The 72,089-nt window shown below is 42.2% G+C and overlaps 1 protein-coding gene and 1 pseudogene across 4 annotated transcripts; one reads left to right on the top strand and one right to left on the bottom strand.

Moving 5' to 3' along the window:
* Positions 1-14,475: 14,475 nt before the first annotated feature.
* Positions 14,476-49,526, bottom strand: LOC113524450 (zinc finger protein 883). 4 transcript variants are annotated; one of them, XM_053228448.1, is made up of 7 exons: positions 49,338-49,525; positions 43,884-43,971; positions 43,468-43,633; positions 33,087-33,358; positions 25,592-25,659; positions 25,244-25,434; positions 14,476-17,135 (listed from the first exon to the last, which is right to left on the bottom strand). In XM_053228448.1, the coding sequence occupies exons 2-7, from the start codon at positions 43,950-43,952 to the stop codon at positions 15,718-15,720; spliced, it is 2,184 nt and encodes a 727-aa protein (XP_053084423.1). In that variant the 5' UTR covers positions 43,953-43,971; positions 49,338-49,525; the 3' UTR covers positions 14,476-15,717. The 4 variants fall into 4 exon arrangements, with proteins under 4 accessions (XP_053084423.1, XP_053084424.1, XP_053084425.1 ...); XM_053228449.1 differs by lacking the exon at positions 49,338-49,525 and adding an exon at positions 49,129-49,331; XM_053228450.1 differs by lacking the exon at positions 43,468-43,633 and having other exon boundaries at positions 49,338-49,526.
* A 20,273-nt stretch (positions 49,527-69,799) lies between these two features.
* The window catches only part of LOC128317298 (uncharacterized), a 7,229-nt pseudogene continuing 4,939 nt past the window's right edge, over positions 69,800-72,089 (top strand).

Below are 72,089 nucleotides of genomic sequence, written 5' to 3'. Positions count from 1 at the left end.
GTACCAGGTGGTGGAGGGGGAGGAGAGCTCCATGCTGTACATCAGCCGCAAGCTCTCGGTGTGAGAGAATAAGTACTGCACGATTGAGAAAGAGTATCTGGCCATCAAATGGGTGGTCCTCACCCTCTGATATGATGCTTCACCCTTTGTTCAGACCATGCCCCGCTACAGTGGCTCCACCAGGATACCAACATGGATGCCATATTGAAGGATCACTCATTGATATCTGGCACTTCAGCCATTTAAGTTTGAGGTGGTCCACAGGCCAGTGGTGCAGAGGGGCAAGGGGAGGAATCAGCAGTGGGCCGGATGGCTCCATGGCCTGAGTCGGGCAGTGGGGATATGTGGAAGCGGGGGCGTGGTGGAGCACCAGTTTGTCAATGGAGGGCGGAGCCAGAGAAAGGGAGTGGTCACATGCCTGTCCAGAATTTGGCTAATGATTGTTCTGTGTTTCAGTGACTGGCAGCAAGTATATAGTGGGGAGAGACAAAAGCCATGACAGAGAGAGTTGGGCAGCACAGAGCCTTGTGTGTGTTTGTGTTCACAATACAATAAAAGCGCCACAGGTGCATTTGAGGATTTTAGAAAGAAAAGAGAGTGATACCGGTCAGTAGTTGCTGATGTCCGAGGGATCCAGAGCGGGTTTCTTCAGGATGGGACTAAACCTTGCTCTCTTGAATGCAATTGCTACATAACCAGATGTTATGGAGCCATTAATGATAGTAGTGATGATGGGGAGGAGGTCTTGTGAGATGTTCTGGAGCACTGTGGAAGGGATTGGATCCAATGCACAGGTGGTAGAATTGCTGGACAAGATGATATACAGGATCTCTTCTGTTGCTAGATTAGAGAAATGAGCCAGTGAAAGAGAAGGGGAATCCTGAATGTGTAGTGTAAGAATTGGGGTAGGAGTCAAGGTCTGGCAGATTTTTTTCAATCTTTGATCATAAAAGGTGGCAAAGTCATCAGCGGTCAAGGAGGATGGAGGATGAGCTGGCAGGTTAAGTAAGGAAGAAAATATGTTGTGGAGCTTGCGATGATCTTGTGCAGAAGGTTCCAGCTCTTCCTTGTAGAATGCAGTCTTAACAGAAGTCAGATGATAATTTGGACAGGAGAGTGTGGTAAGAGACAAGACTCATGATGAGTTATGATTTTTCCACTTTCTCTCTGCTGTTAATTAATTCTCTCTGATTGCTGTGCAACAAATCCGATAGCCAAGGAACAAGATAGAAATTCTTCCTGGGTTTAGAAGATAAAGAGCAGAGGAGATCCATGGATGAGGATAGTAAGGAGAGGAAAATGTTGGTGGCTAATTCCAATGGTAGCAAGAAAAAGGAGTCAGGGTCTGGAAGGGATGGTAGGGTGAAGGAAGATACAGAGGAAGGGGTGATAGAGTGGAGGTTCTGGCGAGTGGGAGAGACATATTGAAAGCAGATAACCTTATATATCTTAGTTACACCATATAAAGCAATTTGGGGGCATTTATTTATGTAAATGAGGATGGTCATGCATGAATCAATCAACTTGGAATGCATGGGATTTATCACTGGACATGTGTACAGCTGTGTCAAGAGTCATTTATTTGTCATTTGCAGTTTTATTCGTCATTTGCACTGGGTACTCTGGTCTTTGAAATAATAAATAAATGCTGTAATAAAGGGTCACAGTGCTAAATGAAGGACTACTGGCTTTTAAGTAGACTGATGGCTTGAAGAGGAAAACTGTTCTTCAGTCTGGTTGTAAGCAATGGAAGCATCGGCCAGAAGGCAGCGTCACAAACAAGTAATGAGCAGGGTGAGCGCAGTCCATAATGATACTATGGCCTTGCGCAAATGTGTTTGGTAAATGTCCTGCAAGGCCATTGATTTGCTTATTATCAGGAATTTTTAACAAGCTATCCCTCTTATTTGTTTGTTTTTCTTTTGAAAGCAGCATCCACAATAGCTCAGAGCTCAATGCAAATTGAAACTGGAGGGATAGTGAATGGTCTTACACAGGTCAGCTGCCATTTCTCAGGTCTAGTAACACGTTAAATTCACAAACACAAGCACTGCAGAGCTCGGTATGCTGAACTTTACTTAACTAGCTTAACTAGGTAAAGTTAATTTAAGCACCAGCATTTATGAAGGTGTTTATTTGTTCTTGATTTTCAACTTCAAGACACCACCAGAGCACTAATTTAATTAGCACTCTGAGGGGAAGACAGGCAACTTTAAAAAAAATAATAAAATAAACCACTAGTTTTAAATTTTTTATTTTATCATTTGTTTTAATATCTAGAACTTATAACAATGTATAAACTTCATATTAAGAGCATTAGAGCATAAAAACACTGGTTGTCATGTTATCAAGAAACGGCTAACTCCTCTGTACTGAAGATGTCGGAAAACTTAAAGTTGCAGCTTTACCTCTGATGGTTACAAAGTGCTGACACTGGAGACTCCTTCGATAAATGTAACAAATGTAAATAAAAACCTTCTTACACATGTGAAACTTCATTCATGTGTCATTTACAGAATCCTGAACTCAACAGTGCAACAGTGGTATAAATTAGCTTAGCTGATTATATGTATATTATACATAGTAAAAAAAAAATTAAAAAAATAGAGCTGACACAATAAAAGAAATCTTAGCACCAATTTCATCATTAAATCATTAGAATTAGTTAAGGCTTACACAAACACGCTAGCTAACTAGTTAACATAAGTTGCACGCCAGAGCAGCCAATTACTTAGCCTGACTCCTAACCAACTAGCCTGACATTATAACAAAATGAGTTTCACACAAATGATGAGGTAAAAACAGTTACTGTACAGTGGCATTGTGTTACATGCCTAGTTTATAGTTTAAGAATATGATGCAGAGTACCTCATTTGAGTCACAGCTAACGGCTTCATCCTATGAAGTTTTTCACCCATGCCTGCATCATCAGCTGCTTAATTACCTGAAATCATAACCATACTGCTTTTTTTAGAGGCAAGAAAGCATGAACTATGCAATAAGCTGAAGTCAGGCTCAAAGAAACAATGTGCAATAATCTACGAAGGGACATCAAGAAGGGAGCAGAAAAGAGTTATCCGACATCTACACTGAGCTCTACATAGTAGAAGGTCACACTGGAGGAGTGAGTCATGAGCCATGAGGTTTGGCAGATTGAAGCAATGGCAAGAACCATCACTGCAGATACTCCAGTCATGCTCAACAACATTTTCAAAGAGTATTTAAACTCACAAGCACAGAGAACAGTGCTCACCCTCAGGATTTTCAGAGTGGGAAAGACATTGTCTTTGCAAAAGTTTGCTCTTGATTGGCCTGAGGGAGCAAACAACGAGGAGCTGGAATTTTGTGTTCTTGATGCCATTTAGAGATTTGAACCCGATTATGGAATAACCCTACAGCCTGTTCAAGTTACTCTGTTATTTTTATCATATAGACTTGAAGATCGAAGATGGCCCTTGATGGTTGTAATGTCTTGTGACCTTAACAGCTTAGTGAGTGATAACAGGAATATGAGGTGAACTTTACTCATAATCTTCATTACTGCTGCTGTATCTCTCTGTGTGTTGGAGTGAACCACAGCATTATTCTGATACAGTAATACAGAAGCCACAGGATAAAGTATAAAAACAAGTGTATGTGTGTCTTAGAAAAAGAGAAAGAAAGACAAAGAGATGTCAGGGTTCTGACTCAAGACTTCATTATTTCTCTCCTAGTTCTGACAGAGGAAAGTTGTAGAGTTCTGTCTGCAGTTCTCAGCTCAAATTTCTCCAGTCTGAGAGAACTGAACTTGAGTCACAATAACCTGCAGGATTCAGGATTGAAGCTGCTCTCTGCTGGACTGGAGAATCCACACTGTAAACTGGAGATACTGAAGAAAGATCATCACACACACACACACACACACAAGGCATAAATTAGGTGTCACTGAGGTGCTTTCGGCATGTCAAGAGGTGTAAAAACTGTGTCCAATAAGTGACATATACACATGATTTGGGATCAAATAGTCATGTGTTATTACAGTGTCAAAATTAAAATCTCTTCAGGTTTGAAGGGATAGACTGATATACACTGATCATCTATAACATTAAAACCACCTTCCTAATATTGTATCCCCCTTGTCCCCCTTGTCACCAAAACAGCTTGGACTAGACAAGACCTCTGAAGGTGTGCTGTGGTATCTGGCACCGAGATGTTAGCAGCAGATACTTTAAGTTGAGAGGTGGGGCCTCTATGTATCAGACCTGTTTGTCCAGCACATCCCACAGTTGTCAGAGTGACAAGGAGGAGGGAGTGGCCAGGCTGTGAGGATGCACGCCTGGTGCTGAGTGGTCTAATCAGTGGGAGAAAGAGAGATAAGGAGCAGGTGGAGACACCAGAGGGGGAGAGAGACACATGCATGTTTATGTTTATGTTTGCCCTGCGTTTGTGTTTTATGTTCTGTTTGAGTTCTGTTTCTGATTAAACTTTATGTTTGTGTTCCTGCCTCCTCTTTGCCTACATTGAAGTTTGTTACATTGGTGCCGAAACTGGGAGGGAGGAGGGATGCGCTGTGAGAGAGCCCTCACTGCTGCAAGAGGATCGTGGTGCTGAGGAAGAGTGAGGTGGTGCTGGAGCGGCTGCCAGATGACGGAGGAAGGTGCAGCTGCCTTCTGCCTAAAAAGGGGATGGAGGACCCGCTACCATCTGCCGGGGAGGCAGAGGTGCAGCTGCTAGTAATAATAATAATAATAATAATAATAATACATAACACTTGTATAGCGCTTTTCAGGATACTCAAAGACGCTTTACATGAAGAGACAAACGAGGGAAACAAAAGAATTAAGACAGTTAATGAAAGGTGGTTTTAAAGAGATTCGTTTTCAGGGCTTTTTTAAACATGGGGAGTGTGGATGAGCCTCTGATGTGTTTGGGCAGGGAGTTCCAAAGGGTGGGGGCAGCAGCGGAGAAGGCCCTGTCCCCCCAGGTCTTGTGTTTAGTCCTGGTGGGGGGAGACAGAAGGTTGGCGTCGGCCGACCTGAGGGCACGGGTGGGGGTGTGGTGGTGGAGGAGCTCAGAGAGGTAGGTGGGGGCCAAGTTATGGAGGGACTTGTACACAATGGTGAGGAGCTTGAATTGGATACGCTGAGGAATGGGGAGCCAGTGGAGATCTTTGAGGACAGGGGTGATGTGTTCACAGAAGGAGGTGCGGGTGAGGAGGCGGGCAGCAGAGTTCTGAATATACTGGAGTCTATTGAGGAGTCTGGAGGGTAAACCATAGAGCAGACTATTGCAGTAGTCGAGACGGGAGGTAACAAATGCGTAGATGAGGGTTTCAGCAGACTGAGGAGAAAGGGAAGGGTGGAGGCGAGCAATGTTCCGAAGATGATAGAAGGCGGTTTTGGTGACGTGTTTGATGTGGTATTCATAGGAGAGAGGCTGGTCAAAAAAAATGCCGAGGTTACGGCGGTGGGAGGAAGAAGGGACTGAAAAGCCGTCAAAGGTGAGGGTGAGGTTATTGTAGGTATTGGTGAGTGTTTTGGGGCCGATGATGATTATTTCATTGTCGCAGTTTAGTTGAAGGAAGTTTGACTGAAGCCAGGACTTTATTTCGGAGATGCAGTTTGTGAGGGTGGAATGTGTGGCTGGGGTTATGGATTTAGTGGACAGGTAAAGTTGGATGTCATCTGCAAAACAGTGGAATTGAAGGCCGTGGTGGCGGATTATGTGACCGAGGGGGAGGATGTACAGTATGAAGAGAAGGGGGCCGAGAACTGAACCTTGGGGAACTCCTTGAGTAAGTGGGGCAGAGGGGGACTTGCAGTGGTTAATATGGATAAACTGGTTTCTGTCAGTGAGGTAGGAGGTGAACCAGGAGAGGGTGGTGTCAGTGATGTTGAAAGTGGTCTGGAGATGGGAGAGGAGGATGGAATGATTGATAGTGTCAAAAGCGGCAGTGAGGTCCAGAAGGATGAGGATGTTGAGGTTGCCAGAGTCTGAGGAGAGCAGGAGGTCATTGGTAACTCGGAGGAGGGCTGTCTCAGTGCTGTGGTGGGAGCGGAAACCGGATTGGAAACATTCAAATAGGTTATTGGTGGTGAGGTGGGATTTCAGTTGGGAGGCGACGGTACGTTTCGATGAGTTTGGAGAGAAATGGGAGGTTAGAAATGGGTCTGTAGTTGTTGGGAATGTTAGGGTCAAGTCCAGATTTTTTAAGGATAGGAGTAATGGCAGCAAGTTTGAGTGCAGATGGGACGGAGCCAGTGGATAGAGAAGAGTTTATGAGAGAGGTGATGAGTGGGGACAGAGCGGACAGACAAGCTTTGATGAGGGTGGATGGAATGGGATCAAGGGAACAGGTGGAGGTTTTCATGCCTTCCAAGAGATCAGGCAGGTCAGAGGTGGAGATCAAGGAGAAATGGGACAGGGCGGAGCAAGTGGAGGGAGGGTAAGGAGAGGTAGGAGCAAGGGGCGGAGATACTGAGAGGTGGTTGTAGATGTTGATGATTTTGTTTTGAAAAAATAACAGGAAGGAGGTGCACTTTTCTGGTGTGAATGATTGTGAGCCATTGTCCAGGGTATTGAGGAGTTTGTAAATGGTGGTGAAAAGTGTTTTGGGATTTCCAGAGCCAGACTGAATGAGGTGAGAAAAGTAGGTGCTCCGGGCTTGAGACAAGGCTTCCTTATATTGTTGCAGATGGTCTTTGTAGAGTTGAGTGTGGACAATGAGACCGGTCTTTTTACTAAGTCTTTCTAGTTGACGTCCTTTAGTTTTCATGAGACTTAGTTGGGGAGTGAACCAGGGAGCGGACTGATTGAATGAGACAGTTTTGGTTTTCAGGGGGGCGAGTTGATCCAGGCAGGAGGAGAGGGTGTTATTGTAGAGAATGGTAAGTTCTGCTGTAGACTGGGCATCAGTGAGAGTGGCTGTAGATAAATGTTCAACCAGGAGGGAAGTAAGTGTGGAGGGTAAGTTGGGACTGAGCTTGCGGAAATGTAGCAGACGTGGCTGTTTTTGACGAGGGATGGGGATGTCAGTAGTGAAGGTGATAGCCAGGTGGTCTGATATGGTGAGATCAGTGCTGGAGAGGTTTGATATGGAGAGGACAGAAGTGCAAACAAGATCCAAAATATGTCCACGGTTATGGGTGGTGAAGTTAACATGTTGACTGATATTGAAGCAGTTTAATAATTCCATAAAGTCAGTAGTAGCAGTGGAGGTGGTAGAATCCAAGAGGAAGTTGAAATCTCCTAGTAACAGAATGGAGGGGGAGGTGGAGAGAAGTTGGGTGAGGAATGTGGAGAAATCAGATATGAATGAAGAATTAAATTTTGGGGGGCGGTAGATGACAGCAATGGTGAAGGGGGTAGAAGCAGTAACTTTGATGGCCAGGTGTTCAAAAGATGGAGCAGAGGGAATTGAAATGGGGCCGATGGTAAAGTCCTGCTTAAATACCACTGCAATGCCGCCACCACGGCCTTCAGTGCGGGGTTTGGTAGAGTAACTGTCTCCATCAGGTGTAGCCAAATTGAGTACAAGGTGGTCATGTTGTTGCTGCCAAGTTTCAGTAAGACAAAGAAAGTCCAAGTTATTGTCTATGATATGTTCTTTCAAAATGTCACTTTTATTGTTGAGGGAACGGGTGTTTAACAGAGAGAATTGAATACGTTTAATAATAGGAACTAACAAAGGAGCTTTGGGAAGGGGGCGGAGACAGGACACGTGTGGTTTGTTTTGATGACGTACCGGTAGTGCTTTGTGCTCAGCTGACCAAATAGACTGAATAAGTCACCTTAAAAGGGGAGGAGTCGTAGCCATCCACCAGGACGTCCCGTGCCATCACCCGGCGTCATGGGGGAATCGCTTCCCAGCTGGCTGAGGACAAAATGACAGCGTGTCTGGAGACAGGGAAACCAGTTTTTCTTTCTTTCTCTCTTCTCTTCCCCTCTGGCTTTCTTTCCCACTTGCTCCTTCTCTCTCCCCTCTTCCTTCCCTTGTCTCTCCTTTCACTCTCAGGATGCATGGCCCCCGGCCTGCGGTTGTGTTTTAAGTTCTGTCTGAGTTCTGTTTCTGATTAAACTTTGTGTTCAGTCAGTTCCCGCCTCCACCTTGCCTATCTTTGAAGTTTGTTATAGTCATGTTCCTCAAACCATTCCTGAACAATTTTTGCAGTGTGGCAGGATGCATTACCCTGCTGAGGGAATACCATTGCCTTTAAGTGGTGTACATGGTCTGCAACAATGTTTAGGTAGGTGGTACATGTCCAAGTAACATCCACAGGAGTGCCAAGACCCAAGGTTTCCCAGCCCAGAGCATCAAACTGCCTCTGCCGGCTTGCCTTCTTCCCATAGTCCATTCTGGTGCCCTCTTTTCCGCGGGTAAGCGATGCACACGCACATGGCCATCCACATGATGCAAAAGAAAATATGATTCATTAGACAAGGCCACTTTGTTCCATTGCTCCATGCTTGTCCCGTGCTAATGCTCACGTGTGTAGGGAAAATTTAGCTCATTTAGGTTAAGCTGATGTATTCTCCACCAAAATATGTAGGACATGAGCAGATCAGCTCAAAAGGGGAAATTTGTAAACTTAATATTTTAATAGCTGATCAACTATTCGTCCAGCGATAAGTTGAAACAAGTGTATTTATTAATTTTGCATGGGATATTACCTCCGTGGCCACCGGCAATAATATCTTAAATATAGTGAAACACTATATTGAGAGCACAGTAACAAGGTCGGCAGTTTAAGGCAATAAATTTGAGACACAAGACACTGGCCTTTAAACATCAGACGAGACTTTATTATACTAAGCTACTATACACATATACTAAACTACTACACATATATACTACACTACTACACACATATCCTAAACTACTACACACAACCAACACACACACAGACATACACATTCATACATGTAGGGATATGGAATGAGAAGAACCAGTGAGAATAATCAGAGAGTTGAGTTCTTAGACATAAACGTGACAAATCATGAGATCCTGACCTGAGTGAACCATCAACATAAATCAGCATTAATCGGTGAAAAGAGTTTTAGGTTTACTGCACCAGCTTAATGAAGTTGGGAGGTATCAATACTTGCTTTGCCTAGGTGGTGAATGGAAGGAGTTGGTGTGGGTCAGCAGGTTCTAGTCGGACCGGAGTTGGAGGGTGTTAGAGAAGTTGTTGATCGTCGCCGGAGAGGGAGGCTGGAGTCTGGAAGGCTGGGCGAAGGGTCGAGTCAAGCGAGGTTCGGTGATGCAAGTCTTGGAATCTTCTGGGGCAGGTTCTCTTCCTGTTCCAGCTCTGTTCTGCTCCCAGCTCCGTTCCAGTTTCAGCTCCAGCTCCAGCTCCCACTCCGGCTCTGTTCTTTGTTCTTTGTTGTTGCGTTCCCCTGTTTCTGTGTTTCTCTGTCCGTTGTACTTGCTTGGGCATGCGGTTTTTATGTTAGTTTAGATGAGCCGGCCTCTTGAGGTCTTCAACCAACCGCAGGCCGGTTTGGAGATGATTGGAGAGTGGCTTGGCTGGCCCTCCAGCTAATTTGCAAGCGACCCCTCCCGGGTTGCCTCCTTTTTAATGCCCATGTAATGTGGTCTTATTTACCTTTAATGTTTATAATAAATGTATGATATGAGGTACTGAGAATTGCAAATCATCAACAGCTTCAGCACATGAAGACAAGCATGCAGATACCACACATGACATACATTAGCCATGGCCATTAGCTACTGGGTATAATGGCATGTTTACAGAAAGAAACAGACTTAATATTATACAATTCCATTAATAGTGGGGTTGTAATATAATGCTGGTTAGAGTACGTGATTTGGAGGTAACACTGGACTTCCCACCATGTGAGAAGTCGCCGTGGCTGAAGTGTAAGTTAACTCTTGCCCTCTGGTTTAATACAGGTTGTGGGAATGCATGTTCCCCATACAGATTTAACACAAACTCAACGATTATATGGAAATAAAATAAGGCAGATACAGAGAAAGAAAAGAACATTCTTAAAAGTGGAGGAGTCTTTTTACTGGTTCAGTTGGGAACAAAGGTCACTTGAAGCTGAGTAGGGTGTAGTGTGATAAATCTCAACCAGTTCCCTAATCCAAACAAAAGGCATCTGTTAAGGGTGGTCAATTCGAGGTTGGTTCCACGGAGGAGTAATTTACACCCTTTTTTCGGGGTTTCCTGCATTCCGATGACCGTTATCATCCCTTAATGTTTTACGACCTGCCGTTGAGCCTAGATAGGCTGGAGCCATCTTAGGTCCGTTGGGTGTGAAGGGATGTCTTTGTCCTGTGTGTGGTTGGAGAGACAGTCAGTTTCTTCAGTTTGATAGTCTCGATTCCTACACGTGCCTTTTGTGCTTTTAGTGGTGGACAGGGGTCAGCATGGGCACTCTGACCAGTCTGAGGCTAAGCAGCCACATACGCAGCAAGCTCTCCAGTCACTCTGCACTCCATTGAACTCCACACACTTCACTTTGCATTGTTACTTCACATAATTGCATATTTTAGACACCCATTTTTTGCACACAAATATTTCTTATTATTTTTTTATTTTATTCATTTCTGATTTTTTTAAATTTAGCTATTTGAATGCACAGTAGGCCAGGAAAAGCAAAAGCAAAAGAGGAGTAGGCCAGATTTTCTTTATAAACACAGAGTGTATACTTTGCAATAAATGGTTGGTGTGAGAGTCCTTATATACTGTGTGGCTGTGATTGGGTGATTCAGTTCAGATGTGTGACCAATAGTCTTGTGGCAGTTGAATGTGACAGTCTCTGTAGTTGCTGTGTGTTGTAGTCCGTGGACGCCATGTTTGTAGGCTGGGTTGTGCTCTGGGTATTGTAGTTGGATGCCGTTTCCAGCATAGACATGTAGTTACTCATCCAGAATGGCCTTACCACCTCCACGGTTGCCGCTGCGATTTTCATTTCTACTGCAAACCGCTAATTGGTGCTATAATCACAGAATTTCCACAGGCGGGAGCTAAAAAATGTCAGAAAGTGCCCACTGTAAGCTCCCAGCAAGCACTGAATGCTCCACTGAAGTTAATATACTGTACATTATGGTTCTCATTTTGTTATTTTTGAGGGAAAGAAATTCCTAACGTTACAGGGATTTATTTTGTATGTTTTATTTTTATTAACATGAACTATAGGTTTATTGGCAGGCTTATAAGAACTCACACAAAACATTCACTTATGGTTATTTGTAGGTTTTATTTTTATAACTACAAAAGTTCCTACAGCAGCTAAAGTTCAGGGGCAGAATGCAGTATGTGAGTGGAGTGGAGCGATAGCAATTTGCCTAAAGCTCAAACCCAAGACGTTCGAGAGGGAGTGTAGTGGGCTACAAGTCTCCAACATATTGCAGTGTTGCTTGTAGGCAGGGGACCCGAGTTTTATACTGGTATAATCTTCACTAGCCTCTATTTTAAAAATCTAAATATATGTAATGTACACTGATCAGCCATGACATTAAAACCACTGATGGGTGAAGTGGGTTTAAGGATCTGAGCAACTTTGACAAGAGCCAAATTGCGATGGCTTGGCTGGTCAGATCCCACAGCAGAGCTGCTATAGCTACAAATTAGAGAAAAAGTTAATGCTGGCTTTGACAGAAAGGTGTCAGAACACACAGTGCATCACAGCTTGCTGTGTATGGTGCTGCATAGCCACAGAGCCAGTCAGAGTGCCAGTGCTGACCCATGTCCATTGCCAAAAGCACCTACAATGGGCACATGAGCATCAGAACCGGACCATGGAGCAATGGAAGAAAGTGGGCTGATCTGATGAATCATGTTTTCTTTTACATCATGTTGATGGCCAGGTGTGTGTGTCGCTTACCTGGGGATGAGATGGCACCAGGATGCACTATGGGAAGAAGGCAAGCCAGTGGAGGCAGTTTGATGCTCTGGGCAATGTTCTGCTGGGAAACCTCGGGTCCTTTCATTCATGTGGATGTTACTTTGACACGTACCACCTACCTAAACATTGTTGCAGACCAAGTACACCCCTTCATGGCAATGGTATTCCCTAATAGCAGTGGCCTCTTTCAGCAGGATAGTGCACCCTGCGACACTGCAAAAATTGTTCATGAATGTTATGAGGAACAGAACAAAGAGTTCAAGGTGTTGACTTGGCCTCCAGCTTCCCCAGATCTCAAACTGATCGAGCATCTGTGGGATGTGCTGGACAAACATGTCTGATCCATGGAGGCCCCACCCTGCAACATACAGGACTTAAAGGATCTGCTGCTAATGTCTTGGTGCCAGATACCACAGCACACTTTCAGAGGTCCTGTGGAGTCCATGCCTCAACAGGTCAGAGCTGTTTTGGTGGCACAAGGGGGACTTACGCAATATTAGGTAGGTGGTTTTAATATTATGGTTGATCTGTGTACATTTCTATTAATGAAATGAAACAAAATTGTTGTATTTGATTGAGAACTGTATCTCCAAGTTCACCAGTGATGTGTAAAAGCAAAAGGTTCAACAAGAATTCACACTCTGACGGATTGTTTATTGTTGCCAGAGATTTCAACCATGCAAATCTCAAGTCAGTGCTCCCTAAATTCCATCAGCATGTGGAATTTGCAAAGAGAGGGAAGAACACACTAGATCTTGTTTACACAAACATCCCCGGCGCGTACCGGGCAGAGGCAAAGAGCATACATGCACAGAGAATCCATGACCACTTCAAGGCCAGCAGAGACATGCGGCGCATGTGGCGGGGCATCCAGACCATCACCAACTACAGGACAACCTCACCTGCCTGTGACAGTGATGCCTCCCTCCCAGCTTCTACGCTCAGTTTGAGGTACAGAATGGCGTGACGGCGAGGAAGACCACCCCTCCTCCCAATGACCAGGTGCTGTGCCTAACCACAGCCGATGTGAGGAAGACTCTACACAGTCAACCCATGGAAGGCTGCTGGACCAGACAACATTCCCGGCGGGTGCTCAGAGAATGTGCAGACCAGCTGGCAGATGTTTTCATGGACATCTTCAACACCTCCCTGAGCAGCACCGTCGTTCTGATGTGCTTCAAGGCCACCACCATCGTCCCCGTGCCAAAGAAGTCTTCAGTGTCCTGCCTCAATGATTACCGTCCTGTTGCACTTACACCCATCATCATGAAATGCTTCGAGAGGCTCATCATGAGGCACATCAAGACCCTGCTGCCCCTCAATGGACCCCCTGCAATTCGCTTACCGCCCCAACCTCTCAACAGATGACGCCATCACCACCACTCTCTATCTGGCCCTCACCCACCTGGACAATAAAGACACTTATGTTCGAATGCTGTTCATAGACTTCAGTTCAGCATTCGACACAATCATTCCTCAGCACCTGATTGGAAAGCTGAACCTGCTGGGCCTGAACACCTCCCTCTGCAACTGGATCCTGGACTTCCTGACCGGGAGACCTCAGTCAGTCCGGATCAGGACCAGCATCTCCAACACCACCAACACCACCTGCAGCAGATAGTGAGGACAGCTGAGAAGATCATCGGGGTCTCTCTTCTCTCTATCACAGACATTTACACCTCAAGCTGCCTCCGCAAAGCCACCAGCATTGTGGATCACACCACACACCCCTCTCACACACCCCTCTCACACACCCCTCACACACACATCCCTCTCACACACTCTTCACCCTGCCGTCTGGTAAACGGTACCGAAGCATTCGGGCCCTCACGACCAGACTGTGCAACAGTTTCTTCTCCCATGCCATCAGACTCCTCAACACTCAGAAACTGGACTGAAGGAACACACACACACACACACACACACACACACACAACTGAGCATCCTCCATCTTTTCTGCAATTTTTTTTTGCAAGTTTTCGCACATTACATTATGCTGCTACAAATATTTATTACTGTACATAGGCTGCTGCTCTTATGTTTACACTATTTCAGCTACTTATATTGTACTCTTGTACTCTTTGCACTATTCTCACTAGATTCACTTTAAATAGAACTGTGTACTGGTCGAAGCTGCACTGGGACTCACTGTGCCTATTGTCTATCCCAGTAGTCATTGCACTGTCTTGTGCTGTCTGCACGTTTGCACTTGTGCACTTTATGTATAAATTTATGTAGTGCCTTGTAGTTCTGTGTTGTTCTGTGTTTGTCTCATGTAGCACTTTGGTCCTGGAGAAACGTTGCTTCGTTTCACGCTGTACCCACTGGCTGCATATGGTTCAAATGACAATAAACTCCACTTGACTTGAAAGAGAGCATTCATATCTTGTATTGCTAAACCTATTCCTGTTCCAAGCTCTTACTCATGGCAATCAGGGTTTTTTTTGTGAAATACTGACACAATCAATTTATTAATAATAATAATTATTGTTATTGTACAAAATGCAATCCGCTATTAGCTAGTGTATACAATAACTTTCAGTTCTCAAATTAGTATGTAATTTTATAGTCATGCCACCATGAGAAGACTGAAGGAGACAAAAAAGATTTTGACCCTAGAGAAAGCACATGCACATTTTTTATTGGCCAAGTACACTTGCGCATACTTGTATACATATAAGGATTTAAACTTAGTTATCAATCTCTCAATGTGCCTGTACAACCATTAGAACAAGATAAGGACAGACACAAAACATTTTACTAATCCAAATTACATGAAATAATACATAACATTAAAAGACCATAACTGTTACAAATGTCTATTCTGTCTTCACAGTTTTTAGAAATCGTCACTGCATATAACAAAAGAAAATGTTTGCAATAAAAATTTACAGTGGCTTAAATAAATGCAGGTAAATTATGGAATGTGACAAAGTTCTGTCTTAGGTTTCTTGTTTTCTTCATACATCACCCACTGTGAGATATAATTCATCAGCACACCATTAAATTCCACTGTTCAGGCTCCAAAGTGACACAACAGGAAAGTGTTTGCTCTATAATCCAGAGATTACAGCCATGCATGGTGGGAGAGCAAGAGAGGAAAAACCATGCTCTCTCCCCTTTTGACCACATTTTCACTAGTCAATTGTGGGCATCTTTGAGCTCATGTATACAGAATGGGGCAGATAGCGCTTTCCTCCAAGTGTGTTATGCTGCTCTGTCACAGTAGGAGCAGCAGTTCAAAAAGTTTTACATGTTTAGGAAAAAGCATGTGATAACCTTTGCCCTCCCTAGTTGGTAGCCATTGTATGATAAGGGAAAAGCTAGATGGTGCGTGGGAATTTTTCTAAGAGAAATATCGGAGAAAAAAAATCCCACTGTTCTGGTCATCCAGATATATAAAATATATCTGCGAGATTTGATGAATTAAACCAGGTTAGCAAACTGAATTAAGAATATCAATTATCATTATCATCATAAATAATTATCATCACCTTTAACATTATTTGGAAAGATATGACATTTAATGCTATTTAATCTTTTTTTCTGTTTCTATCTAAAATTGAAAGTACTTTTTTTTTTTTCTGGTGCCATTTGGTGGCAAACTCTGATGCTCCATGAGCCCAGAAGATAGTGGTGTCAGTTAATATTGGAGCACAAATCATTTCAGATTCATTTTGTCGATTTATTGGGGAGAAATTGACTGCTGTTTTGGCATATTTTTGGACAATAACTCATACTAGCATACTCCGATGCTAACTTGCAGAGCTCCTAAATATAAAGGTTGGCAGGTCTGCTAATATAATTAGGGTAAATTTCATGGCAGTGTAATATTGTACCAAGACTGCATTTTAAATCATTATATCAGCAGTGAGCAGTGATGCTGTAAGCAGGCTTCTTTCCTGTATGAATGCTCTTATGTCTTCGGAGACTACTCTGGTCAGTAAAACGCTTTCCACACTGTGAGCAGTGATATGGTTTCTCTCCCGTGTGGATGCGCTGGTGTTTTTGAAGATCACCCTTTCGAATAAAACTCTTTTCACACTGTGAGCAGCGATACGGCTTCTCTCCTGTGTGAATGTTCTGGTGTCGTTGAAGATTACTCTGCTGAGTAAAACTCTTTCCACACTGTGAGCAGTGATACGGCTTCTCTCCTGTGTGAATGCTCTGGTGTCGTTGAAGATTACTCTGGTCAGTAAAACTCTTTCCACACTGTGAGCAGTGATACGGCTTCTCACCTGTGTGAATGCGCTGGTGTTGTTGAAGGTTTCTCTGGTCAGTAAAATTCTTTCCACACTGTGAGCAGTGATACGGCTTCTCTCCTGTGTGAATGCGCTGGTGTCGTAGGAGATGACCCTTTTGATTAAAACTCTTTCCACACTGTGAGCAGTGATACGGCTTCTCTCCTGTGTGGATGCGCTGGTGTAGTTGAAGATTACCCTGATGAGTAAAACTCTTTCCACACTGTGAGCAGTGGTACGGCTTCTCTCCTGTGTGAGTGCGCTGGTGTAGTTGAAGATTACCCTGATGAGTAAAACTCTTTCCACACTGTGAGCAGTGATACGGCTTCTCTCCTGTGTGAATGCGCTGGTGTAGTTGAAGAGTACCCTGATGAGTAAAACTCTTTCCACAATGACAGCAGTGATATGGCTTGACACCTGTGTGAATGCTTTGGTGTAGTTGAAGATTACCCTGATGTGCAAAACTCTTTCCACACTGTGAGCAGTGATACGGCTTCTTCTCTTTGTGAATGCTCTGGTGTCGTAGGAGACTACCCTTTCGATTAAAACTCTTTTCACACTGTGAGCAGTGATGTGGCTTCTCTCCTGTGTGGATGCGCTGGTGTCGTTGAAGATTACCCTGATGAGTAAAACTCGTACCACACTGTGAGCAGAGATACGGCTTCTCTCCTGTGTGGATGCGCTGGTGTCGTTGAAGATTACCCTGATGAGTAAAACTCTTTCCACACTGTAAGCAGCGATAGGGCTTCTGTCCTGTGTGAATGCGCTGGTGTCGTTGTAGAGCACTCTCATTAATAAAATTCTTTCCACAGTCTGCACAGTGGTGAAGTTCCATTGTATCACATCTGAGAGTATCAGATATTTGCTTACAACTGGAGCCTTTTGTGGGCATCTGAATTTCATATTTAATCTCTCCTGATTTCTTCAGTCTCACATACTCCTTGTAGTGACATTGTTTGATGTGTATGTCAAGGTAAATTTGAGATGTATAGCAAAGTGGACACCAGGAGCAGGAGATCTGCAATGGAGCATCAGTTACTTCTGGAAAGTTAAAGAAAAAATATATGTAAATATAAACAAACAAACAAACAAAAAACAAATACAACAATATCATAAAAATGTTTGTGAACTATCCCAACATAAACTAATGATAAAATTTTTGAGGTTAAGTAAAAACATTATTATGAGCAAAATGACAAACACCACAAAACACTACTCACGTACATAACTCAGGTTCTGTAAATTCTTGATGACTAGAGATAGTGCTATAAATACACTCCAATAAATCAAGACCTTGAAATGGTCATGTGATATAGCATAGCCAGTAATACTTCTCTTAAAAAGGCCACCATCTAGTAAGCTTCTTCCAGTTTCTAAGCACCCTAGCTCTCTAGCTAAAGTAACAAGACCTATGTAGTCAGCTGGTAAACAGTGAGAAATCAAGTTTCAACAGATAGGCCACTTTGACATTGGTGGATTAGGAAGTCAGACAGTCAATGAATTGAAAAAAAAAATGGGAAGACATTCTTCAGGCAGCCAAGAGAGACTCTAGCCTGTTCAAAAACTCTCTCCTGGGGACCCCCTCCTAAAATCTCACCCTATAGCACCATCATGGATGTGTTTGGAGAGGACTCCAGCTTTCCATGGGCTAAGAGGCTGTGACAATAGTGCCAGCTATATAGGCCTAATGGAAGATAAGCAAGTTGAAGCTGAAGAGGAGTCAAGTTTTTTTTCCACATCAAATGCAAGTTCATCAGTCACCAGTCATGACGTAACATGGCCTCTTAAAAATATAGGCTAATAAATAGTAGGCTTATAGTAATAAATCTGTTCCCACTGGGTGTGTGGAGTAGCCTATATACATTTATGAAGCTAGTTTTATTTTAATGAAGCTGCATCTCTTGCGGAGAATCCCAACCCGCCTTCAGCTTCATATTTTCTACCTTCACCGGTCCCAAATTGGGAGAGGCACTCTCTTGGCTATGCAAATGTAGGGCAGCACAGCTGCTGCCCACATGATGGTACATGTCCTCTCTGGCTCCATCCTGATTTCACTGTGTATGCAGTGGAATATAAAAAAAAAGTCATTAGTATGTCTATAGGCAGTAGCTATGCATCATCCCATAACATTACCTGCTGACAACCAATACCAGTTTAAGTGTAGGCTAAAATAAACAAGGGGTGGACATGTTTCATATTTAACCTAAACATAAGCCACACACACCTGTGCTTGAGCACTCCTATGCAGTGCTCAATGATCGACCTCGTCTGTGAGTGCACATAGTTATATTGCCTTTCCTGCTCTGTCCAGGGTACCATGACACGTGTCATCAGCCACTTCTTTAAAGGGTAGCCACTGTCACCATGCATTAGACCCGATAGCCATCCCTCCTCACACACTCTTGCCAGTGCGCTCTCCCTCAAGACGCATGAGTCATGGGCAGACCCATACCACCGTGCCACCACATCCTACCTAACTTGTCTGTGTCTTTTTTTTTCCTATCTTTTTTCTCTTTTTTTTGTTTTAGGTAACACTCATCATGTTTCACATACACCTTTTTCCTGTTTTGATGGCCTTTCTGCTGTTCTCATCACTTTTTGTGGTTGGGAGCTGGGCTCAGCAAAGCGGCATTGTGTTTAGGTACACACGCGACCAGCTGTTAGCACTCTCCAAAACAACGCTTCTTCCCGGAGACAGGCATAAGATCCCAGCAGAGCTCAAGAGGAGACACCGGGGATGCAGAGCCGGTGCAAAGCTGAGAGCGAGAAAGAGAAGATTTAAACCCGCGGTTCCGTCTGTTATCACGGGGAATGTGAGGTCCTTGGGAAATAAGATGGACGAACTGCACTACCCCCACTCGGTAATTCAGATCACAATCTCGTCTCTTTAACACCTCAGTATGTTCCTGCAGTTCAAAGGCAGCCTGTATCCACAAGGACGGTAGGGGGTGGACACAGGAAGCCAGTGAGACCCTGCAAGACTTCTTCGAGACCACAGACTGGAATCTGCTATGTGAACCACATGGGGATGACATTAATAGTATTACTGACTGTATCACAGACTATATTAACTTTTGCCATGATACCATTATCCCTAATCGAACTGTACGCTGCTATCTGAACAATAAACCTTGGATCACCAGTGACCTGAAAGATCTGTTGAACAAGAAGAAGAGGGCCTTCAGGTCTGGTGACAAGGAAGAACTAAAAAGGATACAGCGGCAACTGAAAATGAGACTGAGTCCTTGCACCCTTGCAGACACCAAATACACATCTATAGCAACACCACACCCTGCTGACCACAACCCCCCCACTGCCTTCCTCAACTGGACCGACCACATCCTCTCACTTGACTGTGATGACAAACCAGTTGAGAAGACAGCTGGAGAGACTTGATCAAGGCAAGGCTGCAGGCCCTGATGGTATTAATCCCTGGGTTCTTAAGTCGTGTGCTACTCAGCTGTCTGGTATCCTGAAGCACATCTACAATCTAAGTCTGATGCAGGAAAGAGTACCAGTGCTATGGAAAACATATTGTCTAGTAAAAATACATAAGAAAGCCACCCCATCTGGCCTCAATGACTTCAGACCGGTTTCCTGGCGTCACATGTCATGAAAGTGTTGGAGAGACTAGTTTTAGCCCATCTGGTGCCACAGATGAAACCTGGACTGGACCCACTCCAGTTTGCTTACCAGCCTCATGTGGGTGTGGATGATGCCGTCATCTATCTGCTGCAGTGTACTCACTCTTACCTGGATGGAAGTGTTGGTACGCCGAGGATCATATTTTTTGATATTTCCAGTGCCTTCAACACCATCCAACCATTCATGCTGAGTGAGAAGCTGCTCACAATGGGTGTCAGCACATCCACCATCTCCTGGATTGCTGACTACCTGTCAGATAGGCCCCAGTTTGTGGCCTCTCTGTCTGGCACGGTGGTCAGTAACAGAGGAGCACCTCAGGGGACTGTCCTATCTCCATTTTTGTTCACTTTGTACACCTCAGACTTCCAGTACAACTCTGAATCATTCCACCTGCAGAAGTTTTCTGATGACTCTGCAGTGGTGGGGTGTATTAGGGATGGACAGGAGTCAGAGTACAGGGGACTACTGGATAACTTTGTGGACTGGTGCACTAAGAATGATCTACTCCTAAATGTGACAAAGACCAAGGAGATGGTGGTGGACTTTAGGAGGACTAAAACTTTGATTCAGCCCATAACCATCATGGGTGAGGAAGTTGAAATTGTTAATAACTACAAGTATTTGAGTGTACACTTAAATGACAGACTAGACTGGAGGACCAACACTGATGCTCTTGGACAACATTTCCGGGACACTACGTACCATCTGACTGGTAAGTCATACCTCAGATCACAATTATAATAGCTACTGTTCAACTCACCAGACTGACACAAGTGCACACATAGCTCGTCTTATAGAAACTGTGTCTGTTCCCTGAAGAGCGAGACCAAAGAATAAATTCACTAAAAGATTTCGAAACTAATCACCATTAAACCTGAAAAAGGCCAAATAAGTAAACAAAAACAATTTCTAAAGTTTGGGCTTCTCAACATTAGATCCCTTACACGGAAAGCAATTTGTTAATGAAATGATCTCAGATTATAGTCTTGATGCACTCTGCCTTACTGAAACCTGGCTTAGATCAAATGAATACATTGGTCTGAATGAGTCTACTCTGTCAGGATATTAGTATAAGCATGAGCCCCATCAGACTGGTCGTGGAGGTGGTGTTGCAACTATCTATAACAATTTTCTTACCGTTACTCAGAAATCAGGACCCAGGTTTAACTTATTCAAAGTGCTTGTCCTCAATGTTGCACTCACCAACATACATAAAAAAATCACCGGATTAGACCCCCAGGGCCGTACGTTGATTTTCTTAAAAAGTTTGCGCATTTACTCTCAGACCTGCTGATTAATTACGACAAAGTGTTGATTGTAGGAGACTTTAACATTCATGTTGACGATGCTAATAATGACTTAGGACTGGCATTTATGGACTTATTAAATTCATTTGGGATTAAACAAAACATTACCCTAACCCAGACCAACTCATCGTTTTAATCATACACTAGATTTAATTATATCACATGGAACAGATGTCACTGACATAGATATTCTACCTCAAAGCAATGATATCACAGACCATCACCTCTTAGTGTACACTCTACCTATAGAACATATTAGCCATGTTCCTCCACGTTATCGACTCGGTAGAAATATTATTCCAACCACTAAAGACAGATTCACATGTAATCTGATGGATCTGTCTCAATTTCTCACTAGACCCCTAAATGCAGATGATCTAGATGAAATGACTAACAGCATAGGCACTATTTTCACCAGCACACTAGAAACTGTTGCCCCCATCTGATTAAAAAAAGGTCAGAGATAAAACACCTGCACCATGGTACAATAGTCATACTCACGCTCTCAAGAGAGCAACCCGTAACCTGGAGCGAAAGTGGAGAAAAACTAAATTAGAAGTTTTTAGAATTGTGTATAAAGACATTATGTCTAGCTATAGACAGGCTCTAAAAGCTGCTAGAGCCGAGCATTTGAGCAAACTGATAGCAATAAACCACTGTTGTTTCTGTTTGCATGCTTTTTGTTTCTTATGTTCTGTAAAGCTGCTTTAAGACAATGTTCATTGTTAAAAGCGCTATACAAATAAAATTGAATTGAATTGAATTGATGCTGTGTACAAGAAGGGAATGAGCAGACTCTACTTTCTGAGGAAGCTCAGATCTTTCAATGTATGCAACAAGATGCTGGAGAGCTTCTACCAGTCTGTGGTGGCGAGTGCCATTTACCGTACTGTGGTTTGCTGGGGGGGCAGCATCAGTGCCAGGGATACCAGCAGGATTAACAAGCTTATTCGCAAGGCTGGATCTATCATTGGACACAAACTGGAGACGTTTGAGTCAGTGAGGAACAGGAGGTCACTGAACAAACTGCTCTCCATCATGGCCTATCCGTCTCACCCACTCTACAACACACTACAGAGTCAGCGGAGCTCATTCTCCAAAAGACTCATTCAAATTCGTTGTCACAGAGAACGTTACAGGACTTCATTCTTACCATTCGCAATAACATTGTACAACAGCTCACCTGTGTGTGACAGATGATAACACTTTCACATTACACTACTACAAGAAAGCTATCATTTAGAAAGCTGTCATTATATTCTACATTCTCAAGGTTCTTAATTTTCATTATTCACTGCCAGTTTTCACAAGTGTACTTATGTAAATACTGATGTAAATCTGGTTAAATCTACAACTGTGTTCCATATCTGCACTACTACATTTAATTTAACTTATTGTATTTTATATTTTGTATGTGTACGTGTTGTATCTTGCTACTGACCATGCTGCTGTAACACAAGAATTCCCTCATGGGATCAGTAAAGTCTATCTATCTATCTATCTATCTATCTATCCATCCATCCATCCATCCATCCATCCATCCATCCATCCATGAATCCATCTATCCATCCATCCATCCATCCAATTTCATGTCTGCATCACACACCTGAAAACCTGAACATTAAAAATCAAAAATTCCTGAGTGGGTAGATGAACACATTGGTGAGCCCGATCTTGAAGGGCCAGAGAAACTCGTCGTATCTCCCGTCATGCTGTACTTCTGCTTACATGCACCATATCAGCGACTGTATTTTGGAAAGATCCACTGGCATAAAATCAAAGAGAAATTAGCACCTGCGTTCCTATTTGTTACATGTTGCAACTGTAGTGATAACTGGTTAATTAATTCCAACAATTCATGCCCCACTGCAATGATATCTTTCAATAAGTTCTCTATCTCCATGTATAAATCTAGAGGATTGGTGCGGTCCGTCATTACTCTTTTGCACCTGAGAGCCTGCTGATTGTGCAGCTTGTATATTAGATGCACCATTGTATCAACGTGTTTAATCACCTGGGAAGCTAGTCAAGACTTTTCACTTTACACCTACCTTTGACTAAGCATAAGATTTAGTATCAAACATAGCACTATGCCTAGATAATGCAAGAGGTGTTAATTCTATGTAGGACCTAAGGCGCATTTTACACCATACATAGCAATTTCTAAGCAAAATGTGTAATGGTTGGCAGATCTGGTAATGTAACTGGCAATAAACGCCACTGGATATTGTGGCAATGTAATATTGTGTAAGGATGAGAATATCATTATATCACACAAGTCTAGTCAAACATTCTCCACCTTTACCAGTATTATGTTCAAATATTGTATTTATTATATAGTCCTCATTGTCTTGTATTTTGTTGTCCATTTTGCATTGGCACTTCTTGTTATTGGGTGTGTTTCACTCTTACTGTCACTTCTGTAATGTGGTATCAAGGCCTTGCTATTTTTTTCTACTGTATATTTGTATATGGCTAAAATGACAACAAAGCTCTAATCCCTCTGCAAAGATAATCATTTAATTAATTTAAAAATATTAAATTGTATTTTCATTGGGCATGTTTTTCATCATTCTTAAATGATCATTCTTCATTGCCAGAAAGATCTACAGGCCTCCAGTTCAAGAGCTGAATAAAGTATTTTCTGCAAATTGCTATTTGTTGTTATAATTAGTGAATGAACAATGACTTCTTTTTCCTTTTTTCCGTGCTTAATTGTTTAAATAAAAATTTAAATACATACGAATACAAGTACAGACATGAACGTTTTGAGCACTGAACAGATACAGGCACGGTGTAAGACCCTTAGTGTAACTAACATAACAGCAAAGAGGTTGTCCTCTGTATTAGCAGTGTATTTGTATTACTTTATTCATTAGCTCTTTCACCATATCAGTGTAAGGTTTCAGGCACTTTTTAAGACATAATTTTCCAGGACTTTTCCAAGACACAGCTAGCGTGATTGGCAGGCATTGCACCCTTAGGCATGAGATGATTGACAATAGTATCATGAATCGTCAATAGATTCCACAGAACACAATGACTACCAAGTCGGATGATTTAAATGGCTGTCAGAAAACAAGGTGTCTGCAGCTTTAAGATGGACCACAATAAAGTGTTGTATTTTTTTTTTTGCACATTTTGTATCCTATACAAACCTGAACCTGCTGTGTGACTTCGGAGCAGAGCAACAAAACATTTTTCTCTGATGCTTCGTAGTTTTCCTTATCTGTGTTGCCTAACAGCTAAAGCCATGAATGGCTACACTTTCAAAACATGAAAGAAAACTTAAAATTAAGAAAATGACACATTCATCAGCATGACTTCACTATATATGCAATGTAATTTATATATATAATTTTATTAAAATTTTATAATTTTAGTTGCAGCTAATAACTTGTTACATTTACTCACAGTCCCAACAACTGACCTTGTTAATGGGTAAATTAACCAAAAAAAAAAAAAAAAAACTGACTAAATGCAAAACGCTAGCAATTACAGCTATTGCAGCAATTGCTGTACACACAGTTTTTTACTGGCTCATGTTATCCAGTTCTACTAGCTATAGTTTGCTCTAAACTAAAGGTACCAAGTGGAAAAAAAGGGCCTTTCAGATGATAGATGAAAGTCTTGCTTGTTCTTGAGAAACAATAGTAATATTTCAACATTAATTTCTCAAATTTTATGCATTTTTACTATACTGCAAACCGAGTTGCCATTTCAAGCTGCATTGCTGACAAGGAAGCTATGACAGCCATGATAGAAAGGCAAGCTCAGGGCAGGTTGCACTTTAGGAGAACTGGCAAAAATTGCTCCGTTTTGACATGGACTACGGGTGATTTTCGTTCACCATCCGAAGGGCACCCAAAATTCCACCACAGGGTTTTCCAGGACATTGTTCTTTTTCTTCCATTTTCCGTGACTGGAATCTTTTCCAGGTTTTCCAGGATGTGTGGGAACCCTGGGTTTTGACCTTTTTAATAGTTGTAGGAAAAGCATCCAGTGTGTTTTGCATCGTCTCTTGCGTTCCAGTTCAGTGGTTCTGTGTTCCTGTTGAGGAAAACCTTGAAGTCCACAACTTCCTTGATCTCAACTCAGTTCAAGAAGACAATAACTTGACATTATTGAGGTGTTAAATAATAGAAATTAGTTTTAGGTCCAAATAAATATTGTAAAACCACAATGTTTGCACTTTACCATTTGCAGAGCACTTTTTTTTCCACAGGAAGTCAAATGTAGGGCCTAGATCTTTGGCATACTCCTCTTCATACCACACCAAGAGCTCCTGTCCTGGATTAATGGGTCGACAGCAACGGAACAGAATCCCACCTTGATACTGAAATGCCACAAGATTCTGTTCTTTATCATTACGAGCACAATTGACATACCTAAGAGATTGAGATAAAGTGGCAGAAAGGGGAACAAAGAAAAAACTCAGATATCAGAGATAAAGACTGAGAGAAAGCATGGAAATCATTCTTCCAACAAATAAGGAACTATAAAATCATAGACTAAATAAAACCCAACAATCACTGTATTCCTCACCTCATCCAGTTAGCATGCATCACTCTCTTGGCATCTATGTATTCTTCACACTGCCTACTCATGTATATCTGCAAAAATTACATTTAAATTTTATCTAGGAACAAGAATGCTGCACATACAAATATTGTTCTACAAAACATTACATAGGCAAAATTAATCTTCTGCTCAAGCAAAACTAATGTGAAAAAAAAGGAATAAAAATTAAGAAAATCTTTTAAAATATTTCATCTTACACACACATATACATATATATATATATATATATATACATACATACACATATATGTGTGTGTGTGTGTGTGTGTGTGTGTGTGTGAGAGAGACAAAGCATATACTATGTTGCATGTGAATGGGACTGGCCATTTAAGTTAATTTAAGGTAACTTACTTTATTCACATCTCAGATCCTTTCCCAATTAACTGAACTGGCTTTTTTAACCAGACAGTGTTTTCTATAGCCTAAGCGAGTAGCCTAAATGCTCCAAGAGTAATTGGTCGATTTGTTTCTTTTTTGTTACAGCAGATTATGGTCTATGAACTGCTGGGTGTCCAGGTGGTGCGCCAAAAAGTCCCACTCAGGAAGATGCTGCTCTCATTTCTTGCAGCATAGCACATAGTCTCAGAACAGGCCTAGTTAATCAGAGCGAAGGAGAAGACAAACAGGCTAAACTGATCGTCTGCTAGCTGTCTTGAGAATTTTAGTCAGGTTCCACCATATTGAGGAAGAAAAAACACTCAGTCTTTTTTAATAACCTGATTAAAATAAAAATTAGATCATACTGAATGCACAGCCAGCACCTTTGGTCTGAATGTAGAACTGTTAAATATAATATCTACTGCATCTAAAGAGCTTATTGTAAATGAAACTCTTACTGATCAGTAAGTTTAATGTACTGTGCTATCATGTTATTTATAATGATAATGATACGCATCACACAAAATCCTGAACATAAATTCAACGCATTTGAAGTTCTTTATATTAGTATACAGATATTTGTATTATGTAGTCACAAAAAATATGTTTACTCCGTCCACTAATTATTTTTTACAGACCCTCAGGGACATAGTCTGAATTTCTTCATGAATTTACAGATTTCATCTCGAACCTAGTTGTTTCTGTATACAAAGCATTAATTGTTGGAGACTTTAATATTCATTTTGATAATCCACAAGACCCTCTGAGAACAGCATTTATGTTGATTCTAGATTCAGTAGGGGTTAATCTGAACATAATAGAACCCATTCATTACAGTGGACATATTAAATATAATGGAATAAACATAGAAAACAGTCACACTACCTAGGTCTGAAGCTATCTCAGATCATTGCCTCACTTAAACCGTCACAGTCATAATACAGTTCCATCCAAAAGTATTGGAATAGCAAAGCCAATTATTTTCTTTTGGCTATACACTGAAGTTTATTTGGGTCTGAGATCAAAGGATGAATGAGATGACATATCAGAACCTACATGTGTTACCTTAGAACATGCCAGCTTTTGTAGGAACCCACCCATTTTTCAAGTGATCAAAAAATTGGAGCATGTGACTTTCACATGTGTTTCTTGTTGCCCAGGTGTGCCATGTTAGATTGATTGTTTAAACAATTAATAGCTCTGAATGTCTCTCTTGGTTTGGGCCCTGAGATTCACCTGTGAAGACTGCATTTGTTGTTAAAAAAAAAAAAAAAAGAAAAGAAAAAAATTATAAACCAACATGAAGACCAGAGAGCTGCCTATGGGAGAAAAGCAAGCCACTTTGAAGCTCAAAGAAGGACAATTGATCAGAGGCATTGCTCAAACATTGGGCATAGCCAATACAACAATTTGGATGGATGCAAATCTGCCGTGGATGACTGCAGAGGTGCGCGCGCTACTGAGGACCCGGGACTCTGCTTTCAGAGCAGGCGACAAGGTGGCCCTAAGAACAGCGAGGGCCAGACTGTCCCGGGCCATCAGAGAAGCAAAGCGCGCACACGCTCAGAGAATCCACAACCACTTCAAGACCAGCAGAGACACACGGCGCATGTGGCAGGGCATCCAGAACATCACCAACTACAGGACACCACCATCTGCCTGTGACGGTGAGGCCTCCCTCCCAGATGCGCTGAACGACTTCTACGCTCGGTTCGAGGCACAGAACGGCGTGACGGCGAGGAAGACCACCCCTCCTCCCAATGACCAGGTGCTGTGTCTAACCACGGCCGACGTGAGGAAGACTCTACACAGAGTCAACCCACGGAAGGCTGCTGGACCAGACAACATTCCTGGCAGGGTGTTCAGGGGATGTGCAGATCAGTTGGCAGATGTTTTCACGGACATCTTCAACACCTCCCTGTGCAGCACCGTTGTCCCGACGTGCTTCAAGGCCACCACCATCGTCCCCGTGCCAAAGAAGTCTTCAGTGTCCTGCCTCAATGACTACCGTCCCGTTGCACTTACACCCATCATCATGAAGTGCTTTGAGAGGCTCGTCATGAGGCACATCAAGACCCTGCTGCCTCCCTCAATGGACCCCCTGCAATTCGCTTACCGCCCCAACCTCTCAACAGATGACGCCATCACCACCGCCCTCAATCTGGCCCTCACCCGCCTGGACAATAAAGACACTTATGTTCGAATGCTGTTCATTGACTTCAGTTCAGCATTCAATACAATCATTCCTCAGCACCTGATTGGAAAGCTGAACCTGCTGGGCCTGAACACCTCCCTCTGCAACTGGATCCTGGACTTCCTGACCGGGAGACCTCAGTCAGTCCGGATCGGGAACAGCATCTCCAACACCACCACACTGAGCACTGGAGCCCCACAGGGCTGTGTGCTCAGTCCACTGCTGTTCACTCTGCTGACTTACGACTGTGTAGCAATGCACAGCTCGAATCGCATCATCAAGTTCGCCGATGACACGACCGTGGTGGGTCTCATCAGCAAGAACGACGAGTCAGCATACAGAGAGGAGGTGCAGCGGCTAACGGACTGGTGCAGAGCCAACAACCTGTCCCTAAAAGTGGACAAAACTAAAGAGATGGTTGTTGAATTCAGAAAAGCACAGAGTGACCACTCTCCGCTGAACATCGGTGGCTCCTCCGTGGAGATCATCAAGAGCACCAAGTTTCTTGGTGTTCACCTGGCGGAGAACCTCACCTGGTCGCTCAACACCAGTTCCATAACGAAGAAAGCCCAGCAGTGCCTGTACTTTCTGTGAAGGCTGAGGAAAGCCCATCTCCCACCCTCCATCCTCACCATGTTCTACAGAGGGACTATCGAGAGCATCCTGTGCAGCTGCATCACTGCCTGGTTTGGGAATTGCACTGTCTCAGATCGCAAGACCCTGCAGCAGATAGTGAGGACAGCTGAGAAGATCATCGGGGTCTCTCTTCCCTCCATCTCGGACATTTACACCTCCCGCTGCATCCGCAAAGCCACCAGCATTGTGGATGACCCCACACACCCTTCTCACACTCTCTTCACCCTCCTGCCGTCTGGTAAACGGTACCGAAGCATTCGGGCCTCACAACCAGACTGTGCAATAGTTTCTTCCCTCATGCCATCAGACTCCTCAACACCTAGAACTAGACTGAAGGAAGGAAAACACACACATACATACAACTGAACATCTTCCATGTACCTGTTTTAGACATGTTTTGCATGTTTTATGCTGCTGCTGCTACTATTATGTTTACACATAATACAATACCATTATGTTTACATTACTTCAGCTATTTATATCAAACTCTGTATTATTTGCACTATTGTCACTTGGTCACTTTCAAACAGAACTGCGTACTGGTTGGCGTTGTAGTTATTGTACTGTCTTGTTCTGTCTTGTTCTGTCTTGTGCCTCCGCACGTTTGCACTTGTGCACTTTATGTTTAATTTATGTAGTCCCCGTAGTTCTGTGTCGTCTTATGTAGCACCTTGGTCCTGGAGAAATGTTGTTTCGTTTCACTATGTACTTGTACATGGCTGAAATGACAATAAACTCCACTTGACTTGGAATGTCCTGAAAAAGAAAGAAACCACTGGTGTACTAATAACCAGACATCGAACAGGTCAGCCAAGGAAAACTACAGCAGCTAATGAGAGAAACATTGTGAGAGCTGTAAAGAAAAACCCAAAAACAACAGCCAGTGACATCACCAACAACCTCCACAGGGCAGGGGTGAAGGTATCACAATCCACCGCTCAAAGAAGACTTTGAGAACAGAAATATAGAGGCCACACCACAAGATGCAAATCTCTCATCAGTAGTAAGAATCAGAAGGTCTGATTAGAATTCCCAAAAAATATATAGAGATGAGTCACAAAAGCTGTGGAATCAAGATGAACCTCTACCAAAGCAATGGAAAGAAAGAAAGAAAGGATCTGCTCATGATACAAAACATATAAGCTCATGGGTCAAGCATGTTGGAGATAGTGTCATGGCTTGGGCTTGCATGGCTGCTTCTGGAACAGGCTCACTAATCTTTATTGATGATGGAATGATGGAATGACGGTAGTTGTCAACTGTTCAGTGACTTGAGTGTAAATTGTTCTTAGCAATTGCAGTCTTCAGACTATCCAAGTAAGAACATCCAGAGTCATCTTTAGGGTGTAAATGTGGTACCATCCACAGTAATTCTGTGGTGTTCTTTAGGCTGTCCATGTGGCAACTTCACAACGTCATACAATCCAGTCTCTGTATAAGCATGGTGAGAGTTGTGTCTACATACTTGGGATTAAATCTAAATGATTTAAGTGGGTGAAGGACTCCATTAGTGTGTCTTGTCTCCACTTCTGTAGTCTTCAGGGACAGGATCTCAATCTAAGGTTGGAGATAAGTCCAATATGGGGTCGTTAAGGTCACATTCCTTTTCAGTTCCTGTCATCCATTTGCAGATGACATTCTCTTGGCACCTTCTGAAGGGGACCACCAATATTTGTGTGGCTGGGATAAAAATCAGCACACCCAGCACTTTCACACAAACAACACACTCCACCCACTGCTGAGAGAAAGCGCTATCATGCTAACACACAAGGGGTCAGGAGTACCATGTTAGTAACCAGCTCCTTCCCAAAAAAGCTCCTGCTGTAGACAGCTATTAAAACACTGGAGATGCCAAAGTTCAAGTTCAAGTGGAATTTATTGTCATTTCAGCCATATACAAGTACATAGTGAAACAAAACACAAAACGTTTCTCCAGGACCAAGGTGCTACATAAGACGACACAGAACAACACAGAACTACAAGTGACTACATAATTTATACATAAAGTGAACAAGTGGAAACATGTGCAGACAGCACAAGACAGTACAATGACTACTGGGAAAGACAATGGGCACAGTGAGTCCCAGTGCAGCACCGACCAGTACACAGTTCTGTTTAAAAGTGAATCTAGTGAGAATAGTGCAAAGAGTACAAGAGTATAATACAAGTAGCTGAAATAGTGTAAACATAAGTGTAAACATAAGAGTAGCAGCCTATGTACAGTATAATAAATATTGTAGCAGCATAAACATGTGCAAAAACTTGCAAAAAGATTTCAGAGAAGATGGAGGATGCTCAGTTGTGTGTGTATATGTACGTGTGTGTGTTCCTTCAGTCCAGTTTCTGAGTACTGAGGAGTCTGATGGTTTGGGGGAAGAAAGTGTTGCACAGTCTGGTCGTGAGCCCCGAATGCTTCGGTACCGTTTACCAGACGGCAGGAGGGTAAAGAGTGTGTGAGAGGGGTGTATGGGGTCATCCACAATGCTGGTGGCTTTGCGGATGCAACGGGAGGTGTAAATGTCCGTGATGAAGGGAGGAGAGACCCCGATGATCTTCTCAGCTGTCCAGGCCCAGCAGGTTCAGCTTTCCAATCAGGTGCTGAGGAACGATTGTGTTGAATGCTGAACTGAAGTCTATGAACAGCATTCGAACATGTGTGTCTTTATTGTCCAGGTGGGTGAGGGCCAGATGGAGGGTGATGGTGATGGTGTCATCTGTTGAGCGGTTGGGGCGGTAAGCGAATTGCAGGGGGTCCAGTGAGGGGGGCAGCAGGGTCTTGATGTGCCTCATGACGAGCCTCTCGAAGCAGTTCATGATGATGGGTGTAAGTGCAATGTGTGTGCTCTTTGACTCTCTGATGGCCCGGGACAGTTTGGTCCTCACTGTTCTTAGGGCCGCCTTATCGCCTGCTCTGAAGGCAGAGTCTCAGGTCTTCAGTAGCGCACGCACCTCTGCAGAACCACGGCTTCTGGTTGGTGCGTGTGGTGATGGTCTTGGATACGGTGATGTCATCAATGCACTTGCTGATATAGCTAGTCACTGATGTTGCGTATTCCTCCAAGTTGGTGAAGTCACCGTCAGTTGCTGCTTCCCTGAACATGTGCCAGTCAGAGTGTTCAAAACAGTCTTGAAGAGCAGAGATGGATCCTGCTGGCCAGGTTTTCACCTGCTTCAGAACCGGTTTGGAGCGTCTGAGGAGCGGTCTGTATGCTGGGATTTGCATAACAGAGATGGGGGCGGGGCTCCGCATGGTACGCGCCTGGGATGTTTGTGTAAACAAGGTCCAGCACGTTCTTCCCTCTTGTTGCAAAGTCCACATGCTCATGGAATTTAGGGAGCACTGACTTGAGATTTGAATGGTTGAAATCTCTGGCATCAATAAACAGTCCATCAGGGTTTGAATTCTGCAGTTCACTAATAGCCCCATACAGTTCACAGAGCACGTCTTTAGCATTAGCGCTGGGGGAATGTACACACCGATTATGAGGACAGTGGTGAATTCCCGTGGTAAATAAAATGGTCTGCATCTAACAGTCACAAACTCCACCAGCAATGAGCAGTAACTAGAAACTAGCACTGAGTTCTTGCACCATTCCGTGTTGATGTAAACACACAAGCCACCGCCACGAGCCTTACCGCACAGAGCTGTGTTTCTGTCGGCAATGAGGCTAGCCTGTCTAGCTGAATGACAGCGTCCGGAACTCTGTCGCTGAGCCACATCTCCATGAAAACAAAGATGCAGCAGTCTCTAAACTCACGCCACGTAGTTTGCTGGAGTCAGATGTAATCCAATTTATTGTCCAGGGAGCAGACATTGGAGAGCAGGATGGACGAGATGTCCCATCCCCCGGCCACCGGCATCAGGCACGTAGCTTCTCCAGCAGATCATCATGAAGAGTAGCTGTAGTGTTATTTCTGAAGTTTAGAAGTGTCTGGATTTTCATTTTTGGATCTTGGAGTTGAACTTCTCAGCCTGTTGCCACCGAGACCCTCTCCAGGCAGAAGCAGAAGCAACATGAAACATCATGATTCACACACAAGGCTTTTAACTTCTGCATGATACTCGATACGTTCATCCAGTGGTGGCAGCATTCCGCTGCATTCAGTAAACGTGAACTAGTGAGAGAAAATAGTAGACTACAGGCAACACTATCCCCAACTTCTTCAGTAGTGTACTGCATCCTAACAAAAACTGGGGGACTTATCTTTCAATATTTATAATAAATTTATAATAAATTTATAATAACTCACCACCCAAGAGTAGTCACTGTTCATGGCTTCCTCTCTGTCCACCAGCTCTCCCTGGTATGGTCCATAGTGTGCACCAACTGGAACAGTCTCTCCTTTATTAAACACTCCTAGACCTGCATCAGGAATATCAGACATCTGAATCTCTAGTCCAGGAGGAAGAGTTTGTCTGGCTCGTTCAGGGACCCCCATGGGAACAGGAGTATCAGGGATGAAGAGTGCCGGACCGTGGACCTCACACTTGTTAAAGAAGGAGGACTGGCAAAGTTCACAGTCTGTAAAGAGAAAACAAAATAACACAAATCAAGGTTTCCCAAAATATTTTCTAATAAACTGTAATAAATACAATTTTAAAAGGCAAGGAGAGTTTCTGTTTTAAACTCTTAAAGTATTTTTTTAGTGTGTAACCACACATGCCAAATAATTTTTACATTTACGGCATTTGACACCATTACCCAGAGCGACTTGGGCATCTTAGGTAAACGTGGCACACAGAAAGGCAGAGATGTGCTTACTTTCCACAAGCTAACTACGTGTTTTCCATCTCTTTAGTGCTGTGCTTCAGGCAAATGTTGATTGGTTGGCTGAGAGGCATGTCTGTGTACTCAGAAACGGTTTGTTTTCTCAAAACGGGTTTAATCAAATTTAGATTAATATTGTTTAAATAAGAGTAATAATGTTCAAAGTATATCTGAAGCGCAAACAAAAAAAATTATAAACAATAAAGTGTAAACAATAAAATTTTCCCTCATTGCATCCAGAACTTTCTGTCTTCTATAGACGAGCTCATGCTCCAAAACTGAATTATGTCTGTGTTATCTTCTATTTATTATTCCTACAGTAAAAAAAAGGAGACTCGCATTGTTTTCGGCTCTTCACACTGTGCAAGCAGATGTGGACCCTCTCCATGTCACCTGATGACTGTCACTCCAGGTAGGAAGCAAATCAATGCCATGATGTGTCACAAATTCCAACACTCACAAGGCTGGATAAAAGGGTCATATAGTTCTCTGTGTCAAAGGCTGTCAGGTTTTTGCGGGGTGTGCCGCTTGCAAGCCAGACTGGTTATGACTGGAGATCGTTCTGGGTGAAATAGAGAACCAGATGATTGTAGACAGTGTTTTCAAGGAAAAGAGAAAAAGAAAAGAGAGAAGTGATACTGGTCTGTAGTTGCTGTTGTCTGAAGAAATTCAGAGTGGATTTCTTCAGGATGGGAATAACCCTTGCTGACTTGAATGCAGTCAGTACTTGACCAGATTTTATGGAATCATTAATAACAGAAGATATGAAGACTAGGAAGTCTTGTGAGATGGACCAGTGTGGAAGACACAGAATCCAGCGGTGGTGGGATTGCAGGACAAGACAATCTGCAGGATCTCTTCTGATGACTGAGAAGAAAAATGTGTCAGAGAAAGAGAAGGGGAATTTTGAAGATGTAGTGTAAGAGCCAGGGCACATACGAAAGACTGGCAAATGATTCCAATCTTTTCATCAAGAAGGTGGCAACGTCATCAGCAGCCAGGGAAGACTATAAAGGAGGAGACAATGGGTTAAGAAAAGAAGAAAAGATGCTGTGCTGCTTGCTAGGATCTTGTGCAGAGGCCTCCTATAGATCTATAGAGGATCTACAAATGGATGTCTTAAAGATGGGCATAGCTGCAATTACATCAACTGAAAACCTGGACAGTTGATCACTGTGCAACACATCCAACAACCAAGAAGCAGTGCGAGAAGACTTCCTAGGCTTAGAAGATAGCGGGACAAGGAGGTCCACGGATGAGGAAAGTGTTTTTGGCTAGTTCCAGTGGTAGAGTTTTTTGGTGAGTGAGGGAGAGGTTGATGTCATGCAGAACAGGGAGGGTGATGGTGAAGGTCACCAAGTGATGATCTGACATGTGGAGCAGTAAATATATACATTATACACATACACACACTAATATATATATATATATATGTATATATATATATATATATATAGTCAGGTCTGGAAGTATTTAGACAATGATTTTTGTGATTTTGCCTTTATACACCACTACAATGGATTTGAAATAAAACAATCAAGATGTGATAGAAGTGTAGACTTTCAGCTTTATTTTAAGAAGTTCCACAAAAATATGGCATTTACCATTTGGGAATTACAGCCATTTTAAGCAAAGTACTTCCATTTTCAGAGGCTCAAAGGCACTTGGACAATTGACTGACAAGAAGTTAACTGACCAGGTGCGGTCCATTCCCTCGTTACTTAAAGACAAATGAAGCAGATAAAAGGTCTGGAGTTGATATCAGGTATTGAGTTGGCATTTGGCAGCTGTTCGACTGGAGCTACCAATATGAAGTCCAAGGAGATCTCAATGCAAGTGAAGGAGGTCATCATTAGGCTGAAAAAACAACTCATAAATCTATGAGAGAGACAGCAAAAACCTTACGTGTGGCCAAATCAACAGTTGGATACATTCTTGAAAAGAAAAAAAGCACTAGTGAGCTCAACAACATCACAAGGCCTGGAAGACCACGGAAGACACCTAAAGTGGATGATCACAGAATCCTTTCCTTGGTGAAGAAAAACCCCTTCACAACATCAACAGAAGTCAAGAATTCTCTGGAGAAGGTAGGTGTATCATTGTCAAAATCTACAATCAAGAGATGTCTTCATGAATGTAAATACAGAGGGTTTTCAGCAAGGTGCAAACCACTGGTAACATTCAAGAACAGAAAAGCCAGATTAGACTTTGCCAGAAAACATCTAAAAAAGCCTCCCATGTTCTGGAATAAGATTCTTTGGACTGATGAAACCAAGATTAACTTGTACCAGAATGATGAGAAGAGAAAAGTATGGCGAAAGAAAGGAACAGCTCGTGATCCAAAGTATACCACATCATGTGTCAAACATGGTGGAGGGAGTGTTATGGCATGGGCATGTATGGCTGCCAATGGAACCAGCTCACTGGTGTTTATTGATGATGAAACTGCTGATAGAAGTAGCAAGATGAATTCTGAGGTGTATAGGGCTATACTCTCTGCTCGCATTCAGCCAAATGCTACAAAACTGACAGGACGCTGGATAATGACCCTAAAACATACTGCGAAAGCAACTCAAGACTTTTTGAAGGCAAAGAAATGGAATATTCTTCAATGGCCAAGTCAGCTGCCTGATCTCAACCCAATAGAGCATGCTTTTCACTTACTGAAGACAAGACTGAAGGCAGAAAGACACACAAACAAGCAGCAACTGAAGGTGGCTGCAGTGAAGGCCTGACAAAGCATCTCCAGGGAGGAAACTCAGAATCTGAGTTTTGAGAACATGGGTTCCAGACTTCAGGCAGTCACTGACTGCAAAGGATTTTCATCCAAGTATTAAAATTATGGTTATATTTACAGTTATGTCACTTTGTTCAAATACCTTTGAGCCTCTGAAAATGAAGGTACTTTGTTGAAAATGGCTGTAATTCCTAAATGGTAAATGTCATATTTTTGTGGAACCTCTTTAAATAAAGCTGAAAGTCTACACTTCGATCACATCTTGATTGTTTTATTTCAAATCCATTGTGGTGGTGTATAAAGGCAAAATCACAAAAACTCTGTCATTGTCCAAATACTTCCAGACCTGACTGTACATACATATATATATATACATATATATATATACACAATCAGCAAAAACAGCTTCGGCCCGTCGAGGCACAGACTCCACAAGACCTCTGAAGGTGTGCTGTGGTAACCAAGACGTTAGCTGCAGATCCTTTAAGTCCTGTAAGTTGCGAGGTGCAGCCTCCATGGATCAGATTGTCCAGCACATCCCACAGATGCTCCATCGGATTGAGATCTGTTGAATTTGGAGGCCAAGTCAACACCTTGAACTCTCTGTCCTGTTCCTCAAACCATTCCTGAACAATTTTTGCAGTGTGGCAGGAAGCATTAGAATGCTGAAAGAGGCCACTGCCATTAGGGAATACTGTTGCCATGAGAAGGTGTACTTGACCTGCAACAATGTTTAGGTAGGTGGTTTGATTAGAAATTTGATTAAAATGATCAGGAACATGAGTGAAGTGAAGTGATGTGTGGCCAAGTATGGCGACCCATACTCTGAATTTGTGCTCTGCATTTAACCCATCCAAGTGCACACACGCACACCGTGAACACACACCCGGAGCAGTGGGCAGCCTTTTTTTTTTTTTTTTTTTTTTTTTGCTGCGGTGCCCGGGGAGCAGTTGGGGGTTCGGTGCCTTGCTCAAGGATCTCACCTCAGTCGTGGTATTGAAGGTGGAAGTGGGCGCTGGTCATTCGCTCCCCCCACCTACAATCCCTGCAGGACCTGAGACTCGAACCCACAACCTTCAGGTTCACCTTCAGGTTACATGTCCGACTCTCTAACCATTAGGCCATGACTGCCCCCATATAAGAGACCATATAAACTAAACCTGGTCATCTAAACTATGCTTAATTAAAATATGGCATATTTTGGGCATGTCTGGTATCAGTCTACTCCGTATTTCATAGTGGTGACATCGTAAATATCATAGAAGTTTGGGAAATAACATCTACATTATATGTTGCAGTGTGTGTTTTTTTTCTTCCCACACACACCTACGCCCACACATATGCATACTGGCACCACCTGGTCTGCACAGGAGACCTTTTGCCTTTGCTCCCACCAACTCATTCTCAGGAACTTAATCAACATACAGTTCCCTAGGGTGAGGTACATGGCTTGGGGTCCATTCTGCCATAAATACACTGTGTCTCTTCTGTTTGGTGCTCTGGTCATGATACACTTCAAAGAGGCTCAGACGCTCAAATATATTATGAATTTGTGTTTTGTACAATAAACTCATTCATTACCTTATCTCTCAATATTCAGTAATTCTTCTGCAAGAAAGGATTGTGCATTACAATGATTTATATGGTTATTAGAAATAGTTTCCTAGCTAAAGCTTTAGTACTATAGACACGTTTAAAAGCAACATACAGTGCCCTCCACTAATACTGATAAATATGACCAAAGAAAGCTGTGAAAAATTGTCTTTATTGTTTAACCTTTTGATCTTTTGTTCATAAAATTCACAAAAATACTCTGCTCTCATGGATGTCAAACAATTGCAAACACAACACAGATTTATCAAAAAAGAAAAAAAAATCTTTGTTAAATATATGTGTGGTACAATTAATGGCACCCCTATGAATTCATATGAGAAAAATATATCTGAAGTATATTCCCATTGATATTTTACATTTTTTAGTACACCTAGGTGATTAGGAACAGGAAATTGTTCAACCATGACTTCCTGTCTTCCTTTGTGTCATTCATCACAATGGGTAAGACCAAGGAATATAGCTGTGATGTGTGGCAAAAGGTTGTTGAGCTTCAGAAGTGGCCATAAAAAAATAGCAAAAGAATTGAAAATGCCAATTTCCACCATCAGGGCAATAATTAAGAAGTTCCAGTCAACTGGAAATAGTATGAATCAACCTGGAAGAGGACGTGTGTCTATATTGTCTCGAGGCACTTTGAAGAAGATGGTTCGAGTGGCCAAAAAATCTCCAAGGATCACAGCTGGAGAATTGCAGAAGTTAGTCGCGTCGTAGAGTCAGAAAGTCTCCAAAACTACAATCCGACATCACCTACTTCATCACAAGTTGTTTGGAAGGGTTTCCAGAAAAAACCTCTACTCTCATCCAAAAACAAACTCAAGCGTCTTTAGTTTGCCAGACACTATTGGAACTTCAATTGGGATCAGGTTCTATGGTCAGTTGAAACCAAAATAGAGCTTTTTGGCAATAAACACCAGAGGTGGGTTTGGCGCACACAAAGAGATAGCCATACAGAAAAGTACCTCATGCTCACGGTTAAATATGGCGGTGGCTCTTTAATGTTTTGGGGCTGTTCTTCTTCCAGAGGACCTGGACATTTTGTTGGGATACATAGCATCATGGACTCTATCAAATATTAATAGATATTAAATGAACACGATTGCCTCTGCCAGAAAGCTTAAAATGGGCCGTGGCTGGATCTTCCAGCAGGACAATGATCCAAAACATACATCAAAATCAACACAAAAATGGTTTACTGACCACAAAATCAAGGTCCTGCCATGACCATCCCAGTCCCTGACTTGAACCACATAGAAAACCTGTGGGGTGAACTGAAGAGGAGAGTCCACCAGCATGGACCTCGAAATTTGAAGGCTCTGGAGAGATTCTGTATGGAGGAATGGTCTTGGATCCCTTGCCATGTATTCTCCAACCTCATCAAGCATTATAGGAGAAGACTCAGAGCTGTTATCTTGGCAAAAGGAGGTAGCACAAAGTATTGACTTAAAGGGTACCAATAATTGTACCACACATATATTTAACAAAGATTTTGTTTTGGATAAACCTGTGTTGTGTTTGCAATTGTTTGATATCCATGAGAGCAGAGTTTAAACAATAAAGACAATTTTGCACAGCCTTCTTTGCTCATATTTACCAAGGGTGCCAATATTAGTGGAGGGCACTGTATGACAAGCTAAGAGAAGAAGCTAATACCGGCAAGTTTAAAGTAAACCTCTGACAAGTAAATAGGAAAGACCTAGGCTTGCATGTCGATAGAAACCTTTGAGCTAACAAAATAACTGTTTAATAAATAGGCTATATAAAAGCCTTTATAATGAAAGCTTAGCATGGAGCTGTTTTAGATTAAATACAATTGGAATACTGAGATATTATACTTCTAGCCATAACTAAAAGATTATTCCCTGGAATCAGTTACATTCAGTTAACATAGTTATCTGGCTCCGATTTACTAAGTTAACAGGTATTATAAATTGGAGTCTGACAATTAATATATTGGAATCATATATATGTCTTAAACACACGTTTAACCTTTGGCTGCACCTACTTCCATGCTTGGTCATAGGAGAGCAGCGGGCTAAGATAATAACCCTTTATATTTTAGCCCTACGGTATGTAACATCCACATGAATGCCAAGGTTTCCCAGCAGAACACTGCCTCCATCCGGCTTGCCTTCTTCCCATAGTGCATCCTGGTGCCATCTCTTCCCCAGATAAGCAACGCACATGCACCTGGCCGTCCACATGATGTAAAAGAACATGACTCATCAGACCACCTTCTTCCACCTTCTTCCATTGCTCCATGGTCCAGTTCTGATGCTCATGTGCCCATTGTAGGTGCTTTCTGGTCTGTGGCTATGCAGCCCCATACGCAGCAAGCTGCGATGCACTGTGTATTCTGACATCTTTCTATTATAGTCAGCATTAACTTTTTCAGCAGTTTGTGTTACAGTAGCTCTTCTGTGGATCGGGCCTTCCACACGCATCAATGAGCCTTGGGCACCCATGATCCTGTCGCCAGTTCACCAGTTGTCCTTCCTTGGACCACTTTTGATAGGTGCTAACCACTGCATGTTTTGGAGATGCTCTAACCCAGTCATCTAGCCATTACGATTTGGCCCTTGTCAAAGTTGCTCAGATCTTTACGTTAACCTGCCCATTTTTCCTGCTTCCAACACATCAACCTTGAGAACTGACTGTTCACTTGCTGCCTAATATATCCCACCAGAGAAGCAATGTTATTCACGTCACCTGTCAGTGGTTTTAATATTATGGCTGATCGGTGTGTACATATATACACACACACACACACACACACACACACACACACACACAAACACACACACAAACACAAACATTCATTTGTGGTAGTCTGGAAAAAGCCATCAGATGTCAATGGAGATACCTAGTGGAAAATAGCCAAGAAAGTCAGAAATTTTTATTTATTTATTTATTTATTTTTAATTTTTCTGCCAATAAAATACTTTGACATCTCTACTTTAAAATAAGTGGAGTGTGAATTGACTGGACAGGGCTAACCTGCTATACAGTGAATGGGTGAGGCTAACCTGCTGTACAGTGAATAGTCAGGGCTAACCCTTTGTAAATTTATTGGGTAGGGTTAACCTCCTGTAAAGTGAATGGCCAGGATTATACTGCTGTACATTCAATGAGTGAGGCTAACCTGCTGTACAGTGAACAGGTGGGGCTAAACTACTATAAAGTACAACCTCATTTCCAAAAAAGTTGGGACGCTGTGTAAAATTTAACTAATTTAACAGAATGCAATGATTTGCAAATTGCACAAACCCATATTTTATTCACAACAGAACATAGAAAACGTAACAAATGTTTAAACTGAGATAGTGTTTTATGAAAAAAAAAGAAAAAAAAAAGAAAAAAAAAAGAAAAAAAAAAAGAAAAAAAAATTCATTTTGAATTTGACAGCTGCAACATGTCTCAAAAAAGTTGGGACAGGGCCATTTTTACCACTGTGTAGCATCTCCTCTTCTTTTAACAACAGCTTGTATACATTTGGGAAGTGAGGAGATGAGTTGCTGGAGTTTTTCGAGGGGAATGTTGTCCTATTCTTGCCTGATATAGGATTCCAGCTGCTCTACTGTTGGGGGTCCTCTTTGCTGTATTTTTCTCTTCATGATGCACCAAATATTTTCAATTAGTGAAAGGTCAAGACTGCAGGCATGCCAGTTCATCACCCAGATTCTTTTCTATGAAGCCATGCTGTTGCAGGACACGCAGTATGTGGTTTGGCATTGTCTTGTTGGAATATGCAAGGCCTTCCCTGAAAAAGACGTCGTCTGGATGGAAGCATATGTTGCTCTAAAACCTGTATATACCTGTCAGCATTGATGGTGCACTGATGGTGCCTTTCCAGATGTGAGATCTGCCCATGCCATACTATCAGAGAAGGTGGCTTTTGAACTGAGCACTGATAAGTCAGATGGTCCTTCTCTTCTTTAGGTGTCCATGATTTCTGGCATCCATGATTTCCAAAAAGAACTTCGAATTTGGACTCGTCTGACCACAGAACAGTTTTCCACTTTGCCTCAGTCCATTTTACATGAGCTTTGGCCCAGAGAAGACGGCAGTGTTTCTGGATCATGTTCATATATAACTTCCTCTTTGCATGGTACAGCTTTACTGCATTTGTGGATGGCACGGCGAACTGTGTTTAATGACAATGATTTTTTGAAGTGTTCCTGAGCCCACGCAGTGATATCCATTACAGAAGCATGCCTGTTTTTGATGCAGTGCCGTCTGAGGGCCCGAAGATCACGGGCATCCAATATTGCTTTTGGGCCTTGTCCCTTACACACAGAGATTTCTCCAGATTCTCTGAATCTGTTTATGATATTATGTACTGTAGACGATGAGATGTTTAAGATCCTATTTTTTAAAGATGCTCTTTTTATACCCAATCATGTTAATGGCCTGTTGCCAATTAATCCAATTAGTTTTAAAATGTTCCTTCAGCTGTTTCTTGTTAGTTTTATTTACTTTTCCAGCCTTTTGTTGCCCCCGTCCCAACTTTTTTGAGACATGTTGCTGGCATTAAATTCCAAATGAGAGAATATTTTTCATAAAATAGTAAAATGTCTCACTTTAAACATTTCATATGTTGTCTATGCCCTCTTGCGAATAAAATATGGGTTTATATGATTGGTAAATCTTCTTTATTTATAGTTTTTATTCACATTTTACAAAGCATCCCAACCTTTTTGGAAATGGGGTTGTAAACATGTGGGGTTATCCTGAAAAATAAAAGAGGAGGAGATGTTAAACTGCTGTAAAGAGAAAGGCAGGGTTAACTTGCTGTAAAGTAAATGAGGGGAGTAAACTGCTGTAAAGTGAAAGGTTGGGGCTAATCTGCTCTAAAGTGAAAGGGCAGGGCTAACCTGCTGTACATTGAACAGGTGGGGCTAACTTGCTGAAAAATAAAGGGGGGTGTTAAGCTACTGTAAAGTAAAGGGTTGGTTAAGATGCTGTAAAGCGAAAGGGTGGGGCTGACCTGCTGTAAAGTGAATGGGCGGAGTTAACCAGCTGAAAAATAAAATGGGTTAAGATGCTGAAAAGTAAAAGGGGGTGGGGTTTTAATCCTGCTATAAAGGTAATGGGGGGGGGTGCTAACCTGCTGTAAAAACAACTGCTCGTTTCTCTGATGATGTAGAAACAAGAAATTCTACAAATTGACCTTACAGACTGGGGTGGGAGTAGAAACGTTAACAATGTTTATAAACTCTTTTAAGTGCTTTTATTTCAGAAAACCAAGGGAAATTTGGGTTTCTATGACTGGCACCCTTTATTAAATAGCAGCTCCATTTTTTCCCCAGCCAAGAGAAAAACATAAACCTGGCTGTTTGCAAACTTATAAAACCAATAATTAAACTATTGACTAAATATCTATTGACTAAATCAGAGACAGAAGCTCAGTATCAACAGACTCCCGTTTGGACTTTTAATTCACCCCACCATATACAGAGAGAACAATCAGTGTTACTGAGCCCCAGACTGGACTCTAAGGTGCCTGATGTCTTACAGAGGTAGACTTTATTGTCAGCTTCTTCCTCTTTAATGGAGATAACTTCAGGTGTGTTATTGAGGTCATTTCCATGGTTACTGATGCTCAGCTCCAGGGTCTCCTCTTTCTTCACAATGCCCTTTGTCTCTCCATCTGAAGTCTCTGTTTTCACATCCTCACACAGCTAAAGATCCAACAACACTTTTTCAGCAAAGAACAAACAATCTTTATAAATTTGTTTATAATGGTATAGACTATTGTTTGCTGATATGAAAAGTTTTAGATTTTTCACTCCTTATTAAATATCATAAGATTATGAGTGATTAACAGGACAGCTTGAAGGCTAGCAGTGAAGCAAGGCAGTAAAAAAACAGACTGCTCAAACTTTAACATCATGTTATTGAATTCTCACACACATCATCATTAAGCTTTACCTGTGGATGAGCAGAATCAGGAGCTAGAGACTTCCTGGAAGAGTGCTGTCTGTCTCCAGCTGAACTCATTGTATTTTACTGCCTTGACCTAGAAAAATTTCATTTGACAGTTAGGTGACAATGGACAACAGATATTTTTTAAGAGACAGGAAATTTTCTATTTCTATATAAGCTCTGTTTCTTATATGTTGATATGAATGGATTATGTACAGTCAGGTCTGCTAGTATTTGGACAATGACACAATTTTTGCAATTTTGCCTCTGTACATCACCACAATGGATTTGAAATTAGGTTAGGTTCAACTTTATTGTCATTGCCAGAGTATGAGTATAGAGACAACAAAATAAAGCAATCAAGATATGAAGTGTCTTGAAGTGTTGACTTTCAGCTTTAATTCAAGGGGTTTAACAAAAATGCTGCATTAACTGTGGTTTTATTTTATTTTATTTATTTACTTATTTATTTTTTTTATTTTTACACATAGTCCTCCCATTTTCACAGGCTCAAAAGTAATTGGACAAACTAACAATTATAAATATAAAGATTATTTTTAATACTTGGATGCAAATCCTTTGCAGTCAGTGACTGCCTGAAGTCTGGAACCCATGGACATCACCAAATGCTGAGTTTCCTCCCTTGAGCTGCTTTGCCAGGCCTTTACTGCAGCTGCCTTCAGTTGCTGCTTGCTTGTGGGTCTTTCTGCCTTCAGTCTTGTCTTCAGTAAGTGAAAAAGCAGCTCTATTGGGTTGAGGTCAGGTGACTGACTTTGTTATTTTAAGAACATTATATTTCTTTGCCTTAAGAAGCTCTTGAGTTGTTTTTGCGGTATGTTTTGCGTCATTATCCATCTGTACTGTGAAGCGCCATCCTATCAGTTTTGCAGCATTTGACTGAATTTGAGCAGAGAGTACAGCCCTGTACACCTCAGAATTCATCTTGCTACTTCTATCAGCAGTCATATCATCAATAAACACTGGCAGCCATACACACCCATGCCATAACACTGCCTCCACTTTTGACACATGATGTGGTATACTTTGGAACACGAGCCCCTCCTTTCCTTCTCCACACTCTTCTCTTCCCATCATTCTGGTACAAGTTAATCTTTTTTTTTTAATCTGGTCTTTCTGTTCTTGAGTGTTACCAGTGGTTTGCATCTTGAGGGAAACCATCTGTATTTACAATCATGAAGACGTCTCTTGATTGTAGCCTTTGACAATGATACGCCTACCTTCTCCAGAGTGTTTTCGACTTGGCTAGATGTTGCGAGGGGATTTTTCTTCACCAAGGAAAGAATTCTGCGATCATCCACTTTAGTTGTCTTCCGTGGTCTTCCAGGCCTTTCGATGTTGTTGAGCTCACCACTGCATTCTTTCTTTTTAAGAATGTACCAAATTGTTGATTGGGCCACTCTTACAGTTATCTCTATATAGTCTTATCTCTCTGTAAGGTCTATTTTGTTTTTTCAGCCTAATGACGGCGTCCTTCACTTGCATCGTCTTTGGACCGCATATTGTGAGTTCCCATGAACAGCTACCAAATGCAAATTCAATGCTTGGAATCAACTCCAGACCTTTTAATCGCCTTAATTTTTCATGAAATAATGAGGAAACAGGCCAAACCTGGCCATGAAACTGCTTATCAGTCAATTATACAACTACTTCTGAGCCTGTGAAAATGGAGGAACTGTAAAAAATGGCTGTAATTCCTAAACAGTTAAGGCAATATTTTTGAACTCAATTAAAGCTGAAAGTCTACACCTTCAAATACATCTTGATTGCTTCATTTCAAATCCATTGTTGTGGTGTATAGAAGCAAAATTACCAAAATTGTGTCACTGTCCAAACACTTATGGACCTGTCTGTATATCCAGGGGTGAAAGCGAGCAAGAACAATCCAGAATGGCATTCCAGCATCCTCAGAAATTTTTACCCTCTCCAAATTAAAGTTTTCTGCTTGTACTGCAGTGTGATAGACAGCAGGACCCAAACCTGCAGTCACTGTGTCACAAAAACAATAAGGTCCTATCATTTTTCACAGGAAAAATGCAACAGGTTTCATCTTTAACAGAAGTTTTTTTGCCCACAGTGTAATGTACTGCACCGCAAGATAATTTCTAATTATCTTGCCCACCAACCTTTTCTAGTATTTCTCTCCTTAGCCTTTCACAGGCCAATTATTGTCGTTAATTATGTTTACGTTTTGTTATTCTGCCCATATTTCCACACTTATAGCTTCATATTTGTTGTGTGTGCTCCTGCAATTCTATACCCTCTTCCTTGTTTAATGAATGTATCTACCCCGCATACATCTGTCCCTCCTAATGGCATCATATCTATGTATTGCAAAGTTTTGTTGTAGTTTAAGCCATGTCTCCTGCATACAGAAAAATATGCTGATTTTCTACTCTATCTTCAATAAACTTTTAAAATTCTTGTCCATTTGCTATTAGACTTCCTGTATTACATTGTATAATGCATAAAATCACTTTATGATGACCCACATGCTGACTGTGTGCTATTTAACTGGATCCTGAGTATTCCATTAATCTATTCCATTATTACGCCGTCGATCTCCAGATATTTCTCTGCTGCTTTGATAATGATTTTTTTAAATTCTCTATGTTCTCTACTTACAGTTTGCACAGACCAATTCACTACCACTGCTATGATTGCAATAAATTTGAATTTGTCAACCACGCATGTCCTCATTGGCTCTGCAGTGGTGGTGGTGTTTTTGAGCTACTTGGGCTGATGATTCTATTCTATGTTTTGCACTCTGATGGCATTTTATGTGCCTGGAATCCTCCATATCTATTGCTATGTTTACCTTAACAGTTACAGCATTTAGGATCTACTCCTTCCACACTCTTGCCATATTCATATTCACTCCTCCACATGTAGCACAGCTTACCCTTGCAAACTGCTGCTACATGGCCATATTTTTTGTTGTTTAAAGCATCTAAGTTGTGGGGGAAATATTTTCATTTGCCCTTACTACTTTCAGTCGCTTTACTTCTTTCATCTCAGCTCCCTTATGGTATTCTCAATTGTTTCATTTGTTAGATCAATCAGAATACCAGTTATAACACCTCTAACAGGCCAAGTAGCCCTACCACAGGCTCCTAAAGCCACCTTGTTGGAGCTTCCTCCCGTAGCACCGCTTCATCTCCTTCAGTGGTCTGTGTACGTCGTAGGGTGAAGGAAACTAGACTCACTGTTCACAGCATTAACATTGCTAATTGTAGCATGAATGCAGAGTGTGTCAGAACAGGAAATGCTTTCATTGTCTTGGAGCAAGATGTGAGGAATGCTTTCAAGAGAGTGAACACCAGGAAGGCAGCAGGACCAGATGGCATCTCGGGTCGGGTCCTTAGAGCCTGTCCTGACCAGCTAGCACCGGTGTTCACAGAGATATTCAATCTTTCCCTGGCACATTCAGTAATCCCTATATGTTTCAAACAGTCCATTATCCTTCCTGTCCCAAAGAAACCCCAGCCTGCCTTCCTGCCTCAGTGACTATTGCCAAGTAGCTCTGACCTCAGATGTGATGAAGTGCTTTGAAAGGCTGGTCAGAGACTTCATCACCTCTTCATTATCTGACACCCTGGACCCATTACAGTTCGCATACCGTCCCAATCGCTCAGCAGAGGATGCCATCACACACCTCCTACAGACAGCCCTGAGCCATGTGGACACCAGGAAGGGGAATTATGCTAAAAAGCTGTTTGTTGACTACAGTTCAGCATTTAATACTATAATTCCCTCCAAAACAAGTTGGAGGTCCTGGGAGTTAGCCCGACCCTGTGTCAGTGGATCTCCAACTTTCTCACAGACAGACTACAAGGAGTACGGGTGGGAAGACATGTCTCACCCTCCTTCACTCTCAGCACTGGGGCCCCCCAGGGTTGTGTCTTGAATTCCTGCTGTACTCATTGTACACTTATGAATGAGTGGCCACTTCCAGCTCTACCACCATTGTCAAGTTTGCTGACGACACTTGTGGTGGACCTGATCGCTGATAACGATGAGAAGGCCTACCTGGAGGAGATTAAAAGCCTGGAAAACTGGTGCCAGGAGAACAACCTCCTCCTGAACATCAGCAAGACAAAAACGTTGATAGTGGACTTCAGCAAGAAGCAGAAGAGGAGCTACCACCCCCTTTGATCAAAGGGTTCCCAGTGGAGAGAGTGGATAGTTTCTGGTACCTTGGTGTTCACATCACGCAGGATCTGTCATGGTCCTGTCACATCAACACCCTGGTGAAGAAGGCCTGTCAGTGTCTTTACCACCTTAGATGGTTAAAAGTCTTTAAACTGCCCTCTAAGGTGCTAAGGAACTTTTACACATGCACCATTGAGAGCATCCTGACAGGAAGCATCACAGCCTGGTTCAGGAACAGCACCAAGCATCAGCTGAATACCATCCGCACTGAGCTCCCAGACCTGCAATCTATCTACAGCAAGCAGTGCTGGACCAAGGCCAAGAAGACAGTGAAGGACCTCAGCCATCCGAACAACAGACTCTTCTCTCTGTTGTGGTCAGCAAAGAGCTTCCACTCCCTGAAGACCAACACAGAGAGAATGTGGAGGAGCCTCTTCCCACAGGCCAATCGGGCCCTGAACCAGGACAACACCAAGGACTAGAGCTTGGACTTGTGTTCGCAAAACCCACATCACCTACATTCCTGTTAATATACACGTATTACCCCATATTTATCAATGTTAATTATAGCAATTTCACTACAACTGCTTTGGCTTGATGTTGCACAGCATTGTATTGCACATACGACTGCACATATACTGCACTTTATTCCAAATATAGTCCATACTTTTTCTGCCATCTATCTTTTATATTCTTTATATTATATTTTACTTGATCTACTTGTATACAAGTAAATTCTGGTTTATGCAAATTCTGTTTTTAGGTCACCTTACAGTCGTAAAAAGCATTTCACTGCACGCCGTACTTGTGTATTGTTGTGTGGGTGACCAATAAAATTTGAATTTGTCTCAGTTAGATTTGTGAAACAAATTTCCTGACTAAAAGATTTCTGACATTCAAGTTTCAAACCTAGCTCTTGTTTTCTGTCTTTACACAGAAAAGCAACAGTTTTCCATCGCACATGGACTTGGTACTAATAACGTCACCTAGTGCTTTCCGAAGCTCCTTTGTTCATTTTAAAAGCTTTAATTTTCTGGGTGGTTTAGGAATAAACCTTAGCCTTACACTCTTCCTTACTCACTTTAGATATGTGTCTCCCCATCGCGATCTGAACTAGAGCCACAGCTTTTCTTTCTTGTAATTTTTCGGTTTTCCACTAGATTTCACTCTGTATGTTGTGTGGTGTTGCCACTCAGCATTACACTCTCTTTTCCTGAACCTCTGTCCAGCTTTTCCATCAAGCCTTCACTCCAGTCCAGATGCAGACCCCACAGCCTCAGCTTAACTTACCTCAGGTTTTAATGCAGAAAACAGTTTCAAATCCTCACAATAACGTGTTGATATTTTTTTAGCTCGAGCTGTCTTCAAATCTAACTGTAACTGTGCACTTTATTAGAAAGATTTAACGTGGAAAAGATGAGTTAAGTCGCGTAAAGACGCTCCTGCGGGGAAAAAAAAAAAAAAAAAAAAAAAAAAAAAACGTTTTCTTCTTCTGTGTTTTCTGGCGGTTGGAGAAGCAGCTATCGGGCGTGTTACTGCCACCACCTGGACAGGATTGGACTTTCAGGGCGGAATATACTGCCGTAAAATAGCAATACATAGGGCACATAAAAAGCAATGAATTATTAGACTTTCATTGCGTCATTTTCACAGATCTAGAACTAGCGTGATGGATTGATTGACAGATTTTACCTTTATGACACCGCGGCGCTGAATCAGTTTTCAAATGTTGTGGTTTCTGATCTTCGGATAATAATAACGACAAATATATATATATATATATATATATATATATATGTAAAGTTGGTGAGCTCTGTAAGGTATATAAATGAGGTGAAAATACACAAGGCATGCAGTGTGTTTAAAGCAGTGATGCGTGTTGGATGGAACGTCTGCCATCGTTTGGCCAAATTCAGGAACTGCAAGTTCCCTTAATCAGTCAAATAATTGTAAGGCTATACTGGAAGAATATACACTCACCGAACACTTTATTAGGAACACCTGTACGCCTGCTCATTCACAGCGCAGTGCATAAAATCATGCAGATACAGGTCAAGAGCTTCAGTTAATGTTCACATCAAACATCATAACTGCTGATCTCCTAGGATTTTCAGTCTCTAGAGTTAATCAGAATTACAGAAAAAACATCCAGTGAGTGGCAGTTGATGGAAACGCCTTGTTGATGAGAGAGATCAGTGGAGAATGGCCAGACTTGTTTGAGCTGACAGAAAGGCTACAGTAACTCAGATAACCACTCTGTACAAATGTAGCGAACAGAAAAGCATCTCAGAATGCACAACATGTCGAACCTTGAGGCAGATGGGCTACAACAGCAGAAGACCACGTCAGGTTCCACATCTGTCAGCCAATATCAGCTGAGGCTGGTGGAGGTGGTGTAATGGTGTGGGGAATGTTTTCTTGGCACACTTTGGGCTCGTTAATACCAATCAATCATCGCTTGAATGCCACAGCTTATTTGAGTATTGTTGCTGACCGTGTGCATCCCTTTATGGCCACAATTTACCATCTTCTAATGGCTACTTCCAGCAGGATAATGCACCATGTCACAAAGCAAAAGTCGTCTCAAGCTCCATGAACATGACACTGTTCAGTGTTCTTCAGTGGCCTTCCCAATCACCGGATCTCAATCCAATAGAACACCTTTGGGACGTGGTAGAACGGGAGATTCACAGCATGAAAGTGCTCCTGAAAAATCTTCAGGAATTGCACGATGCAATAATGTCAACATGGAGCATAATATTAAAGGAATGTTTCCAACATCTTGCAGAATCCATGCCACAAAGAATTGAGGCTGTTTTGAGAGCAAAGAGAGGCCCTACCAAGTATTAGTATAGTGTTCCTAATAAAGTGTTGAGTGTAGCTAAGAAAGGTAAAAACAAAACCTTATAGAAATGTTTGTGAATGCTACATTTGCCATGTTGAAAAGACAAACAAACAAAAACATCCTTTGACTTTTAAGAATTTAAGGCACTGTTTCCAGAAATGTGTGTAAACCAATCATATTTGTTGTTTTAACATATTCGATTCAATTCAATTTTATTTGTATAGTGCTTTTAACAGTGAATATTATCACAAAGCAGCTTTACAGAAATATATAAATTCAGGTTTATAGAAAATTTATGGAGAGGTAAATTATGTCTATGTAAATATTAAGTTTATAAATGTATCCTTAATGAGCAAGCCAGAGGTGATGGTGGTGAGGAAAAACTCCCTGAGACGATATGAGGAAGAAACCTTGAGAGGAACCAGACTTCAAAGGGAACCCATCCTCATCTGGGTGACACCGGATAGTACGATTATAAATAATTTTCTTCTATAACTGTATACTATATGGTCAAAAAGTGGAATTGTGTTACCAGGAAATTCATTATAGTTTTCACATGAAGTCTATGTTGTTGAACTTATCAACTGTTCACTGATGGAGACTTGAGTGCAAAACTGTTCATGGCAATTACAGTCCTAAAGCTACCATAACAATTGTAGTCCTAAGCCATCGTACCAAAATTGTTTGTATCAATTGTAGTCCTAAGCCATCTTCGTGGTTTCTGTGTGGTACCATCCACAGTAATCTCATGTAATTTTAGGCTGTCCATGTGGAGCCATCCTCAGCAGCAAGAGAACTTCAACCAGAAGCAGAACATCAGGATGGATCAGGCAGGTCTGTAGAGCAGAAGGAGTCAGGATCACTGGAGGAGGAGAGGAAAGAGGGCAAGCAGGGCATGTTCCAAGAGGAGAGGACATGAAGGAGAAGAGGAGGAAGAACTTTTCTGAACACTTGGTAACCCAAGACCAAGAAGCTGCAGTTGTTGACATGATTTTGGCAAATAACAATATCACACTACGAGAAGTCCAGGCACATGTCATGGAAAGCAATGGCATCCACAACTTACTGTAACAATGGTTTCCCTCTGAGAGAGGCTAGGCAAAGTTCAGCTGAATATCTGCAGATCAGAGAGAGAACAGGTCAATGCACCATGAGCACTGAATGCCTGAACATCACCATCAAAGATATGGAGGTAATGTAGACTGAGTGATTACAGTCAAGTCAAGTCAAGTGGAGTTTATTGTCATTTCAGCCATATACAAGTACACAGTGAAACGAAACAACGTTTCTCCAGGACCAAGGTGCCAGATAAGACAACACAGAACAACACAGAACTACAGGGACTACATAAATTACATAAATTAAACGTAAAGTGCACAAGTGCAAACATGTGCAGACAGCACAAGACAGAACAGACAGTACATAACTACGACGCCGACCAGTACACAGTCCTGTTGAAAGTGATAAAGTGACAGTAGTGCAAATATTACAGCTGAGGTAGTGTAAACAGTGTAAACATAGAAGTAGCAGCAATAATAAGACATGTGCAAAACATGTGCAGTGCATGTGCATAGAGGATGTTCCGTTGTGTGTATATATATGTATGTATGTATGCGTGAGTTCCTTTGGACCAGTTCAGTTGTGTGTGTGTATATATGTGTGTGTGTGTGTATATGTATGTGTGTGTGTGTGTGTGTGTGTGTTCCTTCAGTCCAGTTCTAGGTATTTAGGAGTCTGATGGCATGTAGCAGCATAAACATGTAGCAGCATAAACATGTGCAAAAACTTGCAAAAAAACTGCAGAGAGTATGGAGGACGCTCAGTTGTGTGTGTATATATGTATGTGTGTGTGTTCCTTCAGTTCAGTTTCTGAGTATTGGAGGTGTGTGTGTGTTCCTTCAGTCCAGTTACTGAGTATTGAGGAGTCTGATGGCATGGGGGAAGAAACTGTTGCACAGTCTGGTCGTGAGGGCCCGAATGCTTCGGTACCATTTACCAGACGGCAGAAGGGTGAAGAGTGTGTGAGAGGGGTGTGTGTGAGGGGTGTGTGTGAGAGGGGTGTGTGAGAGGGGTGTGTGAGAGGTGTGTGAGAGGGGTGTGTGTGAGGGGTGTGTGGGGTCACCCACAATGCTGGTGGCTTTGCAGATGCAGCATGAGGTGTAAATGTCCGTGATGGAGGGAAAAGAGACCCTGATGATCATCCCAGCTGTCCTCACTATCTGCTTTGGTAATTGTACCATCTTGGATTGCAAGACCCTGCAGCAGATAGTGAGGACAGCTGAGAAGATCATCGGGGTCTCTCTTCCCTCCATCACAGACATTTACACCACACGCTGCATCCCCAAAGCCACCAGCATTGTGGACGACCCCACACACCCCTCACACACTCTTTACCCTCCTGCCATCTGGCAAATGGTACCGAAGCATTCGGCCCTCATGGCCAGACTGTGTAACAGTTTCTTCCCCCAAGCCATTAGACTCCTCGACATTCAGGGACTAGACTGAAAACACACACACTCAACTGAGCATCACCCCATCCTCTTTGCAATTTTTGCACATACCTGTATTCAATTTCTGCTGCTATAAATATTTATTATAGACTTTATATTATCTTTATACTCTCTACCTGGCTGCTACTCCTTATGTTTACATTCAGCAACTTATTTTGTCAATCTTTTGCGCTATTGTCTTATGATTCACTTTTTTATTAGTACAGTGTGCTAGTCGGTGCTGCACTGTAACTCACTGTTCCCATTGTCTTGTTTTGATAGTTTTTGTACTGTCTTGTGCCATCTGCACATGTTTGCACTGTGCACTTTATGTAAATATATGTAATGTCTACTGTAGTTCTGTGTTTTGTTGTGTGTAGCACCTTGGTCCTGGAGAAACGTTGTTTCATCTCACTGTGTACTAACTAGCTGTTTATGGTTGAAATGACAATAAAGCCACTTGACTTGACCTGACTTGAAACGTAATATTTTTATGTAAACCATATCTAATATTTTTTCTTAAAAATAAAAAATAGTCCCAGCAGTATTCCTCAGTGGTTAAGCATGACAGTAATCCACAAGCATTCTAATGTGATGTGTTGACCTCATTGAGTATCGCCATAGCGCGAGCACAAGACCAAACACTTAGGCAATGGGGGTATGATGGACAACAATAACAAGTTACATGTGGCAATAATTACATTAATTACACACACATATAAAATTCAACATTATGTGGCAGTGCTTCATAGCTATGGTCTGGCATTGAGGGTCAATGTATCAGCCGCTCCAGTGGTCCCTTGAGGAGTCTGCCTGTCATGAGCTCGGCTGGCATTCTTCCAGTCGTCTCATGCTGAGAGGTGTTTAATGCATACTGAAACTCAGTGATCCACTGGTCCCCCACGTAAGATGAGATCATGACTTTTAGGGTCCTGTTGACTCTTTCCATCAGGTATGTCTGTGGGTGGTAACTCGTGCTAATTTTTTGAGTTACTCTAAACTTTTTGCAAAGGTTGGCCAGCAGTGTTGGGGGTAACGCATTACAAGTAACGTGCATTACGTAATAATATTACTTTTCTGAAGTAGCGAGTAAAGTAACGCATTACTTTATAAATCTACACATTATAACTGAGTTACTTTTTTAAAAAAGTAACACGAGTTACTTAATTTGCATTAAAAAAATTAAAATACTGAATTAAAATGAACGTAGTCACATAGAATGATGCACTCAATGCGTGTGTGGGTACAAACATAGTCAGAAACGGAGATGGCAGGCCAGAGCTTTACATGTCTGCGATGGAAGTATTCTCATTATTTTGAACTCGTCAAAGAAAAAGAGAAGGGCATTGTCATTAAGTGTAGATTATGTGTAGGTGAAAAACTCTTGTCAACTGCAAAAAACACCACTTCAAATTTAAAAAACATCTGCATGCAAAGCACAGCACTACAGAGTTGGACGAGAGAGAGCCGAATGATACCTGCATTCTGCCTCAAGCTAAACAACAAAAGTTTGATTTCAGTTCACCTTCACAAGGTAAAACAATTAGTTTGACTGAACTCAACAAATTGGTTGCTGCTTTTATTGTTGAGGAGATGCAGCCATTGTCCACTGTGGAGGTGCCTACATTTTGTAATATCATCAGCAAAATCAGGCAAAAGGACTGGGGGTGTGCTGCCCGATCGCAAAACCTTTACGAGCTTTTTGGACAATGCATATATGGAAATGGAGACAGACTTGCAGAAAACTTTTGCAGACCTGGAATATGTTTCCACCACTGCAGATCTATGGAATAAAAGTTTTCTAGGAATTACTGTACACTGGATCGATCCTGCTACTCTGCATTGCCAAAAAGCTGCAATCGCCTGCAGACGATTTCGTGAGAGAGACACATACGATGCCATCGCAGCAGAGATAGAGCAAATTCACAGCTCATTTGCTCTTTGTGGTAAGATAACTGCCACTGTCACTGTCATGGACAATGGTGCGAACTTTGTAAAAGCATTCGAAAAGTTTCAAGCTGATGATGATGAAGCAGAGAATAATGAAGACGAGGTCATCTTTATGGACTTGCACGAAGTCTTACGGGATGACAGAGCGACCAGCGAAAAGTATGTTCTCCCTCCACATCACCGTTGTGCATCCCACACCCTTAACCTTATATGCATGTAAGACATAGTGCTGCTTGCATTCTGCACGCAAAGTACATTGTCCTTAACCATTAGAGGACAAAAGCTTACCTAACAATCTCTCTCTCTCTCTCTCTCTCTATCTCTCTCCCTCTCTCTCTCTCTCTCTCTCCCCCTCTCGATCTCTTCTTCTCTCTCCATCTCTCTTTCTCTCTCACTCTCTGTCGAGCTACACATGCTACTTCTGAGATGCCAGTGATGCCAGTGATCCTGACCCCTTCTGCTCCCCAGACCTGCCTGATCCATCCTGATGCCCTAATTCTGGATGGAGTTCTCATCAGTTGAGTCCGCTCACTGCTGCTGGGGCCCCAAATGGACGGCCTGAAGAACCATTTGGATTGCTGGGGATGGTGCCACCTGGGGGCTGTGGAGATGGCTTGGGGATCACATATGGGGAGCTGTACTGTAATGGCTTGGGACTGCGATTGCTGTAGTGGTTTTGGGGCTGCAGTTGTCACGAGCACCTTCGTACTCAGGACTCCATCAGTGGACAGTGGATAGATTTTAACCAGCCAGACTTCTTGTGAAAGCTGTGATGAATTTATTGGTTGCACAATCACACTATTTGTCCTTATAGTACACAATAATAGAAGGGATTTATTTATAATTGCACTATCCGTTGCACCCAGATGAGGATGGGTTCCCTTTTGAGCCTGGTTCCTCTCAAGGTTTCTTCCTCAAATTGTCTCAGAGAGTTTTTCCTTGCCACCGTCGCCTCTGGCTTGCTCATTAGGGATAAATTCACATATTTACAATATCATTTTTGTGAATCCATTTATTTCTGTAAAGCTGCTTTGTGACAATGTCCATTGTTAAAAGCACTATATAAATAAAATTGAATTGAATTGAATTGAAGAAGGCTTCAGGTTGTCAGTTGGCAGTGTTAGCACCAACCCTCAGAACCACACCCTCAGCTAGAAGACCTCATTCGTATTCAGCTCCAGGCCAGTCAGTTTGAAAAAACAGAGTGGCAACATAGGGGTGCTACTAAGGATGTAAATGGTGTATGGCATTCACATCAAGGACTTATTATTGCACCTACAGCACTTCTTACTATTCTCGTATCTGATGCACATAATCTAGAGCACTGTGCAAAGGGGGAGGTTATAAGAAAAATTAAGCAACAGAGTTGTTGGTCCCCATGTCTTTGTATAACAGTAGATAAATATTTGTCTGAGTGTGAAGTGTGTGCCCACAATAACGTCAGGAAAGGAACCTCAGGACCAATAGGTTCCTGTCCCAGAAGGTCCATTCAAACATCTGGTGATAGACTATGTAGACATGATAAAGAAAGTACAAGGTAAAAGGTATATGTTCGTGGTAATTGATAGATTCAGTAGATGGGTGGAATCAGTGCCATCAGTAGATCGGCAGGAACAGTAATTAACTTCTTGACAAGAGAAGTAATTCCAAGGTTTGGAACCATCAGCTCTGACAGTGGTTCAGCATTTGTTCAAAACACAGTGAAGAAAGTGTTGCAGCAACTAAGGATAAAGGCTGAAATGTGTTTATCTTCCTCAATCACAGGAAATGGTGAAGAGAGTTAATGGTACTCTTAAAGCTAAACTCAATAAGATGTGTAATAGCACTAAGCTTAATTGGATTGATGCATGACCCCTTGCACTCATGAGCTACCACATGCAAATTAACAGAATGACACATCTAACACCACATGAAATGCTTATGCGTCAACCCATACCTGCGCCAGGATGGAGAGGATGGAGAGGTCCCTATAATGGACCCAATTTGGTACAATTACAAATGGAATTGAAAGCATACATGCAACAACTAACTGCTATACATAAAGCCATCTATTTACAGGAAAAGAAAAAGGAGCCAAGAGAAGAACCAGTTACACCATGTCCAATGATACCAGGAGATCAGGTGTATTTAAGAGTGTTCAGAAGAAAATGGAATGAACCCAGAAGGGAACGATCCTATAAGGACCCTACACCGTACCTGCACTGTACCTGGTAGACGCAGGCCCTTCCACCAGCCGCTAATCAAAGTTCAACACACTTAACTCCCCAGCCTTTGATTGGGTCACAAAGTAACCCTAAGCCAGCCCTTACAAGGCAACATAGAGGAATAAAAGAAAATCTATTAGGAATAGCATGACGTAATGAGTGGTATAAGTGGGGTACATACACAGCACATGAAACAGGAATGAGTAGTTGTTCACTATGCACACCATCAAGATTAAGAACACTTATAGTAGTACCCAATCAGTATGACTATAGACAGTGTCCAGATTTTAATTGACACTTTTGTCATCTGCGTGATTTTAAAAGACCATACTGCCCAGCTGAATGCTTAACAATATTGAGTAGTCCAGATTACTTTAGTAGCTACAATTCACTAGAATGGGAAGAGTGGTGCCAACATTTAGGTATAAGAATAGAAAATTAAAAGATAGAGATCCCATCAGATTATGAAATAGATTATACACTTGAATATGAATGTTTTAATAAGACTAAAGACAAATATAGAGTAGGTGAATTTCAAGGGAATTGTATAGTGATGTGATACCTGGACAGTGACTCTTTCCAGTGAACAGATGTCCAGAAGAAATCTATATTTCATGCAACAATAACAATACCTGGAAATATGACAATAATACATACATGCACAAACCAAACTTTGGTATTTCCAATAAAACACAGTTATGATGAACAAATAGTACCTGTAGCAGATTTCTACTGGCTCTGTGGAGAAACACTGTTGAGGGAAACATTACCTAAGGGATGGAAAGGGATCTGTACTAGAGTACAGATGATCTCAATAGTGGATTGGAATATAGAACGACCCACTAGAAGCAACCCAAAAGAGAACCATAGAGTAAAAAGGGCCTATCAAACTGATCCTAAAATGTGCATAGATTCAACAGGACAGCAAAGAGGTATACCTAATGAATTCAAAGCCAGGGATGAAGTGAGGTAAGGATTTGAGTCTATTTTAGTATGCATAACTCCTAATAAAAATGCAGAATTATATTTACTATAATCAGCAAAGATTTATTAATTATATTGATGATCAATTAGCTGCCTTAGGAGAACAATTAGATGCAACAAGCGAAATGACATGGCAAAACAGGCAAGCACTAAATTGGTTATTGGCTGAAAAGGGAGGTGTGTATGTTATGTTCATTGATCAATGTTGTACTTATATCCCTATTAATACTGCACCAGAAGGAATGTTCACTGAAGCCATGAACAAACTAAAAAATCTCAGACAAGAAGTGACTGAAAACGTGGGCAGAGATGCCAATGCATGGGATTGGTTTGAACTAAACTTAGGAGAATGGGGAGCTTGGTTAACTAAATTGGGAATAATGATTGTTGTAGTTGCAGTTGTTGATGGGTTGTTGTTTTGTTGTGTTCTACCTACTTTTACAACTCTGGTGCCCCATGCTGCTGCTAAACAGATGATGGTGATGCAGAGAGTACCAAAAAAGGACCCATGGGACATTTGGCTTGAGATAATGGATAATCCACAAAAAAACAGAAGATCCCAATGCCTCAAGTTAGGATGAAGAAGATGAATGATGAGCCATGCCCTGGGTGTGAGTGCTAGCCTAACCTCTCCCCACCAGTAACTCTCTACAACACGTAAAGTGTTTGAGTTTTAGACTTCACATTACACCAGGATATGGCTACTGCATATAAAGAGACTGTATATGTAATGTGTGTTTTTTATATCATGATGATAATTGATTATCGTATACGCTGCGTAACCATGATAACCACGGGCAAGCTCAGAACCTATTGCATGATCATGCTTCTAAAACACTGTTTGCTTTTTAGGGAGATGAGATCTTTTACTCCTTCCTAGTCAGATGAGGAGGGAGATGTTTGGTCCCAATTTTCCACAAGAAAGCAATTCCAGAATTTAGTCATTGATAAAAAGGTTGGGTGATCTACTTGTCACTGGATAGGGTAATTGAAAGTACTGGATTGTGTGATTGCTCTCTTGAAGAAGGTAATGAATGTGAAACTTAATACGTCTCAGAGGGGGGAACTATATAGAATATTTTAACCACAAAATGTTAACCACAAAATGTGTACCCATATTTGATAATGTTTAATCCTCAATGCTATAGATGTGTGGAACTGGTATAGTGCAAAATGTATCACTGTATCTCAATAAAAGGCTTGCTGATTAGAACTGTGCATGGAACAGGAAGTGTATGCTGAGGAACTTAGGCCTAAAAATGACCTATATGGCCTTACATATACATGAGAATTCTGCCTAAAGTGGGAAACAGGAACAAGTGAGTAAGTCTTCCTTAAACAATAAGATAAGGATATGGGGTAATATTAAAAACAGGGCACATATGTATGGGAATATGTGTCTTGGTAAAAACAGGATATGGAAGTCTTTTCATGTAAATGTATATAAGCATGCACATCTGAAAAGCTGAGCAGCAATTTCTCTGCAGAGAATAAAGTCTATTGGCCTCAGCACCCCTCCTCTCCAGAGTGATCTTTGCACCTTTGGACAAGCGTTGGTAACTGCTACTACACAGGCTACCTCGAACACATGTAGCAAGGTCTTCAATCTACTGAGATGGCCCCCTAGTGGGTTGGAGTGGACGTAATGTAATACCAGTTGATAATTTTCCCCCTATTCTATTTTCTCTCTATCTATTGTTGTAGCTGCAGGGTCCACCTTGTCAGGTGAGAGGAGGTCTTTGGGCAATTGAATGCCCATGGGAGCACCCCATGGTCAGTAAAGACATCAAATTGACCTCAAGACTCCTTCTAAGAAATGTCTGCTCTTTTCTACTGCCCAAACCACTGCCAGACACTTCTTCTCTGAGGTAGAGTAGTTCAGCTCTGCCCCTCTTAATGTCCTTGATATATATGCTATTACTTTCTCTCTCTCTTCAGTCTACTGGGTCAGTATGGCTCCTAGGCCAAGCTCACTGGCATCTGTGTGAACCTGGAAAGGCAGGGAGAGGTTGGGAGGTGCGAGCACTGGTGGGTTTTGTAGCATGGTCTTCAATGCTCCAAAGTCAGCTTGACACTCTGATGACCACTCCCACTTGACCCCTTTCTTCAAACCTGGAATGAACTTATGGTACCACCCCACCAAACCAAGGAAGCGCTGGAGAGACTTCAGGTCAGTTGGCAGTGGGTAGTCTACCACCACTTGGATTTTAGCAGCGTCAGCTTCCACCCCCTGTCTGAAGATGATATGGCCTAAAAACTTCAGCTGCTGCTTGAAGAAGTGGCACTTTTTAATTTTGAGTGTCAGATTGGCTTTGGTGAGTCTCTGCAGCACTGTACTGAATGTCCTTTACATGCTGTTCACAGGTCTTAGAATATATGATGACCCCACGCACCCCTCACACAAACTCTTTACCTTCCTACCATCTGGCAAATGGTACCAAAGCATTGGGGCCCTCATGACCAGACTGTGCAACAGTTTCTTCCCCCAAGCCATCAGACTCCTCAACACTCAGAGACTAGACTGACAACACACACAAACACACATACACTCAACTGAACATCACCCCATTCTCTTTGCAATTTTTGCGCATTTCTGTATTCAATTTCTGCTGCCACAATATTTATAATATACCGTATATAATCTTTATACTCTCTACCCGGCTGCTACTCCTTATGTTTACATTTACAGCAACTTATATTGTTACTCTTTTGCACTAGTGTCCTCTGATTCACTTTCTAATAGAACTGTGTACTAGTCGGTGCTGCACTGTAAATAATGTGCCTGTTGTCTTGTTTTGGTAGTTTTGTACTGTCCTGTGCCATCTGCACATGTCCGCATGTGCACTGTATGTAAATATGTGTAGTCTCCTGTAGTTCTGTGTTTGTTTTATGTAGCACCTTGGTCCTGGAGGAACGTTGTTTCGTTTCACTGTGTATCAACTTGCTGTATGTTGTTGGAATGACAATAAAGCCACTTGACTTGACTTGATGATGATTGAATGTAAACAAAGCAGATCCTTCCCCTTAGCTCACTAAGCACTCACTCCATGAGCCATTGGAAGGTTGCAGTGGCATTGTGTAATCCATATGTCATTTTTTAAAACTGGAATAGGCCCTTGGTCATGATGAAGGCTGTCTTTTGTTTGCTTTCATCCTCCATCTCCACCTGCCAGTATCCGGACTGCAAATCCAAGGTTGTGGATCAGGAGGTGCCTTCCAAGGATTCAAGGATATCATGTAGTATGGGCATGGGATAAGCATCCAGGAATGGTCTTGACCACAGATGAAGACCATGCTGATGAGGAGGGCTCTATAATGTCATCCTGTTGCATTTTGTCAGCATGTTCTTCTATTATGTCTTTCTTAAATGGTGACACCCCGTATGCTCTGCTTTTTACTGGTACCTCATCCAGGGTGTAAATTCAGTGTCTCACCACAGCGGTCTGGCCAAACATTTTGGAGGTGATGAAAGGCCTAACCTCCATCATCTTCCTCAGCTCCTGCTGATTGTTGGAGCCCCACATAGGAGCAGACTCTTCGCTGGATGCAGTCCGACATGGTAGTCTTGACTCTTGTGGTAATGCATAACCTCCTAAGTCCCAACAATTCATTTTTGTCCTCCATCGAGGACATGAGTCTGATACCTCTAAGTCAAGCACAATTAATGCAATCAATTTGGGTCCTACTGTGCTGTCAAGTTGAGGGGGTGTGGCTAACAAAGCACACAGACTTTCTTTTCAAAATGGCAGCCATTGCAGCTTCCACATTTTATGGCACCAAGGGAGGTAAATGATCAATTTTTTGCAGATATTATGTTTCTCTTACTAATAATCGAATTGTTTCTACCACATGAGAGTCTTGACTTCAGAAATGTACAGTAATTTTAACCCTTTCAAAACTGAGTGATGCAGAAAGGATGTTACTTAGAATTGTGGAAGGGGATTCAGATTTAGAGCTGTCAGGAGATGAGGTAGAGGAGGGCCAGACAGTACAGCAGCAAGATGAAAGCTCAGAGGAGGACATATCATCTTTTGAGGAGCCTGAGCAGGGACAAAGCGATGATACCCGCTGAAGAAAAGGAAGTGAGAGCCTTTTTAGTTGAAGTTACACACACACACACACACACACACAAATGTACAGTACACAATCAGTTAAAAGCTTGACTTGGCAAGTTATTGACCTTGTTGATTTATATAATTAATAATACATTTGCTAAAAGTTCATTAAATTATATCTCTCCTTTCCTTATCCTGTTGTGGAGGAGAACACTGTGCAAGACAATGCTGGCCACAACCACCAAGACTGGAGGCCATCTGACTACTTCAAACAGTACATAGATAACCAGGTTTTTGAGAAAATGTCAGAACACACAAACCAGCGGGAGGTGCTGATCTCTTTAGGCAGTCTTAAAACCACTCCAGAGGAGCTGAAAACCTTCTTTGGCATATCTATGTACATGGCATGCCTCGGATACCCTAGGATCCGGATGTACTGGGCAGCGAAGAAGAGGGTCCCAGTTATAACCAATTCAATGAGTCAAGACAGATTCTTCAAGATTAGGCAGTCCATCAAACTCTCAAATGATCTTGATGTCTCTGCAGAGGAGAAAAACAATGATCCCCTCTGGGAGGTGAGACCTCTCTTAAACAGAGTGCAACAAGGCTGCCTCAATCTGCCAAGACCAGGGAAGGCCTATGTAGATGAGCAGATGATTCCCTTCACAGGTCGGTGTCCTGTGTGGCAGTTTGTGCCAGGGAAACCAAATGCCACAGGACTGAAAGCATTTGTGCTTGCCAGTCCCAATGGTCTGGTGCTGGATTTTGAAGTTTACAAGGGCCGGAATATGTTCACTGACCAGCAGCTGGGAATTGGAGGGAATGCAGTCGCTCGGATGGCACAGTCTTTTCCAAGAGGAACGCATCTGTACTTTGACAGATATTTCACCTCTATCAAAGTACTGGATATGTTGAAATCAAATGGTCTCCTGGCAACAGGGACCATTATGAAAAATAGAATCCCTGCACTGTGCAAGTGAAAGATGCCAGATGACACCAAATTACAAAAACAAGGAAAAGGTGCATCCGAAATGGTTGTCAGAAAACCATCAGAGGTTGCAATGACAAAGTGGCAGGACAATAAGGCAATTCTGATGGCCTCCAGGGTCCATGGGATAGAGCCCCAGGACAGCTGCCTTAGATGGTCAGCAAAAGAGAAGTGCCATGTATCTTTGCCTAGACCTGCTGTTGTGGCTGAATACAACAAAAACATGGGTGGAGTTGATTTCTGCAACCGCATGATCAGCTTTTACCCAATGTCAAGCCGGACAAGAAAATGGACCAGCATTTCTTTGACCTGGTGGCCACAAACAGCTGGATCGAGTACAGGTCAGACCACCAGGTCTCTGGGAGACCAGAGAAGGAGAGTATGCAGTATTTTGTCTTCAAGCTGCTGCTGGCTGAAGAAATGATTGCTCAGGCACAGGGTGGTCAAGGTCAACAGGTTCACAAGGTGGCCAGTGATGATGATGAGATGAGCACTGATGATGAAGAGTACATTCCAGCAAAGAAGAGGAGGCCTGTTGAACCACAGCCCAATGATGACATCAAAAAATATGGGGCACTCCATTTGCCAAAGATAGTAGAGCAGTACATGCATCACGGTGCAGGAGAGAAGGATGCAAAGGGAAAACATTTGTCAAGTGCATTAAATGTAACATGTTTTTGTGTGTTTCAAAGACAAAAAACTGCTTCCTGTTGTACCATGCATGATCTGTTGTTTAGTGCCGTGTATAACAACCCAGCTTTAGGTGACTGTCAAGTGTACAGTATGCAGTTTAATCAAAAAGCTCCACTAGGAGATTTAATTCCTAAAATGATGTTTTAGTGTTCATATGTGTTTCCTTCATCTAACTGTTTTTAATCACATTTTGACGAAGTTCATGAAAAGAAAAGACATTTTAACAGAAATCCCTGTGAAAGTGAATACAATATCATTACATTCTGTGATCAAAAAAGACCTGATGTCCACTACAAGGGACAGATGATAAAAAATAAATAAATAAATTTTTGGATTTTTTTTTTTGCTGTAACATGTTTCTTTCAACCACAATACTTAAATTATCTAAAAAATTTCTAAATATCGAAACCTTTTTTCTCCTGGGTCTCAGGAGGATAATACAGGGTCACTGCTGAATCTAGCCAATGTTGAGTAGGCTTAGGAGGGACTGGCAGTGACTGATGATGAAGTATTGGATGTTAAGCATACCCTTGTCCTGAATGCACACTGTACTGGTTGTTAGCCACATCAAGAATGGCTGCTGTCTTTGTGATGAAATCTAACCCCAGGATAACAGGAAAGGTCAGGTGGGCATCATCCATGATGTAGGTATCTAATGTACAGGTGGAGCCATGCCATTCATATGGGATAGGCCTCTTGGCTCTGGAGTGCCATACCAAATTTTTGCTGGAGGTGTCGGTCAATGTTGGTCATATCCACTTCCCGTTGTCTCCATAGACTCTGCTGCATCAGGATACAAGTACTGCCTGTGTCACTGATCGCTTTCACTTCATTCCCACCAACTGTCAGTGGTACCTGGAGTAGGGAGGGTGTAATGAGTCTGGAGTCATGAGGCTGTGTGACTGACATCCCAGCAAATCTCTGGGACCTCAGCTTCCAAGTGGTTTCTTGCTACTCTTTTCTTTGGAGTTCTGCATACCAACCTTCTGCCAATAGTCCTTTGCTCCCGTACAGTCCTTTTCTACCCAGAAGCCCACCTTGACCGGCTGTTCTACTGTCGTCACTGTCCCTCTTAAGCAACTGTGGGGTTGATGTTATTAAGGATGCGGCCTACCAAGTTCTCTTCCATGAAATCTGCCTTCCACTTCAAGCAGAAAGCATGGTAATCATAGGTGAAATCTCTCAGCTTCTGCCCCTGCTGTTGCACCAGCATCCTGAGCTTATCCTCCACCTCTGCTAAGTAATCATCAGTAGGAAAGCAGGCTTCTTCAGAAGACATCCAGTCATGTACCGTAGATTTCTCTGCCTTCCACCAACTCAGTGCAGGTCCTCTCAACACAATGCTCAGGGTTCCCATGAGTTCAATGTTTGGTAGGGGCTGAAGGTTGAGGAAGATCTCACACTGCTCCAGGAAATTGAGGACACCAGAGGTCTCAGAGGAGTTGTTGAAGGAGAGAAAGTCTAGGCATATAGGATGTCTTGCACAGAATGAGGAAGCACCAGACAAGACATGAGAGTGTAATGTATGGGTTGGGTTACAGGTATGTACCACTCAGAGTAGTGGGGAGTGGAACACTTGTTTGAGAGTTATCAAAATGGAACAGGGGATGGTATATGGGAGTAATATTAGAGGTAGTTGGGGAATGAGTATGTAGCCTAGAAAGTGTAGGGGTACTGGTTTGTCTAACCATCTTGATCTAACTCTCCCACTTAGCTTCCCTCCTGAGAAAACAATCTACGACCATTGGCAGTGGTAGCTCAGTGGTTAATATCATGGAAATCCACCTATAAAAATTTGAAGAGACAGAACTCAGGGAAAACACATATACTCTATTAGAAAGATTCTTGAGTACCGAGAAGTACTCTGTGACAAGTCAAGAGAATTTCTGCTGAAGCTTTGTTACAGTGGTTATCTGTTGGGTTTATTAAACATGACTCAACACTTGTACAAGAATATCAAGTATGGAAAAACAGTATCTAAATATGCTTACATGACTAAACAGAGAATACATGGGTTAAAATAGATGATAAGTCTCGGTCACTCTGCCCTTCATATGCCCATCAACCTCTCTAATATATTGATTTTACGTTACATGACATTGTGTGTGTTGAGAGTCAAAGTACAAGTCCTGATTTTACTTAGTAGAGTAAGAGAAGTCACCATCATCCAGTGCGTTGGTCCCCTGAATTCCCCCGGATTCTTCTTTCTTCACTGTTTCAGTGTCCAGAAGAGGAGGGGAAGCCTTTTTACAGTGTGTGCAGTGAATCCAGGAGTCCTTTTCAGCCACTTGTACAGCCGTAGGGGTGCTCAGTAGCACTTGCCAGGCTTTACACCACCGGGGTCAGTTCCACACCTTTCTGTGGTGATCTTTGACCAGAACCCAGTCTCCCACCTCAATGTTATGTAAGGCATGCGGATGTGGAGATGGAAAAGCTGCTTTCACCTGTGTGCGGATAGACTGAATAGTCTTACGCAACTCAGACATATATTTTACCATCCGATCATCAAATTGTTGTAATGTATTCTCCAGCTCGCTGCTCCTAAAAAAGAAGAGTGACTGTTAATTTCACGGGCAGACCTGTCAGCATTTCAAAGGGGCTCAACCCTGTCTGATGAGTCACACAACTTCTAATGTACGTTAACATTATGGGTAGTCCTTGTACCCAATTTAGGCCCATGTCAAACGTTACTTTGGCCAATTTTTCTTTTATGGTTAGCTTGAGCCGTTCTACAGCCCCTGCCGACTGAGGATGATATGCACAATGATGTTTCAGTTCAAAGCATAAGTTTTGTGATAAACATTCCACAACTTTACCTGAAAAACCAGGACCATTATCTGTAAAGATTTTCTTTGGAATGCCCTATCTGGGAATGACCTCCTTCACCAACTGTTTAGCCACTGTGAGTACATCTTGTCACCTCAATCTGGATACTTGGAAAACATGGCAAAAATCACCAAACAGTATTTGTATCCATATTAGCTTCAACAAAATCCATCATCAAGTGCTCAGTTGGAGCTGACGCATTGAGTTGTGCACTGACTGTAGCTTGGACCCCTTTGCCTATGTTCATTTGCAAACATCATACACTGTTCACAAAATATTGTTGCAAAATTAGAAAACCCAGGTGCATACCATTGTTTATTCACATTAAACATGGTCAGCGGGGTGAGCAATTTTGGCAAGAAAAGGGAAAACAGCTTTAGGAAGGGCTGGTCTGTCTGAATGTCATTCCACACATTAATTCAATTCAATTCAATTTTATTTGTATAGCAATTTTAACAATGGACATTGTCACAAAGCAGTTCTAATTAAATAAATAGAGTAAAGTTAAATTAAAACAAAATAAATTGTAAATATCTGAATTTATCCCTAATGAGCAAGCCAGATGTGACGGCGGCAAGGAAAAAGCTCCCTGAGACAATATACGGAAGAAACCTTGAGAGGATCCAGACTCAAAAGGGAACCCATCCTCATCTGGGTGGTAACGGATAGTGCGATTATAAATAAATCCCTTCTATTATTGTGTACAATGTGGACAAATAGTGCAATTGTGCAACCAGTAAATTCATCACAGTTTTCACAAGTCTGGTTTGTTAACCCTATCCACTGTCCACTGATGGAGTCCTGAGTACAAAACTGCTCATGGCAACTGCAGCCCCAAAGCAACCACAGCAATTGCAGTCCCAAGCCATCACAGTACAGCTCCCCATATGAGATCCGAAAAGCCATCTCCACAGCCCCCAAGAGACACCATCCCCAGCAATGTCAATGATCTTCAAGCCGTCCATGTGGGGCCACCCCCAGCAGCAGCAAGCGAACTTGACCGATGAGAATTCCAACCAGAAGTAGGGCATCAGGATGGATCAGACAGGTCCAGACAGTAGGAGGGGTCAGGATCACTGGCATCTCATCAGGAGCATGTGTAGCTCGACAGAGAGAGAGAGAGATGGTGAGATTGTTAGGTAAGCTTTTGTTTCGTAATAGTTAAGGACATTGTACTTTGTGTGCAAAGTGCAAGCAGGGACTCTGGCAAGACTAGCTATGACAGCATAACTAAAAGGGAGAGCCAGAAGCTAACACAGACATGAGGAAGTCCTGGGACATAAAGCAGCAGCCACTCCATCATCAACAAACCTGAGTGAATGTGTGAGAGTGGGGGGGGGGGGGGGGCAACAGCATCCAAACATCCCAGTTCACCACAACACTCTATGCCTGTGAAACCCTCCAGATCTGCTCCTATACCTGAGAAAAAACTATTCACAAAAGGCTTGACTTAACAAATATGTTTTCAGCAGAGACTTAAACACTGATACTGTGTCTGAGCCCCGAACACTAAGTGGAAGGCTGTTCCATAACTGTGGGGCTTTGTAAGAGAAAGCTCTACCCCCTGCTGCAGCCTTCACTATTCGAGGTACCAACAAATAGCCTGCACCTTTTGATCAAAGTAGGTGATCATAAAAGACCAAAAGTTCGCACAGGTACTGTGGCGCGAGACCATTTAGTGCTTTATAGGTCAATAGTAGTATTTTATAATCAATACGAAATTTGATTGGGAACCAATGCAGTATGGATAAAATAGGGGTGATGTGATCATATCTTCTGGTTCTAGTAAGGTCTCTCGCTGCTGCATTCTGGACTAACTGGAGCTTGTTTATGCATCTGCTGGAACATCCAGACAGTAAGGCATTACAATAATCCAAACGAAAGGTAACAAAAGCATAAACTAATTTTTCTGCATCATGTAGTGACATTATATTTCTTATCTTAGCAATATTTCTGAGATGAAAAAAAGCAATCCTAGTTATATTATCTACATGAGCTTCAAAAGAAAGACTAGAGTCGATAATCACACCAAGGTCTTTTACTGCTGCAGATTATGAAACAGAAAGGCCACCCAGAGTTATTATGTAATCAGAAAGCTTACTTCTAACTGCATGTGGTCCTAGTACAAGTACTTCTGTCTTGGCAGAATTAAGTAAGAGAAAGTTAATAAGCATCCAGTGTCTAATGTCCTTTACACATTCCTCAATTTTATGAAGCTGGTGTCTGTCTGTGGAACTGTGGAAGATAATACCATATTTACAAATAATTTTGCCCAGAGGTAGCATATATAAGAAAAGAGCAGTGGGCCTAAAGCAGAGCCTTGCAGGACACCAAACTTTACCTTAGTATGCATAGAGAAATCACCATTTACATCTACAAACTGATAAGTCAGATAAGACCTGAGCCAGGAGAGGGCCATTCCCTTAATTCCTACAACATTTTCTCTATCGAGGAGAATAGCATGATCAATGCTATCAAAAACTGCACTAAGTTTAGGCAACAGAAGCAAGGAGATCCAAGATGGTGGCGCGGCAGTAGCACACAGCAGCCACTCCGGATACAAGACAATTTTATTTACTACGGGAATTCACCACTGTCCTCATAATTGGTGTGTACATTCCCCCCAGCGCTAATGCTAAAGACGCACTCTGTGAACTGTATGGGGCTATTAGCGAGCTGCAGAATTGAGACTGTTTATTGTTGCCGGAGATTTCAACCATGCAAATCTCAAGTCAGTGCTCCGTAAATTCCATCAGCGTGTGGACTTTGCAACAAGAGGGAAGAATGCGCTAGACTTTGTTTACACAAACATCCCCAGCGCATATTGGGCAGATCCCCGCCCCCGCCTTGGCTACTCAGACCAAATCTCTGTTGTTGTCCCAGCATACAGACCGCTCATCAGCTCATAACTACCAGTTATCAAACTCTTGATTAAAAAACCTGACCTTGACCCCTGTCAGCTGTCCAACTAAAGGCCAATATAAAACCTCCCCTTTATCTCCAAGATCCTAGAAAAGGTTGTAGCACAGCAGCTATACTCATACTTACATAGGAATAACATTCATGAAATGTATCAGTCAGGATTTAGGCCTCATCATAGCACAGAGACAGCGCTGGTTAAAGTTGTAAATGACTTACTACTGGCTTCTGATCAGGGTTGTGTCTCCTTGCTTGTGCTGCTTGACCTTAGTGCAGCTTTTGATACTATTGACCATGTTATTCTCCTCGACAGACTGGAAAATGTAGTAGGCATTAAGGGAACAGCCCTTTCCTGGCTCAGGTCTTATTTGACTGATCGTCATCAGTTTGTAAACATAAATGGTGACTTCTCTTCTCATACTAAGGTAAAGTTTGGTGTCCCACAAAGCTCTGTTTTAGGCCCACTGCTCTTTTCTCTATATATGCTACCTTTGGGTAAAATTATCCGTAAGCATGGTATTAGCTTCCCCTGTTACGCTGATGACACACAGTTGTATGTTTCAGCAAAGCCAGATGACAGACTCCAGCTTAATAAAGTTGAGGAATGTGTAAAAGACATTAGAAACTGGATGCTTATTAACTTTCTCTTACTTAATTCTGACGAGACAGAAGTACTTGTACTAGGACCACATACAGCTAGAAGTAAGCTTTCTGATTACATAATAACTCTGGATGACCTTTCTGTTTCATCATGTGCAGGAGTAAAAGACCTTGGTGTGATTATCGACTCTAGTCTTTCTTTTGAAGCTCATGTAGATAATATAAATAGGATTGCTTTCTTTCATCTCAGAAATATTGCTAAAATAAGAAATATATCATCACTACACGATGCAGAAAAACTTGTTCATGCTTTTGTTACCTCTAGGTTCGATTATTGTAATGCCTTACTGTCTGAATGTTCCAGTAGGAGCATAAACAAGCTCCAGTTAGTCCAGAATGCAGCAGCAAGAGTCCTTACTAGAATCAGAAGATATGACCACATCACCCCTATCTTATCCACACTGCATTGGCTCCCAATCAAATTTCATATTGATTATAAAATACTACTATTGACCTATAAAGCACTAAATGGTCTCGCGCCACAGTACCTGAGCGAACTTTTGGTCTTTTATGATCCGCCACGCCTACTCAGATCAAAAGGTGCAGGCTATTTGTTGGTACTTTGAATAATGCAGGCTACAGCTGGGGGTAGAGCTTTCTCTTACAAAGCCCCGCAGTTATGGAACAGCCTTCCACTTAGTGTTCGGGGCTCAGACACAGTCTCAGTGTTTAAGTCTAGGCTGAAAACATATTTGTTTAGTCAAGCTTTTTGTTAATAGTTTTTTCTTAGGTACAGGGGCAGATCTGGAGGGTTCACAGGCATAGAGTGTTGTGGTGAACTGGGATGTTTGGATGCTGTTGCCCCCCCACTCTCACACGTTCACTCAGGTTTGTCGACGGTGGAGTGGCTGCTGCTTTATGTCCCAGGGTGCCCTCATGTCTGTGTTAGCGTCTGGCTCTCCCTTTTAGTTATGCTGTCATAGCTAGTCTTGCCAGAGTCCCTGCTTGCACTCTGCATGCAAAGTCCATTGTGCTTAACCATTAGAGGACAAAAGCTCACTTAACAAACTCTTCCTTTCTCTCCATCTCTCTCTCTCCCTCACTCTCTGTTGAGCTACACATGCTACTACTGAGATGCCAGAGATGCCAGTGATCTTGACCCCTTCTGCTCCTCCTCTCTGCCTGACCCATCCTGATGCCTTAATTCTGGTTGGAGTTCTCATCGGTTGAGTTCGCTCGCTGCTACTGGGGCCCCATATGGACTGCCTGAAGAACCATTTGGATTGCAGGGGATGGCGCCACCTGGGGGCTGTGGAGATGGCTTGGGGATCACATATGGGGAGCTGTACTGTAATGGCCTGGGACTGTGATTGCTGTAGTGGCTTTGGGGCTGCGGTTGCCACGAGCAGCTTCATACTCAGGACTCCATCAGTGGATAGTGGATAGATTTTAACCAGCCGGACTTCTTGTGAAAACTGTGATGAATTTA

This window comes from Pangasianodon hypophthalmus, chromosome 23 (assembly GCF_027358585.1).
Source record: "Pangasianodon hypophthalmus isolate fPanHyp1 chromosome 23, fPanHyp1.pri, whole genome shotgun sequence".
Classification (NCBI taxonomy): Eukaryota; Metazoa; Chordata; class Actinopteri; order Siluriformes; family Pangasiidae; genus Pangasianodon; species Pangasianodon hypophthalmus.
This window is presented reverse-complemented; position numbering and strand designations above follow the sequence as displayed.

What these genes read in the sequence shown, in the direction of transcription:
- LOC113524450 (XM_053228448.1), bottom strand. Translation starts at nt 43,952, where the DNA reads ATGAGTTCAGCTGGAGACAGACAGCACTCTTCCAGGAAGTCTCTAGCT. An exon ending in CTGATTCTGCTCATCCACAG is followed by an intron (nt 43,634 to 43,883) that starts GTAAAGCTTAAT and finishes TTGGATCTTTAG; the next exon opens with CTGTGTGAGGATGTGAAAAC. An exon ending in ACAGTGACTACTCTTGGGTG is followed by an intron (nt 25,660 to 33,086) that starts GTGAGTTATTAT and finishes TAATTTTTGCAG; the next exon opens with ATATACATGAGTAGGCAGTG.